General features: G+C 36.7%; 3 protein-coding genes across 3 annotated transcripts; all 3 read right to left on the bottom strand.

The window, feature by feature from the left end:
- Positions 1 to 3: 3 nt before the first annotated feature.
- On the bottom strand, positions 4 to 10256 carry LOC123565891 (uncharacterized). Its single transcript, XM_053549953.1, has 4 exons — positions 9615 to 10256; positions 4342 to 7706; positions 3745 to 3933; positions 4 to 2105 (listed from the first exon to the last, which is right to left on the bottom strand). The coding sequence occupies exons 1-4, from the start codon at positions 9674 to 9676 to the stop codon at positions 1639 to 1641; spliced, it is 4083 nt and encodes a 1360-aa protein (XP_053405928.1). The 5' UTR covers positions 9677 to 10256; the 3' UTR covers positions 4 to 1638.
- Positions 10257 to 22812: 12556 nt separating this feature from the next.
- Positions 22813 to 49174, bottom strand: LOC123535089 (uncharacterized). Its single transcript, XM_053549932.1, has 19 exons — positions 49126 to 49174; positions 46559 to 46620; positions 42146 to 42418; positions 41630 to 41884; positions 40454 to 40564; positions 38606 to 40228; positions 37215 to 37538; positions 36257 to 36871; positions 35731 to 35931; positions 34873 to 35154; positions 34343 to 34441; positions 33946 to 34077; positions 31888 to 32116; positions 31353 to 31605; positions 30964 to 31075; positions 26916 to 26981; positions 26127 to 26204; positions 23523 to 25658; positions 22813 to 22940 (listed from the first exon to the last, which is right to left on the bottom strand). The coding sequence occupies exons 2-19, from the start codon at positions 46567 to 46569 to the stop codon at positions 22847 to 22849; spliced, it is 6894 nt and encodes a 2297-aa protein (XP_053405907.1). The 5' UTR covers positions 46570 to 46620; positions 49126 to 49174; the 3' UTR covers positions 22813 to 22846.
- Positions 27828 to 30314, bottom strand: LOC128559035 (tigger transposable element-derived protein 4-like). Its single transcript, XM_053549943.1, has 2 exons — positions 29560 to 30314; positions 27828 to 29347 (listed from the first exon to the last, which is right to left on the bottom strand). Exons 1-2 carry the CDS (start codon positions 29827 to 29829, stop codon positions 28016 to 28018), a joined length of 1602 nt encoding a protein of 533 aa, XP_053405918.1. The 5' UTR covers positions 29830 to 30314; the 3' UTR covers positions 27828 to 28015.
- Positions 49175 to 72089: the final 22915 nt, after the last annotated feature.

The following is a 72089-nucleotide window of genomic DNA, read 5'->3' as shown; positions in this document are numbered from 1 at the left end:
GAAAATAGCTGCACCATGAGAAAACCAACATAGTGGGTGTGCGACCAGCATGGACCCAGACCAGCCTGCGCATCCACGCAGTCTGGTCAGGATCCATGCTGTTCGCTAACAGTTTCTCCAATTCCAATAGGCTTTAAAAGCGAACAGCATGGAGCCTGACCAGACTGCGCGGATGCGCAGGCTGGTCTGGATCCATGCTGGTCGCAAACCCACTATGTTGATTTTCTCATGGCACGGCTCAAATATCTCTCACACAGGAGCTCCATATTTTGCAGTTTCAACTACAGTGATGTCACTTGTGAAAATATTGCATCTGATATTCACTACGCGACAGATATTTTAATCTTACGCTATCTTCTACTTGAATTTGTTGTCTTCATTCGCATTCTGAACTAGCATTTTTGTGGATTTCTGTTTATCCCAATAAGAATCGATCATATTTCTCATGGAGTGTACAAAAGTCATGTCAAAAGACTTTCTATTTTTATTGAAGAAATAGAGACTATTTGTTTGTTTCAGTGCAAGACTACAATATATTTCACTGCGTGAGCTATGCAATATTTTCATTAATGGCACAGCCATTTGAAAATGTAAAATATGGTGCTCTTGATCGAGAGATATTTCTATTTTACATAATATGAGCCGCTCTATGAGAAAACCAACATAGTGCATTTGCAACCAGCATGGATCCACACCAGCCTGCGCATCCACGCAGTCTGGTCAGGATCCGTACTGTTTGCTAATGGTTTCTCTTATTACAATAGGGTTTAAAAGTGAACAGCATGGATCCTGACCAGACTGCGGATGCGCAGGCTGGTCTGGATCCATGCTGGTCGCAAATGCACTGTGTTGGTTTTCTCATGGTGCGGCTCATATTATGATGCCAAAATCCAGAGCATTGCATACTAATCACAAAATCTAGCCTTTCAACTGTACCTGTAAAAGAACAGAACAGATAATTATTTCCGACTTGTACATAGTACATTGTCATATGAATGCAAAGTTATTTAAAAATCAATATAGTTATGATGATATATAACTGAAATTCATAAACATACAATATATAGATCAAATGAACATATTTTGTTAAAACAAGTTACTTATGTTTTAACCCTTATCATGCTGGACACGATTGGTTCTGCCTTTGCGACCAGTGTAGATCATGATCAGCCTGCACATTCACATCATGATCTGTACTGTTCGCCATTCAGTCAGTATCTTTTAGGTAAGAACCCCTTTTCACAGTTAATGGTACTGTCCAAATTGAAAAATGGACAAGTTTGTTACAGAAATTTAGCATGGTAAGGGTTAAACAAGTAGATTTGTCTGTAGGGAGTGATTCAATTAAAGTTAGCATGAACGTTTTTGAGGACATTTATTGTTCTGCATAAGGATAGACATACATGTATGAAATTTCCCTAGGACCAAGCTGCAGTAGACTGTGTTCCATGGTTGGAAATGCACTTACATGTCCATCGATCATGCGCATGGTCATTTAAACAAAATGCAATGTCTTTGAAAATTATCTTGCAAGTATGGAAACAAGTTGACTTGTACCAATATTTTTCCTGATAGGGCCACATTGGTTTAAACAAAATATTTGATGATTATTTTCCCTTGCAATACTTTTTTCATTATTCACTTTTTAGCTGAAGCAGGTCTAATTTTCATTTCCACTTTCTTTAATGAATAATTTGGTCCAGTCCAAGGTTTCCAAGTAATTCCATCAAATCTTTTCTCTGGAATTTTTCCACCTTTATAAAATTTGCCATTCAGGTTTGAAGAATAGCACTTGTAATACCACCCAGCACCATAGAATCTTTTCGCACAACTTCCACCAAACTCTTTAACTACTTTATCATTGTCTACATCTTTAGTGGAGAATTTGCTTCCATCATGTTTAGTAAGGCCATCCCCAGCATCGCCATTATAGGCGTCAATATGAAGTTTATAACCTTCTTCCTCATTATCGACAAGGAAATAGTCAAATTCGGCATATTTCTTAGTTTTATCCCAGTCCATGAGGTCTACTCGCAGTTTGTAGTAATCTTGATTGGTCAGGAGATGTATGTTGTCATTTCCAAGCCAGTGTTCTCCATAGAGACCTTTTGAACAAAATTATAAACAATTAGTGCATTCTTAAAGTCAAGGTGTTTAATTATAACTTTCTAATTAACACAAATACTCCTAAAGGACAGGCAGTATTTGTTTGTTTGGTTTAAGGAATTCTATAGTACAGTCAAACCTGTATTAAGCAGCCAGCTGTATGAGTGGCTCAATCTGGTTGTTTAACCCTTACCATGCTTGATCCAATTGATTCTGCCTTTGCGACTAGTGTAGATCATGATCAGCCTGCACATCCATGCAGTCTGATCATGATCTGCACTGTTTGATATTCAGCCACTATCTTTTTGGTAAGCACCCTTTTTAACAGTAAATGGTACTGTCCAAATTGGAAAATGGGCAAGTTCATTATAGAAATCTAGCAGGGTAAGGGTTAAGGCAGGTAGCTGCTTTAGACAAAATTATAATGAAAAGTCAATATGGGAAGTTAGCTGATTGGCTGCATTAAAGACTAAAGGTGACCGCTAGGCAGGTTCAGTTATATTTCAAGCTATGAAAAAACAGTCGGTTAACCCAAGTAGTGTTCCTGGATTTTGCACCAGTATTGAGTTCACTGAAAGTCACTTACAAAACCTGCATTGGTAGATTAGAAAGATGAAACTGAGTCTATTGAAAAAATCACTAAACAAATCTAGAAATGTATTTCCGGTAAATAAGATAGTGCTGGTTTACTGTCATAAGATCTTGGCATATGAATTTTTATTTTCTGAATTATTGTTCTGAATTCAAATGAACAGGGTCCATACGAGTGTAAAAAATATCTTGATTTTATGAGGTGCAGTAGTCAACCATAAAGGTATCTGTTTACGCCAGTAAAAGGCATTTAATATTGTGTTTAGAAAGCGTCTGTAAGCAATCACCTAGTGAACAAGTTGACCAAATTCATATGAAGCGAATTTACTTCCAAGTGAGTCCAGCTTATCAATGAATATAAGGTATCATTATTTTTGTTGTTGTTTGGATTTATGTCAATGCAGACACAAGTTTATGTCATATATGGTGTCTATCCACCTTTTCGTGTTGAGAAAGATGCCGGGTGCCTCTCGATAGATTTTTTCATATATGTACGGGCACCCGGGTAGAACCACTGACCTTCTGTAAGCCAGTTGGATGGGTTCATCACAAGCAAAGAAGTATAAAACATTCATTTATAGCTCCTTGTCACAAGAAAGAATTCCACACCGCAAGCAAGGTCTCAAGGCGAGAGGCAAGTCAATGTGTCATTATACAGCCTGACAAAATCAATCATTTTAATCAAGGATTACTGCCTGACTGCTTAGGGAAAGCGCATATCTAAGGATCGCGGGGTTATATGTTTTGCACCCTGGTGAGACGTATGTTCTCGATGGTGATTTGTTTTTTGGATAAAATACATTGTGTCTGAAATCGTTTGTCCACCTCTTATCATGTGAAATTGGATGTTCTTTGAAGAGAATATAACTTGTACAGAATCCCGGAATACTGGTTAGGTCAACTGCCCACCGTTACTGTTGAAAATCAGTAATACACAAAACAATCGGTGAAAACTAATGCTGATATACTAAGATGGTAATAATTGTTTAGATAGAGATATTTCAAACTTTTATGCAAAGTTTCTGTATATGCTGTTCAGTATCATACCTCCAAAGCCTTTCTTATAGTCGTCCCACTCCTGGAAAAAGTTGGTAGTCCCATCTTGCCGCCTTTGAATAACAGTCCAACCACCTCGTCTCATATCACAGAAGACCTCAACTAACCTATCTGAACCGAGTGGTTTAACCTTGAATAACCCATCCCTCCTTTCCCCTTTAGTGTAATAGTCATAGCAGTCTGAAAAGTGACACGATATCTTGACAAAAACTATAACGGATGTTAGTAATATATACATTTTTTTGTACTTCGCATTTCGTAACCTGAGCGCAAGAAGTTACCTTGTTCTCCCACTGTGTACTTACACTTCTTCCAATTTCTGTATTATGTTTTATTAAATCTATTCTGGTTGACATATGCCCTGGTCCAATGTGTAAAAAAGTGTGGAGAAGATGTAAATTAAAGATCTTTTCCCAAAAGGATATGCTTTTAAATGCAATTTTATGCCAAAATGTAGCATAAATCATATTCATTATTCTGTTTAAAACATTGAAAATGCCAGTATTTAAATTTATGTAATTTGTGCTTTCTGAAACATTTCATAGAAATCCATGAGATCTTCCAAAAAATGTGTAATTTGTGACTTACCTTTAGGATCATTTTGTTTGTTTTTGTTGAGATTAATTGGAATTTTTCTTTCTTTAGGTTTGTTTTCAGCGTTTGTTGTCTTTTGTTTCTCTGTCTGCTTTTTAGTTTCTGCTTTTACATTGTTGGCATTTACAGCTTTTTCCTGACCTTGATTGCTATTAAGCTTATCGTCATTAATGACACTATCTTTGTTGTCTTTAAGAACTGTTTTACTTTCTTCTTGTTTATTCTGTTGAACATCATCTTTACTATTTAAATTGTCCCCTTGATTAATAAGGAGACTCTCTTTTCCAGTTTGAATTTCTTTGGTTTTATCAGAAACATGATTACCATGTGTGACACTGTCTTTGTCTTCTTTACGTACTGTTTTACTTTCTTCTTTCTTACTTTCTGGAGCAACATCTTTACTGCTTAAATTGTCCTCTTGATTGACAAGACTTGCTTTCTCCGTCCGACTGTCCTTTTTGTTATCAGAAACAGGAGTATTATGTGCGACAGAATCTTTGTTATTAATATGTTTGTCTATACTATCTCCTCCATTACTAACTGTGTTTAGAATATTTTCAGATCTACCATTGTTCGTATCCTTTGCTTGAGAATCTTGGTCTAGAGGACTATCGATTGTTCTTGCTTCTACTGAAATTTGTTTTTCTTTCTCTGATTCCTTATTTTTAATGTCCTCTTGACCTTTTGACTCTTCTTTATGCGATACCTGTAAACTAATTCCGTTACTTTTAGCTTCACTATTTGTTTCAAAACTGTTTTTGTCTTCTTCTGTTGCAGTTTCAACAGACTTTTCCTTGTCTACAGTATTCTCCCGAATTCTAAAAACAGGTTTACCATCTTTATCATATCCAACAATAATGTATCTACCGAAGGCATGAGTTCCTCCTGAATGTGTAGCCTCTTCCCTATTCAAACTGTCGGAAGTATCTTCAGAAGATTGCTCAGATACCCTACCATCATCGTTTTGGACAACTTTAAGGTTATCATCGAAAGTTTCCTCTTCTGTTTCGCTTGATTGCGCAGGAAATTCGTGTTTCTGTATGTTGTTTGTATCCTGTCCGTTGTTATATATTTCATTTCCTTTCCCTTCATCTTTCACATCGGGTATAGTAGGATAATCACTGTCTGCTACTTTTTGTTCTTCGAAATTATTTACTTTACATGTTGACCAAACTATATTTCGGAAGGGAATGCAGCTTGAATATACAATGGGACTGTAATGACAAGACGGACAAGTCCTGTTGTCTCTTGGACACCAGTTTGTTATTATATTACTAACAGACTTTTTCTCAACATCGTCTTTCATATTAGATCTGGCATCTTCCTCGTCTTTTTCATCGATGTCTTCGGTGCCTGAACTTTCTTTACCATTATGTGCGGAGCGACGTTTTTGTAACATATTATTAAAAAGTAATGTATCAAGATCATCTATAACATTTTCTCTATTTTTATGTTTACCGCCTTTTACATTTTCATGAACACCAGTGTGTGTCTCTACCTTTTGTTTAAGAACTTTTATTTCGTTCTGATTTTTGATATTTTGATCTGTTAGGTCTTGTACAGTTTTAACTATTGAACTCATAAAAATTGTTTGGTTCATAACCATTTGATGAAGCATTTTATTTTGCTCCTCAAGGCTTTCATATTTTCCTTTTAGTTCCATTATAATACTGGATTGATTTCTAAGAACTTCTGCAAGTTCATTTATCTTAGTTTGATGTTGTGTTATAAGCTCATATTTCTCTTTACTATGGTCAGGTAATTTAGGGTATTCCTTCCTAGATTTTTTGTATGCTAATTCTAAATATCTGTTTTGTCGTCTGCTCATGCTTTCGGATTCTTCACGGAGGTTCTGATAATTTTTATTCATTTTCAGAAGCTCGTTCTCCAGTTTAAGAATTTGATTTTCAAGTTTTGTAATCGTAGAGGAGTGATTTTGTTTATTCAAAGCTTCCATAAGTAACTTATTTTCAAGTTTCATGATCATAACTTCAATAGTTTGTATCTTTGAATAGTACTGACTAGTCTTTCGTTCAAGAATATTCTCAAATTCTGTCCTTGACAGTTTACTTTCATCGCTGTTTTCAGTAAAATAACCATGGTTTTCTCTCCCTTTTGCATTTCTGTTTTGTTCTTCTTTAGCATTAGTGATTGTATCAATGTCTTCTCGAGCATTTGCCACGTACTTAATTGAAGAATAAGAATTTGTTTTATGAAGGGTTTGAACTGGCCCTTCAGTTTCAGCATTTGACTCGATAATCATATCGCGAGGACTACCAAAATGTCCCGAATCTGCGTCCATACTTTTCTTTTCATACTGAATGTCTTTATTACTATAATGCATTGGTTCATAAATTTTCTTTGTTGGAAGTGAAATACTGTACACATAATCTTTCATGCAAAATGACTTTGATAACAAAAACTTATAAAAACACTTAAGTGTACAAAATTGGCCTATTGGGCACTTGATTTTAACCTTTCGTTTTGTTAAAGGTTTGTTTCTAGCTTTTAGCACTGACTTTGGTTTATCTTTAAGCTCTTGTGACACGTCATCTAGTCCTTCTCTATTATATACATCGAAAATATCGGACATTAAACATCCAAATGACCAACAAACACCAAAAGGGATTGAACTTGTCACGAATAATTCTTCCTCGTTGGCAGATAACTCATTTTCCTTATCACGCTGTGTTTCGTCGGCATTCTTTTGATTTGGTTGCACGACTTCTTCGGAAAAGTCATGAGATAATGACAAATCAGGATCAGAATCTTCCAGTAGTTCAGTTTCGTCAATGTTATCAGCGACACGGTCAAGATTTCTAGTGGTTTCTTCTGTGGATAGATGATCAATTTTATCTGTTTGAATGTTTTCAATGTTGTGCTCGTCATCTGTAGATACGCTTTCCTCGGTATCTTCCATTGCATTTTGAGAATCGTGAAGATCCTTATTACCATAATTTTCTAGATTTTCTTCGACAGTGTTTGTATTTGTAGCATCGGTGCCATCATTAGTTTCTGATATTTCGCCTGTGTTTTCTGTAAACTGTTCCTCTGCCTTGTCTTCTGTATCTGGTGTCATATCTGCGTTTTTGACATCATTATCATTATCAGTTTCAACTTCTTTCAAAGACATTCCAGAAATGGAAGGAGTATAGTTAAATGAATCCTTCAGCATGTCATTGTACATGTATAAAACTGAACAGTGCACCATGCGAGTTTCACGACTCTCGGACGCTTTCAGGACCAGAGATTCTATGCTGTTTTTGAGATTGAGCTGCTCGTCTGTAAGGTCAACATCGAACACGTCATCTGTTATCAAGTTAAGATACCATACACGGATGTCACAAAGTTTCTTTGCCCTGGAAATAATTCATCCATCCGAGTAAATATAGGTACATTAATACATGTATATCATATACTGCGGAGCTATATCCCAGCAAGTAACCAATATCTCCGATATCAATTTTTTATCGGATAAAATCGTTTGCCTAAAGGTTACAAGCCGGACGATGTCAACGATTGATGAAAGTGGTAGGTGGGGTGGGGATACAGTCCCAAATGATTTAATAGAACAATAAAAAAGGTGACTCTAGATAGATGTTTTACATGAACAATAGAAAAGATAATCGGTAAGGGTAGATTTCTCGGAAGCACAGAACACCTAAAACACAGCATCAGAGCCACGCATTAGCAAAGTAGGGCCACGACAAAAAGAAGCTGTACTGTAATGGAAATATATTACGGACGGGTTGCTTCAAAGATCTAACAAGTACATTTTTACTTTATGTGAAATATAGATAGAGGGTGAGGAAGTGGGGTGGGAGAGAGGGGGGATTTGAAGGGGAAAGAAGAACAAGGATGAAAATACAAAGGGAATGCTACGTTCCTTAATAACAGTCACACTACAATGTAAGCGCGCAGACACTCGTGTAACATAGAAAACAGTAGGACACCGTCTTAGACTCACAATCGCACCCATATAAGCAGGAAAAAACAACCGTGTACCTCCTTAGGATTCCTTCAGCCTGAATAAAGGGGAGCCACGAAAACTAACTCAAAATAAAGGGGGAGGGATGCAAAAAGTAGCGCAAATGCAAGAGGAAAGGAGGGGGGCAATTGGGAAAGTAAGGAGGAGGAAAAAACGCATAAACAAGGCTGTGTCCTGTGTACAATTCTTTTATTTAAACAAGAAAAAGGTTTAAGTATTTGCTCTACTTGAAAAATGTGGAAGATAAATACTTTAACTCATTTTCCAAGGAGGAGGAATCCCTAATTCACTCATTTTACCTCATTCCAGGGAGGAGGTACCCCTCGTTCACTCATATTTACTCATTTTCTAGGGAGAAGAAATCCCTAATTCAGTCATTTTACCTCGTCCTAGGGTGAAGGAGCCATCACTCACACATTTTAACTTATTTTCAAGGGCGGAGGAATCCCTGATTCTCTCATTTTAACTAGATATTTCAAAAGACTGGAAGTAAAATTGTGTGAAGGGACTATACAAACAAAAACACGCGCTAAAATCTCCAACAACGCTATCATTCAATACTAAAACAACAACATTGGTTTGATACAGGAATAAGCGACTAGACAAAGATTTCATTAATAAAGTTGACAATGTTTATTTTGTCCATTTCTCAAGTAGAGCAAATAGTTTAACCTTTTTCTACTATTTAAATAAAACACTTGTACACATGAAGTTATTCCTGACACAGGTGTGTTACTTCATCATAAATTATGTAGTAATGTAAGACATTTGGACATCTGTTGCTTACGCACATAACATGGTATCACAAACGTACATGTATATTGATAAGTTATATCTGAAAGATATCGGGCCTTTCTCGGACGTACATTTGTATTTCGCGATATTCCGGCCACCTATCGACAGTTGTCCGATATGACCACGGCCGCTAAGTTGAATTGCTAAAATGTTGAAATGTACATGTTGATATTTTAACAAATAAGAAACCCCAAAAATATAATATGAATTAGAGAAAAATTAAATTGCTGCGCAAAGGATATACATGTATGTTAATATCTGTTTTCTGTATGTTTAACTGATTCGGATTTCAATGACGCCAAACATTTTATTAATTTAAAATTTGTTAATATTATCTTTCTTTGATGTTTCCTTTTCTTATACCGCTATCTTGATAAAGTCGTTATTAATCTTTACGAAACTGAACTTCTTTTAATTTCTAGTTTGAGTAAGTTAATCAATGTACTTTTAACATAGTTTATAAAATGACAGAAAAAAAACTTACCTTGTAAAGTTTACAATATATATCACAGATATAAGTTGAATTATCTGTCGGTGGAAACGCATTTTTCTCTTTGAAGTTTAGATTTGTATATAATACAGGTTTTAACCTAACCGATTCCGATTATTAAACGAAGGAAGAATTTAATGAAAAAATAGATATGTGTCATTCTTTTAATGGAACACGTCACTTTTGTGAACACAGTTTATTGCAATAATTTTGATTCAATGAAACGTGTATCAACGTGGCCAAATGTTATCCCTATCTCATTATGTATTTATAAAGCATTCTATGCAAGTAGTGCGACATCTGGTCCGAATTTGATCGAACATCCAAATCGATTTTCAGGGTTTAGCCCATTCATCTCCTAATCTGAGATATCATCCAATAAAGGAAAGCTGTATTTATAATAATTGTTGAATACTGCGGTATTGTAAAATATTGTAATAACGATTAGAATATATGTAGCGAATCCGGGTTAGAGCGCAACACGCACTCAAGTAAAAACGCGACGCGCTCTAAAGTAAAAACGTAACGTGCTCTCAAGTAAAACCACAACGCACACTAAAGTAAAAACGCAACGCGCCCTAAAGTAAAAACGTAACGTGCTCTGAAGTAAAACCACAACGCGCTCTAAATTAAAAACGCAACGTGCTCTAAAGAAGAAAAAAAAACAAAAACAACGCAATTAGGTCTAAAGTTAAAACGCAACGCGATCTAGGTAAAAACGCAGTGAGCTTTAAAGTAAAAACGTAACGCGCTCAAAAGGAAATATGTTACGCGCTCAAAAGAAAAAAACGCAATGAGCTTTAAAGTAAAAACGCAACGCGCACTCTAAAGTATAACTAAGGGTAAGCTGCTGTTTTTTTTTTGTTTGATTAAAGTTCTTGTTCCTGTAATTTTGTGTTAAACGTCTTCGATTAAGTCTGTTGATCTAAATGACACACACGCACTGTTTTGGGTACAATCACCACTGGTAACAGTTTACTTCGCATGATGATCGAACTCCTGTGTTTGTATGAACTATGTAAGCTTATCTGTAATTCCTACCGGTAACCCATATGGACGACTCCTTTAGAAAGCTGTTAGTTATTTGTAGTGGGAGGATTGCCAAAGAACCAGAAGACGTTCCCATTTCAGAAGCTTCCCTGGTTCTTTAGAGTACCCGGTGCAAAACAGCAAGAGTTGACCGTCTGGTCCCAATGTTAATATTTTTAGTTGGAGGAGCGGGAGCTCGAACTCAGACCCCTGATTTCGTAGACAGACTGTTGTCATCGGACTATTTTGTCAATTCTGATCGACCTCGTGTCCTCTAAGTTGATTATAAACCTAGAGCCAGGCGGACTGAATATAACATGATTCATTCCAAGCTTATGTTACAGAGAAATATTTTCAAAATCGTAATTTAAAACGAAATCGTGTCATGATAGATTTCATTTTAGGTAACTGTTTTTCAAATATTTTTGGGAGATCTTTTCAAAATAAAAATGGTAAAACGAAGTTGCAATAAGTTTTGAATTACTGACATTCTTATTATATTTTCCTGTCCCTATGTAGGTATATGAAGGTTCAGATCAATTTGCCAGTGTTCACGACACTCTGAATGCTAGTTGCTGAACATTGCTCATTTGCTTGTGTTCACGGTACTCTGAATGCCACTTGCTGAAAACTGCTCTATTGCCAGTGTTCACGGCACTCTGAATGCCACTTGCTGAACATTGCTCAGTTGCTAGTGTTTACGGTACTCTGAATGCTACTTACTTAACATTGCTCTGTTGCTAGTGTTTACGGTACTCTGAATGCTACTTACTGAGCATTGCTCTGTTGCCAGTGTTTACGGCACTCTGAATGCCACTTGCTGAACATTGCTCAGTTGCTACTGTTCACGGTACTCTGAATGCTACTTACTGAACATTGCTCTGTTGCTAGTGTTCACGGTACTCTGAATGCTACTTACTGAACATTGCTCTGTCGCTAGTGTTCACGGTACTCTGAATGCCACTTGCTGAACATTGCTCAGTTGCTAGTGTTTACGGTACTCTGAATGCTACTTACTGAACATTGCTCATTTGCTTGTGTTCACGGTACTCTGAATGCCACTTGCTGAAAACTGCTCTGTTGCCAGTGTTCACGGCACTCTGAATGTCACTTGCTGAACATTGCTCAGTTGCTAGTGTTTACGGTACTCTGAATGCTACTTACTTAACATTGCTCTGTTGCTAGTGTTTACGGTACTCTGAATGCTACTTACTGAGCATTGCTCTGTTGCCAGTGTTTACGGCACTCTGAATGCCACTTGCTGAACATTGCTCAGTTGCTACTGTTCACGGTACTCTGAATGCTACTTACTGAACATTGCTCTGTTGCTAGTGTTTACGGTACTCTGAATGCTACTTACTGAACATTGCTCTGTCGCTAGTGTTCACGGTACTCTGAATGCCACTTGCTGAACATTGCTCAGTTGCTAGTGTTTACGGTACTCTGAATGCTACTTACTGAACATTGCTCAGTTGCTAGTGTTCACGGTACTCTCTACGTACTGAACATTACTCAATTGCTAGTGTTCACGGTACTCTGAATGCTACTTACTGAACATTGCTCAGTTGCTAGTGTTCACGGTACTCTCTACGTACTGAACATTACTCAATTGCTAGTGTTCACGGTACTCAGAATGCTACATACTGAACATTGCTCTGTTGCTAGTGTTCACGGTACTCTGAATGCTACTTGCTGAATATTGCTCTGTTGCTAGTGTTCACGGTACTCTGAAGGCCTTTTCTGAACATTGCTCAGTTCCTAGTGTTTACGGTACTCTGAATGTTATCCAATGAAAATTACTCAGTTGCTAGTGTTCACGTTACTGTGAATGATACTTGCTGAACATTGCTCAGTTGCTAGTGTTCACGGTACTCTGAATGTTATTCAATGAACATTGCTCAGTTGCTAGTGTTCACGTTACTGTGAATGATACTTGCTGAACATTGCTCAGTTGCTAGTTTTCACGTTACTGTGAATGATACTTGCTAAACATTGCTCAGTTGCCAGTGTTTACGGAACTCTGAATGATACTTGCTGAACATTGCTCAGTTGCTAGTGTTCACGTTACTTTGAATGATACTTGCTGAACATTGCTCAGTTGCAAGTGTTCACGTTACTCTGAATGATACTTGCTGAACATTGCTAAGTTGCTAGTGTTCACGGTACTCTGAATGATACTTGCTGAACATTGCTAAGTTGATAGTGTTCACGTTACTGTGGATGATACTTGCTGAACATTGCTAAGTTGCCTGTGTTCACGTTACTGTGAATGATACGTGCTGAAAATTGCTCAGTTGCTAGTGTCCACAGTACTCTGAATGTTATCTAATGAACGTTGCTCAGTTGCTAGTGCTCACGTTACTGTGAATGATACTTGTTGAACATTGCTAAGTTGCTAGTGTTCACAGTACTCTGAATATTATTTAATGAACGTTGCTCAGTTCATAGTGTTCACGTTACTGTGAATGATACTTGCTGAACATTGCTCAGTTGCTAGTGTTCACAGAACTCTGAATGTTATTTAATGAAGGTTGCTCAGTTGCTAGTATTCACGGTAGTGTGAATGCTACTTGCTGAACATTGCTCAGTTGCTAGTGTTTACGTTACTGTGAATGATACTTGCTGAACATTGCTCATTTGTTACTGTTCACGTTACTGTGAATGATACTTACTGAACAATGCTCTGTTGCTAGTGTTCACGTTACTGTGAATGATACTTACTGAACAATGCTCTGTTGCTAGTGTTCACGTTACTGTGAATGATACTTACTGAACAATGCTCTGTTGCTAGTGTTCACGTTACTGTGAATGATACTTGCTGAACATTGCTCTGTTGCTAGTGTTCACGTTACTGTGAATGATACTTGCTGAACAATGCTCTGTTGCTAGTGTTCACGTTACTGTGAATGATACTTGCTGAACATTGCTCATTTGTTACTGTTCACGTTACTGTGAATGCTACTTACTGAACAATGCTCTGTTGCTAGTGTTCACGTTACTGTGAATGATACTTGCTGAACATTGCTCAGTTGCTAGTGTTTACGTTACTGTGAATGCTACTTGCTGAACATTGCTCATTTGTTACTGTTCACGTTACTGTGAATGCTACTTAGTGAAAAATGCTCGGTTGTTAGTGTTCACAGAACTCTGAATGTAACTAGCTGAACATTGCTCAGTTGTTAGTGTTCACGGCACTTTGAATGTTATTTAATGAACATTGCTAAATTGCTCCTGTTCATGGCGCTCTGAATATTACTCGCTGAATATTGTTCAGTTGCCAGTGAATGAATACTGCCAAGTTGCTAGGGCTAATGGTACTCTGAATTTTATTCAATGAACATTGCTCGGTAGCTAGTGTTCACGGCACTTTGAATGCTATTTAGTGAACATTGCTAAATTGCAACTGTTCATGGCACTCTGAATGTAACTAGCTGAACATTGTTCAGTTGCCAGTTAACGAACACTGCTAAGTTGCTAGGGCTCGCTGAATATTGTTCAAGTGCTAGTTAATGAATATTGCTAAGTTGCTAGTGTTCAAGGTACTCTGAATGTTATTAAATAAACATTGTTCAGTTGCCAGTGCTCACGGTACTCTGAATGCTTGTTGCTGAACATTGCTCTGATGCTAGTGTTAACGATACTCTGAATGTTATTTAATGAACATTGCTCAGTTGCCAGTGTTCACGGCACTCTGAATTTTATTTATTGAACATTGCTAAATTGCTGGTGTTAGCGGTGTTCTGAATGCTACTTGCTGAACATTGTTCAGTTGTTAGTGTTCACGGTACTGTGAATGCTACTTAATTAACATTGTTCAGTTGCTAGTGTTCACGTCACTCTGAATGCTAGTTGCTTAACATTGCTCTGTTGCTAGTGTTCACGGTACTCTGAATGTTATTTAATGAAAATTGCTCAGTTGCTAGTGTTCACGTTACTGTGAATGATACTTGCCTAACATTGCTCGGTTGCTAGTGTTCTCGGTACCCTGAATATTATTTAATGAACATTGCATAGTTACCAGTGTTCACGGCACTCTGAATTTTATTTATTGAACATTGCTAAATTGCTGGTGTTCACGTTACTCTGAATGATACTTGCTGAACATTGCTCGGTTGTTAGTGTTCACGTTACTCTGAATGATACTTGCTGAACATTGCTAAGTTGCTAGTGTTCACGGTACTCTGAATGTTATTCAATGAACATTTCTCAGTTGCTAGTGTTCACGTTACTGTGGATGATACTTGCTGAACATTGCTCGGTTGCTAGTGTTCACGGTACCCTGAATGTCATTTAATGAACATTGCTCAGTTACCAGTGTTCACGGCACTCTGAATTTTATTTATTGAACTTAGCTAAATTGCTGGTGTTCACGTTACTCTGAATGAATCTTGCTGAACATTGCTCAGTTGCTAGTGTTCACGTTACTCTGAATGATACTTGCTGAACATTGCTAAGTTGCTAGTGTTTACGGTACTCTGAATGTTATTTAATGAAAATTGCTCAGTTGCTAGTGTTCACGTTACTGTGAATGATACTTGCTTAACATTGCTCGGTTGCTAGTGTTCACGGTACCCTGAATGTTGTTCAATGAACATTGCTCAGTTGCCAGTGTTCACGGCACTCTGAATTTTATTTATTGAACATTGCTAAATTGCTGGTGTTCACGTTACTCTGAATGATACTTGCTGAACATTGCTCAGTTGCTAGTGTTCACGTTACTCTGAATGATACTTGCTGAACATTGCTAAGTTGCTAGTGTTCACGGTACTCTGAATGTTATTCAATGAACATTGCTCAGTTGCTAGTGTTCACGTTTCTGTGGATGATACTTGCTCAACATTGCTCGGTTGCTAGTGTTCACGGTACCCTGAATGTCATTTAATGAACATTGCTCAGTTACCAGTGTTCACGGCACTCTGAATTTTATTTATTGAACATAGCCAAATTGCTGGTGTTCACGTTACTGTGAATGATACTTGCTGAACATTGCTCAATTGCTAGTGTTCACGTTACTCTGAATGATACTTGCTGAACATTGCTCAATTGCTAGTGTTCACGTTACTCTGAATGATACTTGCTGAACATTGCTAAGTTGCTTGTGTTCACGGTACTCTGAATGTTATTCAATGAACATTGCTCAGTTGCTAGTGTTCACGTTACTGTGGATGATACTTGCTGAACATTGCTCTGTTATTTTTGTTCACGTTACTGGAATGATACTTGCTGAAAAATGCTCAGTTGTTAGTGTTCACAGAACTCTGAATGTTAATTAAGGAACATTGCTCAGTTGTTAGTATTCACGGCACTTTGAATGTTATTTAATGAACATTGCTAAATTGCTCCTGTTCAAGGCGCTCTGAATATTACTCGCTGAACATTGTTCAGTTACCAGTTAATGAATACTGCCAAGTTGCTAGGGCTAACGGTGTTCTGAATTCTATTCAATGAACATTGCTCGGTAGCTAGTGTTCACGGCACTTTGAATGCTATTTAGTGAACATTGCTTAATTGCAACTGTTCATGGCACTCTGAATGTAACTAGCTGAACATTGTTCAGTTACCAGTTAATGAATACTGCCAAGTTGCTAGGGCTAACGGTGTTCTGAATTCTATTCAATGAACATTGCTCGGTAGCTAGTGTTCACGGCACTTTGAATGCTATTTAGTGAACATTGCTTAATTGCAACTGTTCATGGCACTCTGAATGTAACTAGCTGAACATTGTTCAGTTGCCAGTTAATGAATACTGCCAAGTTGCTAGGGCTAACGGTACTCTGAATTTTATTCAATGAACATTGCTCGGTAGCTAGTGTTCACGGCACTTTGAATGCTATTTAGTGAACATTGCTTAATTGCAACTGTTCATGGCACTCTGAATGTAACTAGCTGAACATTGTTCAGTTGCCAGTTAACGAACACTGCTAAGTTGCTAGGGCTCGCTGAATATTGTTCAAGTGCTAGTTAATGAATATTGCTAAGTTGCTAGTGTTCAAGGTACTCTGAATGTTATTAAATAAACATTGTTCAGTTGCCAGTGCTCACGGTACTCTGAATGCTTGTTGCTGAACATTGCTCTGATGCTAGTGTTAACGATACTCTGAATGTTATTTAATGAACATTGCTCAGTTGCCAGTGTTCACGGCACTCTGAATTTTATTTATTGAACATTGCTAAATTGCTGGTGTTAGCGGTGATCTGAATGCTACTTGCTGAACATTGTTCAGTTGTTAGTGTTCACGGTACTGTGAATGCTACTTAATTAACATTGTTCAGTTGCTAGTGTTCACGTCACTCTGAATGCTAGTTGCTTAACATTGCTCTGTTGCTAGTGTTCCCGGTACTCTGAATGTTATTTAATGAAAATTGCTCAGTTGCTAGTGTTCACGTTACTGTGAATGATACTTGCTTAACATTGCTCGGTTGCTAGTGTTCTCGGTACCCTGAATGTTATTTAATGAACATTGCTCAGTTACCAATGTTCACGGCACTCTGAATTTTATTTATTGAACATTGCTAAATTGCTGGTGTTCACGTTACTCTGAATGATACTTGCTGAACATTGCTCAGTTGCTAGTGTTCACGTTACTCTGAATGATACTTGCTGAACATTGCTAAGTTGCTAGTGTTCACGGTACTCTGAATGTTATTCAATGAACATTGCTCAGTAGCTAGTGTTCACGTTACTGTGGATGATACTTGCTGAACATTGCTCGGTTGCTAGTGTTCACGGTACCCTGAATGTTATTTAATGAACATGCTCAGTTATCAGTGTTCACGGCACTCTGAATTTTATTTATTGAACATTGCTAAATTGCTGGTGTTCACGTTACTCTGAATGATACTTGCTGAATATTGCTCAGCTGCTAGTGTTCACGTTACTCTGAATGATACTTGCTGAACATTGCTAAGTTGCTAGTGTTCACGGTACTCTGAATGTTATTCATTGAATATAGCTCAGTTGCTAGTGTTCACGTTACTGTGGATGATACTTGCTGAACATTGCTCTGTTACTTGTGTTCACGTTACTGAAAAGATACTTGCTGAGCATTGCTCAGTTGCTAGTGTTCACAGTACTCTGAATGTTATCTAATGAACGTTGCTCAGTTGCTAGTGTTCACGTTACTCTGAATGATACTTGCTGAACATTGCTCGGTTGCTAGTGTTCACGGTACTCTGAATGTTATTTAATGAACATTGCTCAGTTGCTAGTGTTCACGGTACTCTGAATGTTATTTAATGAACATTGCTCAGTTGCTAGTGTTCACGTTAGTGTGAATGATACTTGCTGAACATTGCTCGGTTGCTAGTGTTCACGGTACTCTGAATGTTATTTAATGAACATTGCTCAGTTGCTAGTGTTCACGTTACTGTGGATGATACTTGCTGAACATTGCTCGGTTGCTGGTGTTCTCGGTACCCTGAATGTTATTTAATGAACATTGCTCAGTTGCTAGTGTTCACGTTACTGTGGATGATACTTGCTGAACATTGCTCGGTTGCTGGTGTTCTCGGTACCCTGAATGTTATTTAATGAACATTGCTCAGTTGCTAGTGTTCACGTTAGTGTGAATGATACTTGCTGAACATTGCTCGGTTGCTGGTGTTCTCGGTACTCTGAATGTTATTTAATGAACATTGCTCAGTTGCTAGTGTTCACGTTACTGTGGATGATACTTGCTGAACATTGCTCAGTTGCTAGTGTTCACGTTACTGTGGATGATACTTGCTGAACATTGCTCAGTTGCTGGTGTTCTCGTTACTGTGGATGATACTTGCTGAACATTGCTCAGTTGCTAGTGTTCACGGTACTCTGAATGTTATTTAATGAACATTGCTCAGTTGCTAGTGTTCACGTTACTGTGGATGATACTTGCTGAACATTGCTCAGTTGCTGGTGTTCTCGTTACTGTGCATGATACTTGCTGAACATTGCTCAGTTGCTAGTGTTCACGGTACTCTGAATGTTATTTAATGAACATTGCTCAGTTGCTAGTGTTCACGTTACTGTGGATGATACTTGCTGAACATTGCTCAGTTGCTAGTGTTCACGTTACTGTGGATGATACTTGCTGAACATTGCTCAGTTGCTGGTGTTCTCGTTACTGTGGATGATACTTGCTGAACATTGCTCAGTTGCTAGTGTTCACGGTACTCTGAATGTTATTTAATGAACATTGCTCAGTTGCTAGTGTTCACGTTAGTGTGAATGATACTTGCTGAACATTGCTCAGTTGCTAGTGTTCACGGTACTCTGAATGTTATTTAATGAACATTGCTCAGTTGCTAGTGTTCACGTTAGTGTGAATGATACTTGCTGAACATTGCTCGGTTGCTGGTGTTCTCGTTACTGTGGATGATACTTGCTGAACATTGCTCGGTTGCTGGTGTTCTCGTTACTGTGGATGATACTTGCTGAACATTGCTCAGTTGCTAGTGTTCACGGTACTCTGAATGTTATTTAATGAACATTGCTCAGTTGCTAGTGTTCACGTTAGTGTGAATGATACTTGCTGAACATTGCTCAGTTGCTAGTGTTCACGGTACTCTGAATGTTATTTAATGAACATTGCTCAGTTGCTAGTGTTCACGTTAGTGTGAATGATACTTGCTGAACATTGCTCAGTTGCTGGTGTTCTCGTTACTGTGGATGATACTTGCTGAACATTGCTCAGTTGCTAGTGTTCACGGTACTCTGAATGTTATTTAATGAACATTGCTCAGTTGCTAGTGTTCACGTTAGTGTGAATGATACTTGCTGAACATTGCTCGTGTGTGTTCTGGTATGTTGAATGCTCGAGATTACTTGTGTGCTAGTGTTCACGTACTTTGCTGAACATTGCTCGGTTGCTGGTGTTCTCGGTACTCTGAATGTTATTTAATGAACATTGCTCAGTTGCTAGTGTTCACGTTACTGTGGATGATACTTGCTGAACATTGCTCGGTTGCTGGTGTCTCGGTACTCTGAATGGTTATTTAATGAACATTGCTCAGTTGCTAGTGTTCACGTTACTGTGGATGTACTTGTGAACATTGCTCAGTTGCTAGTGTTCACGTTACTGTGGATGATACTTGCTGAACATTGCTCGGTTGCTGGTGTTCACGTTACTGTGGATGATACTTGCTGAACATTGCTCAGTTGCTAGTGTTCACGGTACTCTGAATGTTATTTAATGAACATTGCTCAGTTGCTAGTGTTCACGTTAGTGTGAATGATACTTGCTGAACATTGCTCAGTTGCTAGTGTTCACGGTACTCTGAATGTTATTTAATGAACATTGCTCAGTTGCTAGTGTTCACGTTAGTGTGAATGATACTTGCTGAACATTGCTCAGTTGCTGGTGTTCTCGTTACTGTGGATGATACTTGCTGAACATTGCTCAGTTGCTAGTGTTCACGGTACTCTGAATGTTATTTAATGAACATTGCTCAGTTGCTAGTGTTCACGTTAGTGTGAATGATACTTGCTGAACATTGCTCGGTTGCTGGTGTTCTCGTTACTGTGGATGATACTTGCTGAACATTGCTCGGTTGCTGGTGTTCTCGGTACTCTGAATGTTATTTAATGAACATTGCTCAGTTGCTAGTGTTCTCGTTACTGTGGATGATACTTGCTGAACATTGCTCGGTTGCTGGTGTTCTCGGTACTCTGAATGTTATTTAATGAACATTGCTCAGTTGCTAGTGTTCACGTTACTTGAATGATACTTGCTGAACATTGCTCAGTTGCTAGTGTTCACGTTATGTGGATGATACTTGCTGAACATTGCTCAGTTGCTGGTGTTCTCGTTACTGTGGATGATACTTGCTGAACATTGCTCAGTTGCTAGTGTTCACGGTACCCTGAATGTTATTTAATGAACATTGCTCAGTTGCTAGTGTTCACGTTAGTGTGAATGATACTTGCTGAACATTGCTCAGTTGCTGGTGTTCACGTTACTGTGGATGATACTTGCTGAACATTGCTCAGTTGCTAGTGTTCACGGTACTCTGAATGTTATTTAATGAACATTGCTCAGCTGCTAGTGTTCACGTTAGTGTGAATGATACTTGCTGAACATTGCTCAGTTGCTAGTGTTCACGGTACTCTGAATGTTATTTAATGAACATTGCTCAGCTGCTAGTGTTCACGTTAGTGTGAATGATACTTGCTGAACATTGCTCAGTTGCTGGTGTTCTCGTTACTGTGGATGATACTTGCTGAACATTGCTCAGTTGCTAGTGTTCACGGTACTCTGAATGTTATTTAATGAACATTGCTCAGCTGCTAGTGTTCACGTTAGTGTGAATGATACTTGCTGAACATTGCTCAGCTGCTAGTGTTCACGTTAGTGTGAATGATACTTGCTGAACATTGCTCAGTTGCTGGTGTTCTCGTTACTGTGGATGATACTTGCTGAACATTGCTCAGTTGCTAGTGTTCACGGTACCCTGAATGTTATTTAATGAACATTGCTCAGCTGCTAGTGTTCACGTTAGTGTGAATGATACTTGTTGAACATTGCTACAGTTAGACTGGTGTTGCTGGCGTTACTGTGGATGATACTTGCTGAACATTGCTCAGTTGCTAGTGTTCACGGTACTCTGAATGTTATTTATGAACATTGCTCAGTGCTAGTGTTCACGTTAGTGTAATGAACTTGTGAAGATTGCTCAGTTGCTAGTGTTCCGGTACTTGAATGTTATTCTAATGAACATTGCTCAGTTGCTAGTGTTCACGGTTACTGTGGATGATATTGACTGAACATTGCTCAGTTGCTAGTGTTCACGGCACTTTGAATGCTACGTACTGAACATCGCTCAGTTGTTGGTGTTCTCGGTTACCTGAATGTTATTTTATGAAGATTTCTAAGTTGCCTGTGTTCACGGTACTCTGAATGATACTTGCTGAACATTGCCCGGTTGCTAGTGTTCACGGTACTCTGAACGTTATTAAATGAATTGCTAAGTTGTTAGTGTTCATAGCACTCTGAATGATACTTGCTGAACATTGCTCAGTTGCTTGTATTAACGGCACTCTGAATGTCTCTACTTAAAACTTCATTGTAAAAGAACGTACATGCAAGAGTTTTTACGTGTATTGTTTTTTTTTATATTTATTTATGTCCCCTTTGCGCTTCGCAACTTGAATTTCAAACTGCAAAATAACGGTCGAGTTTTACAATTCTAATTGCAAACTGTATTTTTATTTCGAAATTCAAGATATAAATGGAATCATGATTCTATTTCTCAGAACGATGGCAAAGATGGTTCAATATATATCTGCAACTCCAAAACAAAAGCTCGGTTTGCAATCCGAATCGCGTAATGCAAAATGTAATATATTTTGCGGTTTCCAATTGAAATTACTAGCGACATACCTGTTGTCTGTAACTAGCTGCAACATTTCCAATGCAATCAAAGTGATTGATCAAAAATTTCAGACAAATGTCGTATCGTTCCGGAGAAATTTGGGGATTTGCAGCTTGCTATTTAAGATACATAGTACATGAAGCTGAAAGTTTAAACAATCAAACTCATCGTTTTGAGAGTGTATGTGATAAATGCATTATGGATTGCATACAATCTGAATAAGACAATTTTAAAGCTGAATGTTTTAAATATTTTTTTTTGAGAAACTTTATCGCGATTAAGATATATATCTTACTTGAAATGAAACATTTCTATATTTAATGTCACTTTGTAAATTTACTTGCAATGCACAATATTTTCATTTGTAGTCCGTAACTGTAAACTGTAAATTATGCTATTCCTCTGAACTTCCATGAGTCGCATGATGACTTCTCATATGAAAGAATTCTTCACCCAAAGCGAGGTTACGTAACCCGAAGGATGTGTGCGAGTGTAGTTCGAAGTCAGGTACCTTAACCACTCAGACCATGGTACACCCTCCCGCCCCACTAACCCGATAGATGATATAATACTAACATTACGTACCTAAGTAAAGTGACCAATCGAAAATGCGTACAAAATTAATGGGCGGTTTTCAATCTCTGCTGCAATCGTTCTAAAAGGGTATGATATCTTAGAATGTTCAACATGGTGTTAAAATTCACTTACAAATGCGCTATGGAAGTTCACCGACTCTAGTTCAATCCATGCTAAAGGAATACGCAAATCATATATCTGACTGTCTTGCTGTGTTACAGAAATGAAAAAAAAAATCTTTATTAACTTTTTTTTGTATATTTTATTATTTTTCATTTCATTACAAATTTATTATAAGTCTGATCTGACATTGTTTTCGTATGACTGCTCTTGGTTTTCTGTCGACTAACTCGTGTTAACTTGGTTCTGCAAATAAATCAAACAAACATCATGAGTTTCCTGATAGCTTATGTACGGAATCAGGTCAGGGCCATCGTCATGTCCATTATTGTGTCTATTTTCATGGTAAATATACATCAAAACGTCTAAAAATTACGGCATTGAATATCGACAACGAGACAGTGTGATATCACTAAACCACGATGCAACACAATGCGTAACAATGTGACACCGCGCATAGCAATAGCATGCGACACAACTTTTGTTGAGCGTCGCCACTTTTGTCACTTTATTTTGTCGCAATGTTGTGATGTCGCATTTCAATATCGTGAGACGTGTTGCATTGTCGAGTATGGCGTCACGGTTTCGCGGGATGCGTAATTGTGACACGCAAACAAAAACAAAACTAATAAAACCTTTACAACAGCATTTTCTACTGAAATTATTTTACGATTGTGAATAAATACAATTAAAAAAAGATTTCTTAAATGAAAACCCAATCATTTTACTTTAAATCGTCCTTTGATGGCGTAAAATATAATAATAACATGTCAATGTCATGTATAGAAAAAAATAAAGATTTATTATGATCCATTTAACTGGACTTACTTGCATTTAGTTCCAACCATAGTTAGTTCTGAGAGTGACTGAGCCATTTCTTGTTTTTCTTGTTGTGAAACAATACGTGGAAGTTTAGTATTGTGGTTTCCGTGTTCAACTTCTTTTGGCACCTCTTGTTGTCGTAATTTTCTGGGCTCCATCTTTTGTCGATTTAATGTGCTGCTGTTTATTTTTGCAGTATCATTACCATTTGTATCAACCTGTACATGCCCTTGTGTATCTAAACCGACATTTATTATATTTTTAATACCAGTAAAGGCCTTTAGAGGTCTTTTGTCTTTAACATATGTCCTTTTTTGAACATTTTCTCTTTTTTGCAATTGGCCTGCACTGGCCGATTTTATCTCGATGAACTTTGAAGGTGCTTTTCGAGACTGAATGGGCTTTCGGGGTATATCTTTGTTTGGGAATGAGTTGGCTTTCTTTGCACCTTCATGCCGTATTTCCGACATAACCACTTTTGATCGGTTAGCGACACGTGTTGCATTCTTGCCATGAACATTTTGAATTATTCTCTTATTCTTGTTCACTGCTTTGCCTATACGACCATTTTCAGTTTGTTTGGCTTCTTGTCGTATTTCTGACGTAACGGCTTTTGACTGGTCGGCGATACGTGTTGCATTCCTGCTACGAATATTTTGATTTATTCTATTATTCTTGTTCCCTGCTTTGCCTATACGTCCATTTTCTGTTTGTTTGGGTTCTTGCCGTATTTCTGACGTAACGGCTTTTGACTGGTTGGCGGCGCGTGTTGCATTCCTACTATGAATATTTTGAATTATTCTATTATTCTTGTTCTCTGCTTTGCCTATATGTCCATTTTCTGTTTGTTTGGGTTCTTGCCGCATTTCTGACGTAGCCACTTCTGACTGGTCGGCGACACAAGTTGCATCCCCGCTATAAATATTTTGATTTATTCTATTATTCTTATTATCTGTTTTGCCTATATGTCCATTTTCTATTTGTTTGGATTCTTGCCGCATTTCTGACGTAACGGCTTTTGATTGGTCGGCGACACGAGTTGCATTCCCGCTATGAATATTTTGATTTATTCTATTATTCTTGTTCTCTGTTTTGCCTGTATGTCCATTTTCTATTTGTTTGGATTCTTGTCGCATTTCTGACGTAACGGCTTTTGATTGGTCGGCGACACGAGTTGCATTCCCGCTATGAATATTTTGAATTACTCTATTATTCTTGTTCTCTGCTTTGTCTATATGTCCATTTTCTATTTGTTTGGGTTCTTGTCGCATTTCTAACGCAGCCACTTCTGACTGGTCGGCGACATGAGTTGCATTCCCGCTATGAATATTTTGATTTATTCTATTATTCTTGTTCTCTGCTTTGTCTATATGTCCATTTTCTATTTGTTTGGGTTCTTGCCGCATTTCTGACGTAACGGCTTTTGATTGGTCGGCGACACGAGTTGCATTCCCGCTATGAATATTTTGAATTACTCTATTATTCTTGTTCTCTGTTTTGTCTATATGTCCATTTTCTATTTGTTTGGGTTCTTGTCGCATTTCTGACGTAGCCACTTCTGACTGGTCGGCGACATGAGTTGCATTCCCGCTATGAATATTTTGATTTATTCTATTATTCTTGTTTTCTGTTTTGCCTATATGTCCATTTTCAGTTTGTTTCGCTTCTTGCCGTATTTCTGACGTAGCCACTTCTGACTGGTCAGCGACACGAGTTGTATTCCCGCTATGAATATTTTGATTTATTCTATTATTCTTGTTCTCTGTTTTGCCTATATGTCCATTTTCAGTTTGTTTCGCTTCTTGCCGTATTTCTGACGTAGCCACTTCTGACTGGTCGGTGACACGTGTTGCATTCCTGCTATGAATATTTTGATTTATTCTATTATTTTTGTTCTCTGTTTTGCCTATACGTCCATTTTCAGTTTCTTTGGCTTCATGGCTGCTTTGCGATTTTTTGCTAGGAGCCTCTAGGCCATTTTGTTCCTTTTTGTTATTTTTATGATTCGCATTAGGTTGAATTTTCGTTTTATTTTCTACTGGTATTGCCATTTTGTCATTCAATTTTGTTTTGTCCATTAGGGAAAATGTCTTTTTGTCACGATTTTTTCTGCCATCAGAGACATTGGACATTTTCTGATTCCTAAAATATGAAAGTTTAGAGATAAAAATATCTGTATTGTAGGTTTGAAATGCAATCTGAAACAGTATAAAGTGGTAAATTTTAAGCAATACTTGTTCTTAATGTTTTATGCCAAGCCCCAACCGGCGATCTGATTTAAACTTGGCTCAAGTGGAAAGAATCATTTGCATCACCGCGGCGATTAGAGTAGAATCATCGGTCTTTTGCAAACCAGCTGGGGAATTTTTTCCACATAAATGAATCCTACAACCGAAGCGGAGTTTCAAATCCACAACGGTTAGGGACAAGTGTTTCGAATCACTCGGCCATGATTAGTCAGTTTCAAGCATACACCTCCATTGTAAAATCAAACTTTTTTTCTTTCAAGCTTGCATTAGAAAATGTCCATTGGCCTTAAAATCAGTATGAATAATGAAAAATATATCCTGGTAATTAAATGTGTAAAAATCAACAATTGTAATATCTAACCTGTTTGTCGCTTTATCCACTTTGTTATTAGTTCGTAAGCGCACTAACTTTGTTGTTCTCGGCGGCACAGGATGTGATCTAAATTACAATCAGAACATTTAGTATAGATTTACATTTTCCAGGTATTAACGAAAAGTGAAGAGTATTGGAACGTGTTTTTTCCTAAACTTGTTAAGATCTACTGCATTACTTCAAACACATTTGATATAAGTATAATTTTCTCCTATGATGGCATAGCTAAGATAACCTATTGATCTTAAGTTAACTAAATATCTTGAGTCGAGTTAGCGATTACGTCCAGAGTACTCCGACTGACCATAAACTTTTCGCATTAACTCATTAGTTATCTTAACTATATCAAGTTAAAGTTCCAATGAAAAGAAATAACTTAAGTGGTGGCAGTTCTGGGCACATTTGGGGCTTTTATTTACTGAAACAAATCGCAGACTTTAATCCTAGATAACCAGATTGTTTTCGGTATTTATCTGACTTAGGCGATCCGTTCGTGAACTAACATATCAATATTTTCCCTTGACATTCCTTTCTTTGTGAGAGTGGGGTGAGATCAAGCTACAGTGAAACAATCATCGGTCAGATAACGACATTACCTAGATGTGGACATCTCAGGCATGTACCGGACACATGTTTACAAGGAGTAGTCACCTCGAAACTTCCATGTCTTCCTTGCTTTGAGTATTTGAAATACATGCACAATATATATTATATATTTTACATTTAAGAATATATAGCCTAGGAATACTATGCTGTCAACAAAAAATAACAACGTACCTTGACATGTTTTTACATTTCTTCTTTAAGGTTTTCAGTTTTTCTTCCAGTCCTGGAGGCAGGGGCCTGAAATAAAGTTCATGAATTGTTTAAAAGGTCTGTAACAGGTTATCATTACTCAAAATGTACTTTCTCTTATCATCATTTTTTGAACTTGTGTTTTATATAAACATTCATTTTAGCTTTTACGCAGAAAGAAATAAAAACTTGCACTTATACCTTAGTTTTCTAGTAAATTAGTAGCATAATCTAAAAGACAAAAATACCTTCTTTTTTTAATATTCCGTTTAAGTGATGTACATCAAACAGTTTGCTTAAATAAATTATGCTCCACAGTTTTGACTTATATCCGAATAAGTCAAAACTTTGCTTAAGATCACATTCGAATAAAGACCGCTTTATAAAACCTGTGTATAAAGGTCACAATTTTCTATTCACGTTTAACAAAACACATTTTAAGTTTACCAGTGTTGACTGATTTCCCATTTCCCAAAATGGTCCTAACAAGCCCAGTTTTGACTGTTTTTAGTATAATTATAACCATTCATTGTTTTCTTGAAATATTTTTTGACATACATGTACAGTCGAACTTCGATGGCTCGAACTCGAGGGTCCCGTGGAAATTAGTTCGAGTTTTCCGTTGTTCGAGCCATCCAAATGGCGGCCATTTTGAATTTGGAAATTCGAGAGCATGATGTGTTACAAACCTTACATCGTAATATATTGTCATATTTTACCTAAATATGTGTATGATACGATGATAAATAAAAAACGAACGCTGAAATACTTTTTTATTATTTATTTTCAAACGATTATAAAAAAACACATATAAAACATTGCTATAATTACAAGAATTAGTGAAAACACTATCAAATAGAAAAACACGAAAAGCAAACCTTCATGAATCATAGTCCAGTACAAACACTATCAAATATAAACATGTTAAACAATTAATTCACGGACATTTACACAGAAGTACTAAATGACGTCACATGTAGATATAGGCTATAAATGGACACTTGAAATCAATACATAACATTAATGAGCATGCTGTACGTCAGTTTATTTACAATATCAGTGAGTCATGTACATTATACAGTTTATTTTTTGAAGAAATCCTTGATGGAGGACTGAACCGCCGAACGCTTGTTGAACTCTAATTTCGAGAGAGATTTGTACATAGAACACATGAGACTGAGTTCGTGATTGGAATTGTCCTGGCACTCGAAGAACTGAGTGAGTGTTTCACACGCTTTCATAGCGTCAGACAGAGACGGTGGCGGTGTTGGTGCTGGCTCGTCGTCGTCGATTTCTGGTTCACTAACATCACAGTTTCTAGCCATAATCAAATCATTCACAATGTCACTATCAGTTACCTCAGCGCACAATGGAATATCTAGATCTATGTTGATGTATGAGTCCATCTCATCCTGCTGGATCTTGTAAAGTTCCACTAGAGTTGCTAGCGGAACGTCGTCATCATCGTCGTCGTCGTCGACCACGGAAACGGCTGGTGGAGTGATTTCACTCAGTCGGAACCCGGCGTGAGAATAGCAGTTGGCGATTGTTTCTGGTTTCACCTGGGACCACGCTCGTCGGAGATACCGTAAAGCGTCTAGCACTGTCACTGTGAATTCGGTGTTGTTGTCCATGGATCGGATTTGTTTTTTGATGATCATTTTTCGATACTTAACTTTCAGATTCTTGATTACACCCTGGTCCATCGGTTGTGTCACACTTGTTGTATTGGGAGCAAGAAACACTAGCTCAATGTTCCGTAGACCCTTGACCACTTTTGGGTGGGCCGGGCAATTGTCAACAACCATCGTGATTTTACGTTTCTGAATTTGAAATTGTTTATCAAGCTCAAGGAGCCAGTCACTGAAGATATCACCCGTCATCCATGCTTTGGTATTGAAGTCGTACTTACATGGGAGAGTTTTAACGTTTTTGAAACACCGAGGGTTTTTTGATTTACCTATCACAAACAATGGAACTTTGTCTTCACCTGTCATGTTAGCACAAACTAAAACTGTAATCCGCTCTTTGCTACGTTTACCACCTACACATTTCACATTCTTAAATTCCAGAGTTTTATCTGGTGTGAGTTTGAAGAACAAGCCTGTTTCGTCGGCGTTATAGATGTCACGAGGCTCGTACTGACTGAGAATAGACTTTAATGTCACTGACCACTTGTCAACCTCATTCTGATCAACGGATTTTGCTTCACCACTAACAGTCTTAAATGTAATGTTATTTCGCTCCTTGAACCTATCGAGCCACCCTGTAGATTGTTTGAAGTCGTCGATACCTAGTTGTTCGGCGAAGAAGCTGGCTTTCTGAAGCAGGATTGGCCCCGTAACGCTGATATCGCGATCACGAACCTGAGTGAACCAACGTAACAATGCTGACTCTAATTCTTCGTAGTTGCCCTGAAAATATAAAAAATATCACATGATTATCTATGATTATAAAATAATTTTCAACAGAACATAAATGCACATTATAAGTCCTTTTAAATTTTCATAAAAAATTACATTAAATAAATAAATTACACATTTCAAATTAATTATAAATGCATTCGAAATATTTTTAAGAGATCCAAGATTAATAATAAACAATAAAAATATTTTAAATAACTTACCGTTCTCATATTTCGTCGTTTTGGACCAAATTTAGCGTAACCCTCCTTGATCGACTCTGACTTTTTTATCCAGCCAGAGAGCGTGTTTTTTGGAACATCAAACATTTTAGCGATTTCTGTTTTTGATTTCAGACCTTTTTCACATTCGATGATGGCGTTATATTTTGTTTCTAAAGTTTTGGGATCTAATTTTCGTTTTGTACCTTGCTTTCCAGTAGCCGACTTAGCTATCCCCCCGTTTTCGGGTCCTTTACTAAGTTGTTCAGCCATGCTAAAGCAGTATGAAAATTGACATCAGATCTCTTGTTTTTATGCAGAAAAATAAAGACAGACATTGCTCAATTATCTTAATAAATTTTATTTGTGAGAATCAAAGCTCATTAAAGCATTGCAGTGAGCGAAAGTCACTTTGTTTAATTTGTTTGTCGTATACCGACGCTAATTACATAAGCGTGCGAAAATTACGCACGCGCCGGTTAAAGGGGAAGCTTGGCGAATGTCAGGCAGAGGTGTGAAAAACTTTGTAAACACAAGCCATTCCGGCGACAAATTGTCTGTTCGACTGAATAGGTGTAATTATCACTGTAATTGTGCCGAGGGGACCACCAAATGAGTTCGAGAGTTCGAGTTTTCGAAGTTCGAGCGATCCGAGGTAGAACTATATAGAATAAAGAAGGAATAAATTCGGGACCGGGCAAAGAGTTCGAGCGATCCCGGGTGTTCGAAAGATCCGAGTTCGAGCCATTGAAGTTTAACTGTATCTCAGTCCAGCTAAACTAAATAAGTAATAGATCAGTACAACATTGTACCAAAGCAAAAATTGCATATATAGCGTTTTTTTAGAATGTCAATCCTCAATTATTTTTGGGCGCCAGAAAAAGCACACTTTTCAAACTTAATTTAGACTAATTAGGTCTAATAAAACTAGAGCTGCTTTTGAGAAAAGCGCATGTCTCCCACAATTGCCTAAACATCTGAATAGTAGTATAAGACCGGATGAGAAATGTTCGAGTGTAAACCTTACTCCCTATATATTCTTAATTCCCAATCAGACTTTCAGTGCTTAGCTTTATCAAAAACAACCCAATCAGACTTTCAGTGCTTTGATACAACCCTATCATACTTTCAGCGCTTTGATTATCAAAAAACAATGTTTCAAGGGCCATAATTCCGAAGTGCCTGGGCCGATTTGGCTAGTTATTCAACTTGGCCGAGGACTTATTGGCAAACACATTTTTTTCAAGTTTGGTGAAGATCGGATGAGAAATGTTCAGCTTAGAGTGCGGACAAGATTTGTGACGGACGGACGGGCGGGCACACAGACAAACAGGAGTTAATAAATATGTCTCCCACCACACAGTGGTGTGGGAGACATAATAATGAATTTGGCACATAGCTTCGTACTTGTAATTTTTGTTCTCCGGCGGTTTGAAAAATAACCCTCTGGTCCGTTTTTGTTTTCCGTACTTCATGTCTTCCTCTATCTTGTTTACTCTGTCCCGTCTGACCATGAGACCTGTATAATATGAAAATAAAAATGCTTATCATTATTCAAAGTTAAGTGTTATACTTAATTTCTTAGGGATAATATATGTTTACTGCCATATGGAACTTAATTATGGTGGCTGATTTAGGATATTTCGATATGTTGCGCGGTTTATGTAGTATATTTCGTCGGGTCGTACATTTCATAGTTTTTGGAATACCATTTCATGCAGATCGAAACGCATTAGAACTATATTTTTGGCGGATGAAAAGTAGCAATTAATGAACTGATATGATTAACAAGTTACCCTTTTCTCTTTGTAAACGGAGGGCATTTTTTGTCATCCTTGGTTTGATTCTAGGTTCCTTTATCTTTCCAAAATACTTCATGATCCTCTTTTCAATTTTCGAACACAGCTGATGTTCCAGGTATGCAATAGTACACTCCTGGAAATTTCTTTTAACGTGATATGTCTTGGCCAGTTTGTCGCAGAGGAGGTATTTTTCTATTATGTCAAATTCTGTATCAAACTCCAGGTTTTCTTTGTAAAGCTCCAGTAACTACAGAAAAAAATCTTTAACTTTAATCATCTTAATTATAAATCATAATATATAGGAGTCCAGTTTCTAACTCTCATATTTCTTCAGGAAAAATATTTATGTATCAACAAAAATGTGTGTTAAAACTAATTTTTGTTTGGTCAAAGTCTAAAGGTATTTGATCAAGTTTCATTTAATCTTTGCAATCGCAACGTTTCAATGCTGTCATTTATCCTTTCTAGTTTTATCACCATTCTTTTAAGTTTCATTGCCATTTTTGATAATTTTTAAAAGATTTCTTACCGTTTCGTCCAACTTTTTCTTCTTCTCAATTGTATTGGCCAGTTTGTCCTGATTGTTCAATATTTCAGCTACGAGCCGAGCATCTTCAAACATTTCTCTCAAACGTTTACCATTAAGCTCTTTTTCTAATTGTTGTATGTGTCTTAAGTCATGTAACATCTTTGCGACCTTCTTGTCTTTGTTGTCATTTTCGTGTAGTGCTGTGACAAGCTGGAGCACTTTGGTGTTGCTAAATATAGAATAAACAGCTATTTATTCTCCTGATCTGTGTTTCAAATATCATGTAATACTATACAATAATTTACTATTAATGATGTTACAATTATGTTCTGCCATCTACCTTGTACTGTCCGGTGTTCCGTACAAAGGGCTATATGCCGCACTGCATGCATTTACGGGTGGTACACAATGACATGATAGATACATTTTCTCCGCACTTGATAGTCTTTGGGTGTGCTCGTGTTAGCCTATACATGCGCATGAGATAGAACGTATTGTATAAATATTATCGCATGCGCAAGCGGTAGCTCTTCCGCAAGCGCACGTAACTCGTTGCTACAACGTCCGCGCGCGTTAGTACGAGGGGCGTTCAATAAATACACGGAAAAGTGCTCTCAATTCTTCATGTATCATCAAAAATAAACGAAAATGCTATAAAATGAAGACTAGGGAATACTGAGTTGATTTGTCAAAATTATATTGTCTTTGGATAAATAATAAGTAAATGCGAATCCCCATGGCAACGTCATGTGATGTCATCCGGCCCAATTTTGTCTCTTTTTCTATTTTACAAGCGCTAAAACATTACTTGCCACTTACCTATTTTTCAAGCTACCTTTTCTTAAATTGGTTGAATATTGATATGAAAAGTAAGCGTTACGCCAATAACGTCAAGTTATAAATGTGACATCATTAAAATATTTGGCAGGCATATTGTGTTGGTCGTCGCTTGAAAATCAGTGTTGAACGGAGATGTGAGATAACATTTTGTGTTCTGAATCCAAAATCAAGGAAAGGGACAAATGCTATGCTGAAAAAGGTTTAAGGGACAATGCCCTGAAGAAAACAAAATTTTATTAGTGGGACGTGACGTTTAAAAGTGGTCAGGAGAATATTGCTGACGACTTGTGTTACAGACATGAACAATAACGCTCAGTCACATTTAATAAATTAAAGAGCTCCTTGATAGGGCATCGGTTCAGTGTCCAATTTCTTCAATACGACAGGAACATCATATGAACAGTATTTATTTATTCTTAGGAAGGTGTAAAAATGCATTTAATGGTGATTAACATTGAATCAATGGTAATCACGAGTTGTATTGATTAACTGAGTGTAATATGACAGCATCATAATGACGTTGGTCCGCTTTTGAGGTGATGGCGTTGCCTAGGAGACGACAAATAAATATTGTGCATGTTCTGAAATCTGTAATTTAGGTGTTTGCATTCAGTATGTTCATATCCGTCATATTTTCAAATTTTAGCAAAATGAGACCAGAAATAAAGAAATGAGAGCACTTTTCCGGGTATTTATTGAACACCCCTCGTATTTTACGTACGCATGGGGTAGTTTTTATGTGCGCACGAAATAGCTGTTGTGTCTGTACCCAAACATTTCCATGTGCGCACGAAAACCATAACGTATGTCTTTGAAGTAGTCACGTCTTAAACTGGTTATGGGTTTTGCCGTAATCGTTCCGGCCTCAAAATGAAAAAAAAAAAAAAACATTTTTTTTTTGAAAATGTTGTCTGTACATACGTACGAGTTAATCTTATTTTTTTTCTAGGTGAGGTAGCCGTTGTTGCCGATGAAACAATTATTGCTACATCAAACCATTGTAACTTCACAAAGTTTTCAAAGAGTCTAGTATTAGAGTTGATGCCAATCTTGAGTATATGGCGGCTGATTTCTGTCATATCTCATTAATCGTACTTGCGCATTAATTTTTTGTACTTGCGTGTTGGCGTGTTTGAATGAGATGAGATTGCAGAGATCAGCCTCCATATCTCCATATAGGTAGTATCTAAGCTTAACAATATAATAGAAACAACAAACCTTTTCATCTGATCTTTCAGCCTAAATGGTCTCTTTACTTTTGCATTTATGTCAATAGTCGGGCCGGTTATAAGGCAATCCTTTACAGATGGTCCGCCCTCATCTATGTCATCAGAGTGTTGTGACATCGTGCTGGCAAAAAAAAAAAAAAAAAAAAAAAATAATAATAATATGGAGAAAGCCGACTTTTTCATAATTTCGTCTTTACGATCCACAAATATGATCTTTGTGAGATTTAACTTCCATTTTTACGCGATACTAAAACATTTTTTATGAATGATCGAGAGATTTGTTATTATGATTATTTGGCATAAAAGAAGCATATTATAAATAACATATTTTAAACGTTTTCAAGATGAAACATTTATGTTCTTAGGCATATAAATGGTGGTCCTACCTTCGGAATGATTCAGAGATTGAGCTGCTTAATGACACCGGAGTGTCGCAATCTGGCGAGTCGCATACTTTCAGCAGCGACAGGGCACGTGACCATAGTCTGTAAAATGTATCATTCTATTCAAATATTTTAGAATTTTTATAACATATAATATGATCTTATGCTAATATTTGAAAATAAAAGAATTCAGCCTGGCATTAGTGAATTGTCTGAAGTATTGATGAAGTTACATTTGATTTTACACTGAAAAAAACAACAACAAGAATATACTCTATAATCATGTGCATTTGAAAATTTTAGATAGTATTTTTTAACAAATCGATAAATTTGCATGTTTAATTGGTAAAACCTCTTTTATCAAGGATCCTTTTTTACCTGAAAGAACAAAAAACGTGCTGTAAATTGATCTGTAACAAGCTATCACGTGACCTAAATGCGACATTCTCTTCTTCATCTTGGCTGAATGCTTGATAAAGGTTCTGTTATAATACGCTGTCAAAAACATTGAGACATCATAAACGTATATTTACCTTGGTTCATTGTCGTCCTTATCTGATACGTTTGTGAAGAAGGCCATCTCATCTGTATAGTCAGTCACCGGTGAAACAGCCTTCCTGTCTGGCGATCCGATTCTCACCATAGAAATCTTCGGCACTTCTAAACTCATTGCCATTAATTCATTCTTTTTTACTGCCCTTTCCGCCAACTCCGCCAATGACGGAAACTTTGTTTTTTCTTTGTAATTCTTGAAATATAGATCAAGGTCGACTAGGTCCTTCTTTGGGTCGTCCTTTTCGCAGGCATCCTTTTCCCTGTAAAATAAATAGTGTAATATATATTTGTTCTTTTTCCGGTCTTTTGGCACCTCCGTGACCGAGTGGTTAAGGTCGCTGACTTCAAATAACTGCCCCTAATCACTTTTGGTTCGAAATATAGCTTGCGGTATAGAATTATTCTATGCGAGAATGCCATCCAGCTGGTTTACAGAAAGTTGGTGGTTCTATTCAGGTACACGCTCGTAATGAAATAATGCCCGTTGAGGCACTTAAGATGTTTCTCCACCGTAAAAAGCAGGAAAATCGCCATATGACCTGCGCATGTATTGTCTTACATAATATATTTTAATTCTTGTACATATTTTGTTATGTCTCCTGCATAGCCTTTTTACTGGTGCTGCTAAGATATATTTGTTCTTCTAATGCAAATTATTGAGCTATTTTCAGAAAAAGTCCTTGATATAATACCTTTACAATACTTTCAAGTAGAAATGAGACAGAAAAAGTGAGTTATCATAGAGAGTCATTTATTTTATAAAAACTACATAGTATTTATGCAGACATAAATAAACAATCAGCGTCTAGTATCCCATAGACAGAATCTATACTTACATAATGTCAATATTTTCTTCAGAAGATTCTCGGCTGTCGCCTGTTGGAGGTCGCGACCTTTCTGGAGAAGGAAAGACGAAACTGCTTTCATGCGACGGAGGCTCGATAGATGAAAAACTGAACTCAGTCCATGTAGGTGTACTAGACATTTCTGATAATGACGCCACCTTATCAACGCAGAGTTCGTCTGGTGTCGGAGTGCTGTAAACAAAGAAGAAGAAAATGCCAATAAAACATAAGATAGAAGTTCCCAGAACTCTACGTACATCAGTAGAAATAATTCACACATTCAGCCGGCTTAATATGGCGTCAGCGACCGCGTCACAAAAAGGTCTGCATGTACGTAAGTTTCTCAGAAACTACTGCACAGAATGGTTTAAAACTCCATATAAGTGATTGGCATCATATAATGAGGATCTATAATTCAAACTTCAATTGCAGTTAACCGTTTTAGAACATTTAACAATATGTAATCTATACATTCGTATCACTGACAGAATATTTCACTAACATACACTAAACTTACATTCTATAAACCATTTCATCAGATGATTCCTCCGAGCTACTGCTGTGTGAGGCATAGAACATTGCTGGCATCGTAGAAGCTGCGGTTGGAGGTCGTGACCTTTCCTGCGCGCTGCTGTTGTCTGTGGTATTGGACTTGTAGGGCGTAGTAGAAACTGCGGTTGGAGGCCGTGACCTTTCCTGCACGCTGCTGTTTTCTGGGTTATTTGACTTGTATGACTTAGTAGAAGCTGCGGTTGGAGGCCGTGACCTTTCCTGCGTGCTGCTGTTGTCTGTGGTATTGGACTTGGATGACGTAGTAGAAGCTGCGGTTGGAGGTCGTGACCTTTCCTTTGCGCTGCTGTTGCCTGCGGTATTGATCTTGGATGACGTAGTAGAAGCTTCGGTTGGAGGCCGTGACCTTTCCTGTGCGCTGCTGTTGCCTGCGGTATTGATCTCGGATGACGTAGTAGAAGCTTCGGTTGGAGGTCGTGACCTGGCTCCGGAAGGAAAGATTAAACTGCTTTCATGCGACGGAGCCTCGATAGATGAAAAACTGAAGTCGGTCCATGTGGGGGTACTGGACATTTTTGATAGAGATGCCACTCTTCTAGTGCAGGACTCGTCTGCTGGTATTCTGTGAAAAAAGTTGAATTAAAAATAACACCAATAACTCGTCTCATGGACTTTTGTGAAAAACAAATTGAATTAATTCACGGGAAAAGTAACATCCATAACTGTTTTAATCACTATGACGGCTTCGAAATACTGACAATTTGTATGCATTATAGCTGTAGAATAAATGATACATTTATCTCTATATGATTTTGTACCAGAGGCTTTTTTCCTTTGTTATATGCGCCTTAACACGCATAATTGTATCTAGTTCTCGTAAGTTTCAGGTCAGTTCAAAATATTGTTCAAGAGTGTTACTGTACTGAACCTAACGAGTGTTAACGATGAACAATATCATTACTTACCCGTCATCTTCTGAGTCGGTTGTTTCCGGTTCTGGTCTAAAACTGTCGGCGGCGTCGTCATCAAGTTCATTTTCATCATTATCATTATCAGTGTCATCATCATCGCAATCCTCCTCCTCCTCCTCTTCTTCTTCTTCTTCTGCATCACCATCATCATCATCATCATCATTATTGTCATCATCGTTATCATCATAATCGTCGTCATCATCATCATCATCATCATCATAAATATTAATACCATCAAGACTTGTGATAGCTCTTCTAGTCGGGGGTCGCGATAATGCTGGTCTATTGACGGAGCAGGATCTAGATTTTCTTACTGACCTGTTTTAAGTAGAGTTAACTGAGTTGAATTGCTTGATTCGCAATTTTAATAACAATAGTTAATATTTCACACTTATACCACTTTCTTTTCACTAAATGGACATAGCAGTACAAATTTGAATCCAGATTTCATTTTCCGTAACCAGTGTCACATGTTTAGTTGATATTTTTATTTGATATCTTTCGGGTTAACATGGTTGATATTTCACGTATCATTCTCAGCAGATAAATCTCTTTTTGAATATGAATTGAACATTCGTTTTGATGTGGGTGTATGCTGTAAAATTCCGCATTTTTATGCCACAAAAGTGGGTTCATATTTTTTCTGTGTTTATTGGTTTACGGCATAACAATGGATTTAAGTACATAAATCAAACAGTTCTCAATGCCAACCATACAGGCAGTTTCAAAAATATTTGCTACTAAAACGCCGTATCAAACCACTGTACATTTTATACCCTACCCCTAGGTATACTATAAGATCAATGGGTGCTATGCATATGGAACAAGTAATTTATTTTCCATCGTGCACTGGTTAAATTGGCATGGTTCTTATAGTATACCTAGGGGTTAAACATGAACAGTGGCATTTTCTTTCTGGTCTGGTACCAGTGTATCAAAAAAAAAAAAAAAAAAACAACGAACAAAACCCAGCAATATTCTATGTATGAATACGGAACCATACCGTTAACTGGATCGAACTTACCGAACACCAGTGTTTACACCATGTATAAAGTATGAGGGTTGGTGGTTCTACCCAGGTTCCCACTCGTGATGAAATAATACAGGTTGGGGCACCTGTGGTATTTCTCCATATAAAGTATGCACAAAAACACATTTGGGTTTTATGACTGCATGTCATTTTTTATTCTATAACCCATCTATGTAGAATTGATAATACATGTATTTATACAATCGCGCACTTTCGTTCCTTTCAATTCCCTAATTAGCCACCTTCCCATACTCTGAAAACAACACATTCTTTAATTAAGCAATAAAATGCGTGTTCATTTTTGTAAATGCGTAATATTAAATAAATTGAAATCACTATAAAAGTATTTAAATACCTGTTATCTATTTTGTCAGAAGACTGTTGTCCAGTATGTCCGTTATCGTCACTGCTCATCTTTGATCTGCCGGATATTCCGGTTGGCGGTCTTGAACTTCCGGTAGAGGCAGACGAGATTTGTCGTTTTGATTCGGGGGATCTTGAAACATTGCACTTACTGATACCAACGCTTTTTGGTCTTGCTGGTCTCTGGATGTCGCAATTTTGTCTAATGCAGTATGCCGAAAGCGACCTCTGCGCAAGTGATTTTAATGTGTCTGGCTCATGAGGTATGTGGTTTTCAGTGTCCGTTCTGATCATTTCATCATCAACAACTGTGTGTGTCAAAGACTCTAGGATTTCAGTATGTTTCATGTTTGGAACTTCGGTGATTTGGCTTAGTTTCTTGTCATCGGGAATGCTTTCTGTCAGCGTATTTAAGCTGGGAACATTCTTTATGCTTAGTATATCCAGAGACTGTCTTAGTTTGTTGTCTTCGGGAACACTTTGTCTTATATATTTCAGGCTTTCCACATTATGCTGGTGTGTTACCTCTGTTTTCTGCCTTAGGATGTTTTCAACAACTGCTTGTGTCATCTCTTTCAGGCTTGGAACGTTCTGGTAAACAACATGTGGTTCCTCAGTAGTCTGTAAGTTTTCCGTTTCTTGTGCAACTGTTGTCTCGGTTTCTTGCTTCAAGTTGTTATCAACAACGAATTCGTCAGCAATGACTTTAAGTCTTTCGATTTTCTGTGTCAACGATGCCAGACTTTGAACCTCTGTGTTCTGCCTCAGGCTGTTTTCATGGACAACCTTTTCTGCCAAGCTTACAAAACTTCTTCTGACCTCGTTGTTCAATTCCAAGTAGTTGTCATCAATGATATTTTCTATCTGACATTCTATGCTTTTGACATTTCTTAGTGTTGGTACATCGTAGTTTTGCATCAAGCCATCGGTAATGATGACATTTTCTGCATTTTCTGTAAGGGATTCTAGGCTTTTGACATTTTTTGGTGTCGATACCTCGTAGTGCTGCATCAAGTTGTTGGCGATTACGACTCTTTCTGCCAGGGTTTCCAGGCTTTCGACTTTCTGTACTGGTATGTGAATGGTTTGATTCATGTTGTTGTCACTGGTCACGTTTTGTGCCGTTGATAGTTCACTGTCAATTTCCTGTGCTTCAACAGATGGGACTGGTTGACTTGAGTCAAAATCACTTATGGATTCTTGTACCGAAGCATTCCGTGATTCACGTCTTAGTATCGGGATTCTGCTTCTCTCACTTTTAAGAGTAGATCTTGCACTTTCTGGTGGAGAATCTACCTGTTTTGGTTTGCAGAAAATCATTTTTCCCAGCAATGAAGATACGAATTTAGCAACAGGGATACGACTTCGTTGTATCTGTGGCTTATCACCTGTTCGTGGAGTAGTTGGTTCAGCTTGACAGGAAATACGTCTCGTGGCACTTGATGGTTGACTTGCAGAATGTGCCTCACTTCTCACTTCTTTTGACCGGGTGTTGCACATTGGAACTGGAATACAGCTCGGTTTTCTGCAGGGGCTGTCGACTCTGATGTAACTTTGGTTACTACACCTTGAATTGCTAATATTTGTACTGATCGTGCTGCTAGTATCTTCGCAACTGGAAGAGAAATAGGTGTGATATATACATTTGCACCCTTAATAACAAAAATCAAAGATATTTTTACTCTCTGATTTTCGGAGTTTCATAGACTTGAAATTAAACTGAATATTTGTTAAGCACTCTCATGCGATGGTGTATTCAATTTACACATATAAATATCCTATGGTGTAAAACAAGGCGCATGTAAGTTCGGAATACAAATATTGTGTATATTAAACTCACGTATATAAGATAGCCGTGGTAGGGCGCTTCGGTTTATTTGGCGAAACCGGAGCGGTACATTCCGGACCAGCTACCGGGTAACTTGGCAAGATGGGAGCTGATTTCCATCCACTGTAATATAACCACAATTATTCCAGATTTGTGATATGGCAGAGATTACGTAAAGTGTCTGTTGTTATTATGGGTCTACTACAATTATTTATGAGATATTTTGTATTCGTTCTTCAAGGAACAGCCATGAAACATTAATAGCCATGCAGTGTAGCCAGTATGTACACGCTTTGGTGATACACATATCGTGCCTAGGGATACATGTACTAGAGGCATAATAAGAAACGTGTTTGGTCGGTATTAATCAACATTTTAAGTCTTTGCGATAGACTTAAAGACAAATAAACTACAAATATTCCATTCGCAATATCTTTGTTTATTACACATTCTGATATGAAAAATCCATGCATATTTCCGTTTAATCACAGAAGTCTAACGCCGTATTATTTGGCGCCGAGAAAGAATATTATTTGCTCTACTGTTTTATATAAAAGTCGTTTCAGAAAAAAAGATCAAACGGAATGGTGCATCACTTAATTCATACACACAGATTGTCAGACGCGAAAAATAACTTATGAAACGTTTACGTCCACAGGACGTGTTACTTCCCGTTCTTAACACTGTTAAAACATAGATACGCGTTGACGTCACGTCAACCTACTATATTAGTAGTCATCCATGCGCCTTGAAATAGTGCTCCCCTATTTCACCTGCTTGTTTACATAAAATACATATTAGAATTGAAATATTCAATAGCAGAACCATGTTTTAACATATCAGGCTCAACAATACGAATAGGTTATACGCCGTGTACATAATTCACTCTGGCTACGCCCTCGTGAAATTTTTCCACAAGCGTATAATCTCATCGTATTGTTTTGATATGTTAAATTTTTGCTGAGCTGTTCGGAGTGATAGAAAAAGCAAAGGTTCATTGTTGTATATGTGCTAGTTTTTTTTTTTAAAGAAATGTCATATCTGTTAAAGTTTAACACATAGTTATACATGTAATCAACTTTTAGCATAGTGTGTGGTATGAACCATATTAAGATATAACCTCCGTATTTTAAGGTGCATTCTCTAGCATTTATATTTCGCAGGCTCGTAAATAAAACAAATAAATACCTGTCTAACAGCTTTGCAAGTCTTGGGTTTGGGAGATGTGACTTAGACTGTACATGCTGAGGCATCACACTGGAGGGCCTCCAAGGCCTTGTGTGGGCGGCACTTGAGGACCTCTGTGTGTAAGTACTATTCAAAGTTGATACAATGTCCAGAATAGGGACACTTGCGGGCCTCTCTTCTTTGACGATCGGCCATGGAATTCTGCTGGGTTTCAATGGTTGACTAATGGGTATTTCAACTGAAGCACTCTTAGTCCTGAAATATTAAAATTAAGATATTAAATACAGACTGATTTTCACCATTATGCAAGAATGAGTGAACGTATTTTTCTCTCATTTAAGGAAATGATATAAAACTACTAAACGGAAAGAAAATTGGTTGGGAAAGAACTTTTTTTATTATCATTTTATATGAATATTATCTTTAACATTTGCAAAATATGCTTTTTTATATTCTTCAAGGTATTTGTTTATTCTAAGAGTATGTAGTGTAAGATTTAAAAAATAGAGATCATACCTTTCTAACATATTTACAAGTCTTAGGTTTGGAAGATGGGCCTCAGACTGGGTAGTATGAGGCATCACACTGAAGGGCCTCCAAGGCCTTGTGTGGGCGGCACTTGAGGTCCTCAGTGTGTGAATACTAGGCGAAGTTAATACTTCTTCCAAGTTGGGGGCACTGGCGGGCCTCTCTGGTTTGAAGCTCAAACATGGAATTCTGCTTGGCTTCATTGGATGAATGCAGTTGCTTGGGAGACTCTGTGGTCTCTCTATGCAACTTCTTTGAAACCTGAAATAATATACCGTTATTTACTATGGGAATTTCCAATACATTTTGAATAAATATCAATGTACAAATGATAAAGAACTGTAAAAAGATTTCAAAGAGTAAAGTAAATCTATAAGGGCAGGCGGAAGTGCACAACACGACCAGACTCGGTTTGATGCAGTCCATTCACGAGACGAAGTAAAATATGTAACATCCCTCTAGACCACTATTATCGACGTAGGCGGAACACTATGATAAAAAGTGCACACTTAAAAAGGATTTTAGTTCTCTTGTTATTTTGAGCTGATGCGAAGATATACATGATATAGGTACCACCGTAAAAAAAACAAAGGAAAATTAGTCATTGACGGCTGAAGTCTACAGGTTGCCGTTTTACCATTTTAATCATTTTTATATCAGAATTCTCTGTCATGATATCAAGAATTCGATGTCTTAATGCCATCATATCAATTTTGATACAAGAGCTGTTTGTAAACACATGTGTTCCCGCGATGGCTGATCGGAGAAACTGGATGTGTGACTTCGTGTTCTTTGACCTTTGGATGGTTTTATGTATGGGGAGTTAGGTCGCACAATTAAATCTATCTAGTAAAATGTTATTGTGTATAACACGATATTGGTTTAAGATATTAAAATGTGATTCTACAAAATATAATTATTATATGAGTCGTGCCATGAGAAAACCAACATAGTGGGTTTGCGACCAGCATGGATCCAGACCAGCCTGCGCATCCGAGCAGTCTGGTCAGGATTCATGCTGTTCGCTTTCAAAGTCTATTGCAATTAGAGAAACCGTTAAGCAAACAGCATGGATCCTGACCAGACTGCGTGGATGCGCAGGCTGGTCTGGATCCAGGCTGGTCGCAAACCCACAATGTTGGTTTTCTCGTGGCACGGCTCATATAAAGAATGTGTACAATATGGTGCTACAACATTTACAAGAAATGGTGGGCATGTCACATTAACCATGTCGGAATATATTTTTATTTTAGAAGTATTTAAGTAAAGACTGCACGATACTGGATTACAGCTGCACTGGAATGCTCAACTAGAAAACACGACATGGGCAAGAACATACAATTTTTTTTCATCAGATTTTAGATGTAAACCTTTAATACATAGATATTTAATATCGAAGAGTTTAGAAATGTTTTTACAACACTGAGAACGTTGCAAATTATTTAGAAGTGGAATTATATAGGTGACATCTGTCAAAACTAAAAGTGTAACTTATGTAATACTCTAGCAGATGAATTCCATTTCATGTTCAAATCCCTCACCCCCCCCCCCCCCCCCCCCCCACACACACACTCTCATCGATACATCTGAATAAATACTTCTAGAAATCCTAATATCCTAAAATTTAAAGAATTGTTTTCAATCTGATAATATATGGATCATGAGTAAAATATATCTTAGAGTGTTATATTTAAAATTTTCGATAAAAAAGAGAGATGCTATATTTTACCAATAGCAATTACTAGTATGTCCTCTAGGACCCATTTTTTAACAAGGCATGTTATATACCGAAATGTTTGTAAAAGTTTGTAGATTCTGAAAGTGCCGATATAAATTGGCATAAATGGTGGCGAGCTGAGAAATCCAAAATGGCGTCCAAGATGTCCGCTATAAAATGATGGTGCTTTTTGTAAAAACCAAGGTTTTCTTCATTCACTTTTGATGAAATAAACTGCTGGCATGCATTGTTTTGTAGAATTATTGCAACACACCTTTCATGAATTGTAAAACATTTAAGTTGTTACATCTAAAGGCAAAACAAATATGTCAAAAGGTCAAATTCCTGCTAAAAATACAAATTTTACCCATTCATTTTCACTAACTTTTAGTTTTGAAAATTATAACTTATAAGTCCTTTTGAAAGAGTTCAAAGAATGGCACAAAAGGTTTATCTGATACAAAGAATGACAAGTACTGATGTTTTACAGTAAAACTGTTGTAAAAGGTACTCATACTAATGTGACTTTTTATGCGCATTACAAATAGGTAAACTTGAAGAAGTTGATACATATGGATACAGATACATGTGTCTAATTTTCTTCCTCAAGTTATGCAGGTATGAAAAACAAATGGTGTGGTCAGTTTCTAGTTCTATTTTATGTTTTGTATTTCCCCAAAGACAGGGATTTTTTATCCATTATGAGGTCAGAACATCAGAACAGCTACATATTAGTTGGTTCATTTACGGTTATTGTTTTAAATCTTGTATATTAGTACATTATTTATATTTGTTATCATAGACACGGATAATGTCGTATTATCCATAGACAGGTTTTCAATGTTATTCAATTATTGTGCGCGTATTGCCTCAAGCAAAGATTTGCATACAAAAATAGAGTATATTTTTGCATAACTTGAAATATTTGCACCTCGAAAGAACATTATAAAACGTTTTTAAAACGTTTTGACGATGTCACTGAAATAATAAAGAGTCTAATAAAATCAGTTTTACAGGAGCTGAAAAAAAATAAACATCGTCATATTTTCCAAAAAATTATATAATCATGTTCGGTTTTAAATGTCAAAACTGAAAACAAAATGACACTATTACTCTGCTTAAACGTAAGGAAGTTGCCATACATAAACTATTTTTTTCAAACCCCTTGTCTAATAGTTGACTGATAACCTATCCCAAAAGGGGATACGGTAGGTTGACAAAATTGTCGCCCCTTTTTCGTTAGAGAAAGGGGCACTGGCCCTGTGATGCGTGTATGTGGTCGCACGGTCACATTTTTTTTATAACGGTGTCCCTTTTTAGTGTGGTGAGAAATGTTTAGTGGGAAGGACTCTAAGTGTGCTGGGGTTACAATGTGGAGTGATCACAGCTCTGAGTGCTTTTCATAGAACATTGATCATCTAGTAGTGTTCACGGCACTGTGAGAACTACTAACTGGGTAGTGTTCATGGTACTGTACTATGAGTATTGCTCACTGGGTAGTATTCACGGCACCGTGAGTACTGCTCACTGAGTAGTGTTCATGGCACCGTGAGTACTGATCACTGAGTAGTGTTCACGGCACCGTGAGAACTGCTCACTGAGTAGTGTTCACGGCACCGTGAGAACTGCTCACTGAGTGGTGTTCACGGCACCATGAGTACTGCTCACTGAGTAGTGGTCACGGCACCGTGAGTACTGCTCCCTGAGTTGTGTTCACGGCACCATGAGTACTGCTCACTGAGTAGTATTCACGGAACTGTGAGTACTGTTGACTGAGTAGTGTTCACAGCATAGTAATTACTACTCATATTACCATGAGTACTGCACGTCACTGTCAATACTGCTCATTGAGTAGTGTTCACATTACCGTAAGTACAACTCAATGAGTAGCATTCACGGTACTCTGAGTATTGTTCACCGAGAATGAACTTAAGGACAAGTTTTTGCATAAATACTTTTGAAATCTGAAAATTTTCCTGAAATCATATGCAAACTATATACTTTTATGTATCCGATATTTGAGTTTTATGATTATTTGACCTTTTGACATTTTTAATCTGCATAATAATTTTAGGCAATTTATGTTAAAAAGATACTCATAAAATCTGACATATCGTAGTAAAATATTAAACAGAAAAATAATTAAAATGTATATGCAAATGTAGACATGATGGTGTGTTTAAACATTGTAGTCATCATTACTTTTGTGGCGGCCATCTTATGCCGGCAGCCTGATAAACTTCAGACCTTTACGAACATTTTGGTATATAACTTGTCTTGTTAAAAATTGGGACCTTTACGAACATTTTGGTATATAACTTGCCTTGTTAAAAATTGGGTTCAGGTTAAATTGTTTGAATAGCGTAATTGTTGCCCTACCATATCGGGCCCATATAATTTTCAATACCGGCCTGGTATTGGTTTTTCAATGATCACGAAATACAAATCCGATATTGTTTTCGAAAGATAGCGGTAAGATGTTGATATCATAACATGTATCGCTACGATAAACGTATATTTGCTGGATGTGACTATCACATATTTAACCGTCAGAGTGAAATCTATATGTTATGTCGATTCCCTTTGGAATCAGCGGTATTTCTTCTTAAAAAAACACAACACACTTTTGACTCTTTTCTGTCAGACTGCTTATAGATCATACATGTTACATGTAGATTACTCACTTTGTAGGCATTGCGAGTTTATCCACGCTAGATACTGTGAACAGCTAGGATGCGTCGTCGATCTGAAAACAAGAGAATAACCAATTATTAATAATAGTTTTTTTTTCTTCGTCATCTTCGTCTTTCGATAAAATGAGGAAATTGGTGTTTGTTACTATTCAAAGTCCTTTGAGATGTTGAGCTTACCTATAAGAAGCGCGGGGCGAATGTCGAGAAAATTCGCTAAACAGGGTGGCACACGAGCGGGGCGAAATGCTCTCTTTGCGTCACTTTTTCAAGTTCGCCTTTTAAGTTCGCCCCGCGCTGCCGCTAAATATCGAGTGTTTGTCCACAAAGCTCTCTGTGTAGTGTTTTTACTACACTCCCGCCATTTAAACTTATTAATTATCGTGTTTTTGCATGGCATTATCCTGTCCTCTTTTGTTTGTCAACTTACTTTCTGTTTTATCTATTCTACTGGTAAATTATCCGGTGGCATTTCCTCCATAGCATCTAGTTATTACGGTCTCAGGCATTTCTGTGTATGCCACCGTAGTCCCTGTACTTACTTATATAATATACAAAAACTGGCTTAATTGTGTCTGCGTATTCCTGTTAGTGACAATTTATTGTATTGAAACAATGTTTTTAGTGGAGAAGGATGTTCTCATACAGAGATAAAATATATATTTGATAAAATTTGATAAAATCAGAGTCATCCTTGCCGAAATGTAAAATGGGTGCCAGGATTTTGTCTCCTAATTTTTAAAAATCTATGTATAACTTTTAATACAATAATCTATGCCCACACTGCCCAGAATACGATACATTCAATCATGTATTCTTTGACATACATAAAGAGTGTACACGAAATGCCGACCACAGAGCAGAATTGCTGCTTTTCCCTCAAAGGCGTCGAGCAACAAGTCTACAGCCTACTATTACAATTCATAAAAAAATATTATTCTAGTATATGTACATTAATTTGTTTGTTTGTTTAACGCCGTTTTTTTTCAACAGTTTAAGTTGTGTAACGACGGGCAGTTAGCATAACCAGTGTTCCTGGATTCTGTACCAGTACAAACCTGTTCTTCGCAAGTAACTGCCAACTTCCCACATTCATCAGAGGTAGGGACGAATGATATCAGACACAATGTCGTTTATCAAATCGTCACGGAAAACATTCGCCCCGCCCGAGGGTCGAATTCACGACCCCGCGATCCGTAGATAGAATATAAACAAATGGAACAGAAACTGAAATAAACCAAGAAACATGTAGCAGCGACGGGACTGTTGTATTTTTTTTCTCTTCTTCTTCCCACCCGGAGGTTAACAAGATAACGCACGCACATTTATCCCATGTCCCATCTGTTAAGGTACACTCAATCCAAAGGAAAAACAATTGGATACGATACCCTAACTAGGCGTACGTAATCAATACCAAGGAATCGCTGCAACATGTGATTCAATGCCCTGTGGCCATGCTCGTATGTTGCAGGGCTGCGAACCCTTCGCGTAATGTCACACACCTTAACTCGAATCCCTCCCCCACTTAGAAATAACACAATATCCCTTAAATGATCAAAAACAGTCGTGGGGCTAGACCCACGATCAAAATCTTCCCCCCCCCCCCCTATATGGATAATCACTAACTGAGGGTTCAAATCCAAAATCCACTGCAACGAACCTAGTGAAACATTTATGATTCCCCCAAAACCATCAAAAAAAAAAAAAAAAAAAAATATAATAATTTTATAACTTTTTAAAACTGAGTTTTAGAGGTTTAATTTTATATTAATTTTTATCTATGTTCATTGCACTTCATACTGTTTATGCCACAAAACTAAGAATTAATTTGTGCATGATTCATGTCTTTTACTTAACTTTCCATGTTTAAATAGAATGAATTTTGATATTATCGTGTTAGAGGGCCATATGTTCGACTGGCTATAGCCAAATATGTGTTCCACTTTACCACTTTACAATTATTACAGTTTTTATTTATTGGGCTTGATTGTTCGTATTGGTACCCATACGGACGAATTGTTTGTATTGGTACCCATACGGACGAATTGTTTTGTATTGGTACCCATACAGACGAATTGTTTGTATTGATACCCATACGGACGAATTGTTTGTATTGATACCCATACGGCTTCGTCCCAGATTCTTCTTCTTTTCCAAATAACTTCATGCCTCCGATGAGCATTCTCAAAGCTTTCTTGGTAGTGCCTTCTTTCCAAGACTTATTAATATATACTTTTAATTATTTTTATTTGCTATTTATTGGTAAATATTTGGCCTGGGGTAGAGCTATTTCACTGATCAAGGACCATATTCGTTTCAAATAGGGTAAATGGAAAAACAGTTATTATATACTCAAATCGTTCAGAAATAGCTCTGGTAGGGCGAACGTCGACTGGGATATTACAATAAAGCCGTTTTGTAAGATCAAAAATTATTTCTACAACCATCATATCCATAACTATTATCAGGAATGACATTCATTCCACTTTACGATCAAACTATCTATTGAAAATCCACACAGTTTGATTATTTTTGGAAATTAAAACGGAACAAATACTTACGGCGACTTATTCAGTGCCATCTTGACGCAGTAACTAAGGGACGAACGTCGTCAATTGTAAAGATAACCATTTGACCTTAGATTGACCAATGAAATGGCGTAACATGATAAACGACGTCGCGGCGTTTGGAAAACGTCACTGAATCTGTGAGACCGTTTTTTGAGCAATAATTCCCATATCTTTTTTAATTCAAGGAATTTTATTGGTTTAAGCCGAAAAATGGTGAACCCATTTTTATCATTCATGCGCGTTCTTCAGCGCATAAAACAGCAGTTATACTTGAAACAACATTCTTATTTCTGAAAAAAAAACGTGTTAATGTGAGCATTAATTTTCTTAGGACATTTTCTTTCCGATGAGCATTGTTGGCATTTAAAATAATAAAGTGTTCTTTTTTGAAACAGTTGCTGCGGAGAGCAAATAACGAGTTGGTACGGAAGCATGCTTACTTGGAATTATAAGGAATAAGTTATTTTTTCTTATATAACATAAGATTTATGCATGTGTTAACCATTCATTTCCTTTCCCAGCATTTTTCTCTATTGACAGATTTTTTTTTTAAAATTTACATTATATTTCTTCAATACTTACTAAATCAATTTAGCGGTCTTTTTTTGATAATATTATGTCACCATGCCATTTTTAAGGTATAGACAGGATAGACGAATGGCCAATTAGAACTTGGTACCAAAAACTGAAGCAAACTATAAAATAAATGTTTACATCTGCACATTACACATGAAATGTATTTCTTCAAATTCTTATTTCAAAGAAAATGTCTCGTATGATATTTCACCCTGAAATATTAACTTCAGGACATTAACTTCACGTTGCTAGGCTAGTAATTTGCTAGGCTGCTAAATTAAAAAAAAAATATTTTTTATCGTATCTTTTTTTTTCAATTGACAACTGTTTCATTCACTTTTACTGTAGGCAACAAATGGCTTACATCATATACTGCAGAACGAACATATAAAAAATATGGAGTATCCTTGCTTTTTTCTGAGTTATTTAGATATACTCGTGTCGCAGTCAAAAGTAATACCTTGCGGATAAGTTTTGTGACTCGGGACCTAATAGTATGTCTTTATATTCTATATAAAACTGACATTTTTAAAGAGCTACCCAACATAGCTAGACCCATTTCAAAGAAGAATTTCTTACCTCATGTTAAAGAATTATGATAAAACTGACATAAAATGAAGAGCAAAGAAGGGGTCATGTGTCTTCTAAAAGAGATTTCTCTTGTCACATTTGCTTAGCTTACTGTAAAATCTCATCAAAATCACACTGCTGTGACCTGGAAGTACTATTCATACTAAAACGGACTTTCACTTACTTTATACAACCTCCTCTCCCATCCTTTTCTACCAAAATGTCAAAAATACATCCACAATGAAAATAAAACAACACACTTTAATTCAAACCACTGTGGCCATGCCATGAGAAAAAATAGTGCACAAAAACCTGTCCGCCATTACGCGACCAGATTAGACCAGATGTGACCAGATGGCTCCCACTCTGGTTCCTTTACCATAGTAAGGCCTTCAAGAATACGCGGCTAAGGAGGATAATACGGGATAAACATGACTTAAACCCATAACATGAACTACGGGCAATGTATACCTCTCCCCGAGACATTCATATACTTGTACTATAGTACAGAAAAGGTGAAATTCCGTAACAAATTCTTTTTGACTTGGGAGAAGTCATCCCAACCACATCCACTTTCAAAATATTTTTACCGTAACTTTGTCAAATCACAGACTTTCGAGTTGGAAAGATTACCTCGCTTAAATATGTTTGAAACAAATATTGTAGATAACACCAATGTGCCATCAAATTTTGAGTGAATTAATTATCTAAGTGCAATGTATAATTATCAATTCGTATTTTGCGGTAAAAAATAATCATCATTGCTTAATTTTCATTTTCTGTAATCTTGACATGTTATTTTCAATGCATATGTCAGAACTGTCAATCAAGGCAAAAAACTTCTTGTTGTGTTAGAAGATTAGTAAAGTGTACATGATAAAAATATACACTCAACAAAATGACTCAGTAAATGCTTTGTTGGCCTGCCAGAATCTTTCACAGCATATATTTATTTCGTCTAAACGAGCTGCTAGGCAGTATGACAAAGTTGACTATTTTAAAGATTTTTCGATTAGTAAAGTTTTTTCTATTTTTTTCTAATGCTTTCAACTTCACACATGTCCTTGGAATAATAAGACAACCTTATCAGACAAGTTACATACCTGTAGCCTTTATTTTGTCAAATCTATATCCCTTTCAAACGCAGAAGATTGTCTTAAAGTTTTTGTTAGGTCAAGCTACATTACTCTTACTTTAAAGCTTTGTCAAAATTATGTCCCTTTTTATCTAAGAAATTTTGTATAGGTTTTGCATATAAGTATGTTTCTCAGAAACTACCCGGCTGAAAGCTTTTAAACAAATCACAGAACACGTTCCATAACTGGCTTACATTTTGCCAAAACTAGTAGTCCTAACATAAAACGACATCTAATGTCATACCTTTACATTTTTCAATATTTGTATAATCAAAAACACTATGTTTCCAAAAAGGGCAAATGTGCGCAAAACTGTTCTCTATCAAATTCCTTTCTTGTTACACTGAGAAAAAATAGGGCACATAATGTTATGCTAAAAACGTTTTTGTTTACATTCCATGCAAAACTTAAACATTTAGAATTACGCGAGTCGAGCAATTAGATTAAATTGATCAGACGAGTTTTAGCATACCTTATTCACTTATAGTCGCTTGCACGTGCTCTTTGATTTTCATTTGCATTGATGGTTTCGTCTTATACAGCAAATACTGCGGGTGAAAATTCTATACTGAGTGTATAAAATCCATTTCTTTTCACAGTTCAAACAATTAACATTGATATTATATCCAAATCCACAAATTTTGGTGACATTCCCGAAGTCATTCTCATAAATGTTATATTGCATAACATGATAATTGAAATTCGAAAGTATTTTTAAGTTTGACTTAGCAAAGCAAACCTGTGATGAACCATATACCGGTCAATAGAATACACTTACTGAGCAGCTCGCCTGTCAACAGTTTTGACTATTTCCTGGCAAACCAGTTATTGAGTGTTTTGTTACATGACAACAAAAATAAAATTTCATATATTTCCAACAAAAAATAGCGTTGAAATATAGACTGGTCGACAGCAAAACTATGGACGGGTCGATAGCAAAACTATGGACTGGTGATTTATGCAAGAAGCCGTTTAATAACAAACTATATGTCACTAGTTTATACAAAGGACATTGAAATACTAACTATTTGCTACAATTAAGCTGTTCCTAACTTAAAGTGTATAAAATTATATGTTTTTAATATTCACATCTTGGCAATACATAATGAAAATACTACACATGCACGTACAAATATGTACTGCCAACTTTTCTATGGTCATTTGAAAAGAATAGTTTCTACTAACAAATTTTTAGTTTAATGAGGCACCATCATCGCCACGTTTGGCTAATACCAGCGCACCCGACTGTTTGAAGCCATTCCAAAACAATACTAGCTTACACCAAACCCTTAATTACTTTTGTAAACTGTATGTCGGAGATACGGAACCTCATTTTATAATGCCGTTGGAGCATTCAGTACAATAGTTCACAAGAAACCTGCTTGCATGCAAAACTATACCTGCGAATCTTCTGTCTCAAATAAAGCATGTCTGCAACAAAATGTTTAATCGGAAAAGGCGCCTCGTGGTTCCGTGCTCCAAAAACATTAACGGTTCAAAGGAGTTTTCAGTGTAATTTATCTAAAATGTAGTCAAAATTATCTTATATAACACTGGATAGAAAAAAGGGGCCAAGCGCCTCATGGAAACCAGGTCTGGCAAAATCCGCTCAAGCCGAATACAACATTGCAGATCAAAATACTGTTATAATAATCCCATTGTATACTGTTCAGGAATCACCCGTTTTTGGAAGGAAACTCCTAACTATCTCACCATTACTATTAGAAGGTATTCCTTCCTTTAATATCACCAACTTGTGCGTACATTGTAAACTGAGTCCCTGATGTCGAAAACACTATCAAAATACACTCACTTTCACGATCCCTAACGAATCATACGCACCCGTTCAACACATGTGGTCGTTACGAATGATGCAACCACTTTTAAAGGTGGTTAATCAGATTTTGGTCAACTTTCAGATTTTTTTAAAACTTTACCAACTGATATTTTACACTTATTTGTGTTTATCAAGTTCTTAATACACATCAGATTTTCACTGGAAGAATTTTTAAACTATGATTTTCCTATCCTGGTTGCCCAACCAAGATAGCGTTATTTTAGCATAAGTATAAATTTAATAAACATACATTGCCTAAGGAATGTTATGAATATAAGCACTACTGTATTAGAGTTGTAAAAGATTTGCATTGACAAGAACATATTTTGCCAAATTCATTAGAAATGCAAGTTTATAAAATTATTATTACCTCCCTTTGTCTATCTTGGTTGCGCAACCCAGATAGATTTAAAATAAATCAATTCCAAAGCTACACTTTGTTTCAAAACTTGCCTTTTGTTTCAGGTAGTTGTAATATTCCAATATATATCAAATGCAAATGTAAAACTAGAAATTATATTGAAATTAAAAGAAATAATCCACTTTTCAAACACTTTTGTATTAAAGGGAGATAATTACAAAATTTCTTAAGAAGTAATAAATCATACATTTCCAATAGGTATCTAACTTTATGTAATGGGTTTTTTTGTTCCTTAAATAAATCTCTAACAGAATATATAAATACTGAAAAATGTCAGAAAATGTTCCTCAAATGTGATTGACCACCTTTAAGCATGACAGATCATAATGCAGGTTTTGGTTTTGCAAGAAATGAGAACTAAACCATAGAGCAGTCAGGTTTGTCCAAGACATCGTGACCAACGAACAGAACAATATGAAATTTGCACAAGATACCACGATCAAACCACAGAGTAATGTTTATAACAGACAGCAGCGCATGCCAGTTATGGCAGCTATGGTATTCTATACATGAGTGTTGGTCATATTTCTTTGACTATCCAGAACAGTGCTCTAAGATTTCTAGAGTTTTTTTTCTAATTGTTGTCTAGTACACTGTTCTGCTCTTGTGTTCTATCCATTGTATTGCTATATTTATCATGTGACTCATCTTTCAATCTGACTACAGTACATCTCGAATTAACGGTACGCTTTGGATCTGAAGACGTGCTATTGATAGACTCGTTCTGATGACCATTCCGCTAGCCAATCAGAGCCTTGCCTTTAACATTTTGAAAGTGAATAGTAGAAGTTTAAAAAAATCTATATTTAATCTTTTTTTCATGTTTATTATGACGACCTCATCATGACTACGCCCTCGTGTTTTGAGAAGTATCGTATGTCACGTCAGTTCGCACATGTTGTATACATATTCCTTAATGCTACTCTTCTGGCTTAGAGATGTGCCCAGCTTCCGGGACTATTGAGCAGTGAACCCATAATTCTCTGTACGCGAATTTGGCGTTCTCCGTTTGTCAGGAACGTCATGTGCGTGGCAAGCTGAATTATACCTACTTCTGAAGATTGCTGAAGATTGATAGAATTCAGTCCTGTCTTTCAGTAAATCTGTAGAGTCTATTATGATATCTCGTGTTTCGAACATTTAAGATAGATATTTCAAGGGAAGAACTTATCAATTTGTAACATAACCATAGCAAGAGAAAAAATGTATATGCATAATAGATTGTATAAGTGTGTCTGATGCTTATAAAACCTGTTGACAAATAAGATATAGTTGCACAAAACAGTGATACTAAAAGGTAAACGAGTGAGTAATAATCAGTGCACTTTAATCGTGATGAATATGTATTTGAGCAGCAGTTCATTTCAATACAACACAGCATTATGTGGATGTAACATATAATCGGGAGTATAAAAACATTCACCTTCCTCAGATGGGAAAAATGTCGAGTGCACTTTATTACCTTTGAACCTTGGGCTTGTGCCCTATTTTAAATTTCATACCGGACACAACGAAGATCATCCGAAAGATAGGACCTAACGGACGGATTTATACACGTTAACTCTGTGACAACTTTATAAAGAGGGCTTAATGTATGTTTGGTGCATGTGTGTGTGTGGGTGGGGATGAGGGGAGTAATGTGAATTGTTGCTGATTTGGTATTCAAGTTTAGAGTAAAAACCTTATATAATTTTGAATTACCTACCAACCAAGTTCATGGGGTTGAGGTGGGGGTAGGGGGATGGTGTTGTGTCGAGGGGAATAATTTGGATTATTTCACTCCTCAAATCACCTCATTACAACCAACCTATGTTCCAAGTTTAATTGTGCTCCAAAATACAAAGAATAGATTTGATATCAGTTTGTGACAGTAAGCTTTTACCTCCCATCAAGTTCTCTGCACAACGTCTCATCGCCACTTACTAGCATGACAAGTTTGAGGTCAACACCTTGAATGGTTCTGAAGTTGTGCTCCGGAGACGAATTTGACCTTTGAGCTCCATTTGTGTTCCTGACCTTTGACCTACCAACCTGGCTCATGCACTCTGCACATCGTCTCATCACATCTACCAGAATACCAAATTTAAAGTCAATATCTTGAATAGATATTTAGTAATACTTCGGATACGAAATATGGAATTTGAGCTCCATATATGACCTTGACCTTGTCCTACCGACCTGGTTTATGAGCTTTGCATATTACCACAAGAGAGTTCTAACCTATATACATGTACCAAGCTTAAAGGCAATGCATTGATTATTGAGTTATGCTAACGACACGAAATGTGACAGACATTCGGGTATATTCGACACCTTAAGCATAATCAAAGTACTGAAAGTACAGAAAGGCTGGCTACCACAAAACACTGGATGAAATCTGTGCGGGAAAGATGTTTGCAAAATCTTAGATATTATAGGTTTTCCATATCAAACTAAGGCGAGCATAGGGTATTGATGTGATGAACCATCTTGATTAATTTGTGAAGGTAGTGTAAGGATATATATATATTTATAGCATGTACACTCTTTAGGTACACAACTCGTAAAAGGTGGTCATTTGTTTCTTCTCACGTTACTGTGGCAATTCAACACAACGATTACGTCCCGTAGTACCTATAGCAAATGATCTGAAAGAATAGATGCTTATAACTTTATCCCTAAATATAAGACCTGATATAACTCATATCACTATAAGTTCATTTTAATTGATATTTCATATTTCTTATTTTCCATGTTATGTCAGGTCGTCGAATAATGCGCAGTATAACTCATACCAACAATTGTTTCTCAGAACCAGCGTTTGTTTAATTAGCTATTTACAGACCGGGGTCATAATCTATAACGAAACGGTCAACAGTGTTGAGTTACGAAAACGTTCCATTCATACAGACATTTCATTCATAGGGGCGAATTAATTTACCATCATTATGTAATATTTTCTAATATTATCTTTCAAGTATTTACCGTTAGAAAAATAAAATATTATTATAACATGTTAAAGCAAATAGATTTATTGAAACAGGTAAGTTTAACAATCTTTAAACAACTCTATGGCAAAATTGATAAATGTGGCGAACTATTTGAATTGCGCATGAAATTTTATTTTGTGTTGTCAGTCTCAGCACCTTTGAACTTTTATTGAACTTTGTGGAATCTCGATTTATGGTTATAATAGTCTGGCGAATAAGTCGCCAGCCTGAAAACGGATTCAGAATGACCGATATGAACATTTAATGAAAACGTTGCCCAGTGTTTGCATCTACATTGTCAATATGATGAATTTTATTCCGATTGTTGTCGGCATTTAAGTGCGACATCTTTCTGCCTAATTCGACACCCTGATGGAGTTTAAAAATATTCAAGTTGAACATTTATTATTTTCTGTATAACTACGTTAAAAACAGCAAATGTCGCAACAGACATAACATATGGTTTTATGCTGACGAGTAGACTGCCGCTCTATTTTTTTTAGATTTCACAATTCAAGCTGTAAAAAGTAAAACAAAAATTAATCTTAATTATTCGACAGATTATACAAACAACGACTGATTGTTTCTGGAAACAATTTAATATATCATAATAATGATGTTTATTTCTTCGCTGCTGCCTTCTTTTTTTGACATGGTACCATTTTCTACTGGTCATCTGAATGGCAGTTGCACAGAGAGTAGCTCACCATTTTGTCTCGACATCTTAACCTGAAAGAAATGAAGGATTTATTGTTACCGACACATATTGAGTACTCGGCTGTGATTGCTTTAAATACAATGCTATGTTCTTATTGTATGCTATTAAACTATTTTACTTTGCATGATTTTTTACTGTGTATTGATAATTAATTATCATAAATTCGTATTGGTTCCAAGTGTATACATGCGCACGCTGATTAATTGCAGATGCTTTTCAATGCGCAAGCAAGTGACGTAATTAGCGACACCATCCGAGATTAACATACTTTAAGAATCTGCCCGGACGAAATATGGAAAGCGTGACTTAAGCACTGGATATGGTAAAAACCGTATAAACCAAATCCTTTAAAGAAGTTATAATCGAATTACCTTGAATAATATGTCGAATTTGCGCGACAATGTTATAACCTGTTGGGAAAATTCGTCACCCCTGTCCGAAGTCAAGGATAGAATCCGGGAAAAATTATTTGTTTCTTTTCAACATCAAATATTTCGGTTAAATAAAAATGCAATTGTAATAATTGCTTTACATACCTTAGCGTCGGCGTCGCTGACCGTTCTTAAAGAAAACTGTAAGTGCGGTTTTCGTTCAAAATGATTTTGGAGGTCGTACTTGCCCGATGAGTGTATTGGAAAAGGAAAGATCGCCTGAGTGATCAAGATGTTAGTTTAAACATAGTTTATTTCAAACAAAATTGTAATATTTACAATTCACGATACATGGTACATAAGATAATGCCTGAAAAAGGATCAGAGCCGAAAGCAACAGCTTATAGAGGTATTCTCCAACAGAAACATATTGTTGTAGGTACAGTACGGCAGTGTTAAGCAATATAATAAATCTTAGCGCTTAGTCAAAGAACTATATATAAAAACATTATCAATAAAGGGGTACAAAAGTGAAACAAGTACGCATGGCTAATGAGTGTATAAGTTTAAAGTGAGATAAGCAGAGAAAGAAAGAGAATGCATTAAAGTATAAAGATTCATTTGGATTGTAAAATGGTGGCAGCCAGTTATATTACATAATCAAATGCTCATGAAAATCTTCTATTTTCCATGATGCAGTTTTGAACTGCTTGAAATATCTTGAAGTTAATATCATTGCTGAGATTCCTGTCTCCATTCAGTAAGGTGTGAAGTGTTACAGTACAATAGATGGAAGCAGTCTCAAGAAGACGGACTCTGATGTCACAATAACGGTGACATTCAAAGAGGAAATGATGGTTACTCTCCGTAGTGCCACATTGACAAAGAGGTGATGGATGAATGTTTTTTCTAAACAAATGCTGGTTTAAGGAGCTGCATTCAGTACGAAGACGAGCATGATGGACTTCCCATTTCCTGTCGCCTACGTAGAAGTTTTTAGGACATTTCGCTTCGTTCAGTTTTAGCTGCGTCTTGAAGGAGGCCAGGGACGGTGATTTTTGTAGCTCTCTTGGAAGTTCATTCCAATCTCTCAGAGCCGATGGCAGAAAAGCGTTATAGTAAAGGGATGTCCTTGTGTGGAATGACTGGATGTCATCGGCATTGCGTAGGTTATACCAAGAAGTTTCTCCAACAGACGGTGGGACTAAGGACGAGAGGTAATCAGGAGTTAGGCCGTTTTTCATTTTGTATAGTAGAGTTAGTTTATGGTTTTGTCTTCGGCTCTTCAGAGAGTTCCAAGGAACTTCTCTGTTGAGTTCATTGAGAGACACAAGTTTAGTTGCCCCAGAAACGATGCGGGCAGCACCATGCTGGATTTTGTCAAGTTCGAGTTTCTCATACTGCGAACAGTTGATATAAACCACATCAGCATATTCAATAAGAGGTCTAATAAAAGATAAGTATATCACTTCTAATGATCTTCTGTCAAGCTGAAACTTTAGTTTACGCATGATATGTATTCTTTTCCATGCTCGCTCTTTAATAGAGTTGAGAATGCCAGGAACAGTCATCAGAAAGATAGACTCCAATATGTTTGTGTACAGTTACTGAAGCAATAGACTGATTATGCATAACAAGTGGTGGATGTAAGGGTTTGGATAACTTACGTGAGATGGTCATAGTCTCCGATTTGGAGGGATTAAAGGTAACTAACCATGTATCGGCCCAATTCAATATCCTATCAATGTCGGATTGGAGTAATTCTGCAATCAACAATTATATGCAAGCTCGTATCGTCAGCAAAAAGATGAACATGTGAAGCCAAGTCGTCAACAATAACATTTTTTGATCAAGATGTTCCCGTGATGTCATATATAAATATGACATTCATAAAAATGACTTAAAAATTATTTAAGGACATTATGCATTTCCCGACGCTTATGTTCTACAATATGACGGGCTTGATTGCCAAATCTTTTCATTGGATAGGGCTGGATGACGGTATCAATTTGGAGTAAAATGTTGCTATATGTTGCATATGGAAAATATACGGCAGTGGGTAGTTTCTTTCAGCTTTACTAAACTCGTCTGCATACGACTCAAAGCGAATGAGAACCTCACACGATGTTATAAGCCTTATTAATATCGGGCTACATTGTCTTATGTGTTCGTCGCTTTTCATCTTTTTAAGCATATCTTTTATATTTAGATTGTGACCTTCAGCTCGAGGGCCTCACTGCCGATTCAGTTCTTTGATTAGGACAGGATGACGGTATCATTCTGGAGAAAAAATATATTTGCACCGCAAATATAACTACATGTATACGTTGCAAATGAAAAATATATAGAGAATATTTGTTTGTTTTGAGTGAATATGGAATATATCTCACTGAGCAGTGAGAAAATTTCAAATATTTTCACGAGCGCGTAGTGCGAGTGAAAATGTGAAAATTTTCTCACTTCAAGGTGAGATATATTCCATATTCACGAAAAACAAACAAATTTTCTTTTTATTTTATGCTCAATTATGTTGAGATGTGCATTTTGCAACTATTTTTAATCTCAGCGCGGGAAACAGACGCGCGTAAACAGACGTGACGCATACAACATAAAGTTCCATTTTATTTTATTTTTTGCTGCATAACGTTATGAAATTCTCTTTAAGTAAAATAATTTGAATCAAGAAATATACTATAAAGAACAAAGTGCGACTAAAATTTTCATCCTGTTTTAAGCAAATAATTTAAAATTCATACACAATGTAATGAGGGGGCGGAGCTATATCTCTCACAGTGTGAAAATATAGAGTTCATATTTTCACAGTGTGAGTGATGAGATATGAAAATATTTAACTGATAGAATACAGTATTTCATTAGTTAGCATAAAATAAATGGTAATTACCTTCTATTTAAAAAAACCTCATCGGTATAGGACCCAACGCAAATGAAAGCCTCATACGATATATCAAGACTTTATTAGTAATATAGGGCCACTTGATCTTGCTCTCTCAACATTAATTTGTTACTCCAAATTGATATCGTCATCCTCAACCAAACACTGAACCGATTAGGAAGTGAAGCCTCTCATGTTAACAGTTCATAAGCTTAATAGCTTAATGCACACATACGTTTTCAATGCTAGAGAGGGACAAACACTTAAGTCATAGTAGCCCGATATTACTAAGGCTGGTAAGATGTGAGGTTCTCACCTGCGTTGCGTTGTCGAAAATGGATGAATTCTGTGACTCCTGAAAATATTTAACCAGCGCCAAATATATTTCACAGGTTATTCATGTCAACTTTTGCTATGTAAAATTTCAATTCTAACCCCATATTTATGCCGTCATCCTACCCTAACCACTGAACCGATTCGGCAGTAAAACCCCTAAAATTGAATATTAAAAGCTGTATACATAGATATATTTTCAATGTCAGATAAGCACAAAAACTTAAGAGGCCCGGCATGGACGGATCCAAAACTGTCAATCATTAATCTTTACATAAAACAGACTGCCCAATCGGGACATTCAAATACGATTGACCTAGTTTACACAACAGAACCATGTACCGTTTGTGAGCACTTGACCTTAGTCTGAAAAGAATAACAATAGAGGGAGGAGTCAGATGATATTTGTCTACAAAAACTGGAACTGTCCATTGCTTACGCTTGTTACCACTAAACCGATTCGGCAGTAAAGCCCCTCAAATGGTAGATCAAAAACTTAATTCACACAAATATGTTTTCAAGGCCAGATAAGGACACAAACTTAGGTTATAGTAGCCCAAATTACTAAGGACTGTAACATCGTTATATTAGTTCCTCATTTGCGTTAAGTCCTATACGCCTAAGTTTTGCGAAAGCTGAAAGAAATCACCCAGTACCATATACTTTTCATATGCATGCAGCGTACGTATAATAACATTTGCTCTGTAAATATTAAATTTTACTAGAATTGATACCGTCACCCTGCCCCAACCAATGAACCGGATCGGCGACGAAACCCCTCAAATTGTAGATCACAATATTACCTTCAAAGATATACCTTCAATAATAGAGAGGGGCAAACACACAAGCCACAGCAGCCGGATATTAAAACAGGCTTGTAATGCGATCTGCACCCGGTTTCCTACTATTTGCTCTATATTTATGAAATTTTACTCAAATTGATACCGTCACCCTGCCCCAACCAATGAACCGAATCGGCGACGAAACCCCTCAAATTGTAGATCGCAATATTACCTTCAAAGATATACCTTCAATGATAGAGAGGGGCAAGCACACAAGTCACAGCAGCCCGATATTAAAACAGGCTTGTAATGCGATCTGCACCCGGTTTTCTACTGTTTGCTCTATATTTATGAAATTTTACTCAAATTGGTACCGTCACCCTGCCCCAACCAATGAACCGAATCGGCGAGGAAACCCCTCAAATTGTAGATCACAATATTGTTTTCAAAGATATATCTTCAATAATAGAGAGGGACAAACACATAAGTCACAGTAGCCGGATATTAAAACAGGCTTGTAATGCGATCTGCACGCGGTTTCCTACTATCTGATCTGTATTTATCAAATTTGACTCAGATTTGATACCGTCACCCTGCCCGAACCAATGAACCGAATCGGCGATGAAACCCCTCAAATTGTAGATCGCAATATTGCCTTCAAAGATATATCTTCAATAATAGAGAGGGACAAACACATAAGTCACAGTAGCCGGACATTAAAACAGGCTTGTAATGCGATCTGCACCCGATTTCCTACTATCTGATCTGTATTTATCAAATTTGACTCAGATTTATACCGTCACCCTGCCCCAACCAATGAACCGAATCGGCGATGAAACCCCTCAAATTGTAGATCGCAATATTGCCTTCAAAGATATATCTTCAATAATAGAGGGGGACAAACACATAAGTCACAGTAGCCGGATATTAAAACAGGCTTGTAATGCGATTTGCACACGGTTCCTACCTGCGTTGAGTCGTATACGGATGCGTTGCGTTTTGTGAAAGCTGAAATGTAAAAGAAAAAGTAAATAGAGATATATTCGTTTCGTATGCGACCTATAGTAACATTTGCTCTGTAAATATCACTCTTGTACTCCAAGCTGACTCCGCCATCCTCCCTTAAACACTAAACCGATTCGGCAGTAAAGCAGCTCTAATGGTAGATCAAAAGCTTAATTCACACAGATATGTCTTCAAGGCCAGATAAGGACAAAAACATAGGTCAAAGTAGCCCAAATTTCCACGGCTTGTAACATCGTAATATGAGGTCCTCATCTGCGTGAGTCCTATACGGATGAGTTTTGTTAAAGGTAAAAAAAGATCACCACTTACCATATTTTTATATGCAACGTACAGTAACATTTCCTCTGTTAATATTTAATATTCGAAATTGAGGGCGTCACCCTGCCCCAACCAATGAACCGAATCGACAGTGAAACCCTTCAAACTGAAGATCACAATATTTATTTGAAAGATATATCTTCAAAGATAGAGAGGGACAAAAACATAAAGTACAGTCGCCCGATATCATAAGCCTTAGTAATATCGCGCAACTGCGTCTTAGATTTTGTCGCTCTGTTTCAATGAAAATATATTTGTGTATCAAGATTGTACAGATTGAAACTTACATAGTAAAAGTCTATATACATGGTCTATGGAATGTATTTGGCCCCGGTTGATTTGTTTCAATCAACTTTATACGAGGACCGCACTCGGTATTTCAAGTGTTTACAAATTCTTTGCCGCTCTTTTTTGGTATAACAGTTTTCTTGTATCATATTTGCTTGGTCTTCCCGTGGATTATTTTTTTAACTAATCAGAATTAATTTTATCAGTGACTTACTGTCTGACCCATCTTTTCCGTAACAAGAGTTTTCTTTAAATATAAGCCTATTCCGTTTGAACGATACATCGATAAAAACGATTTTGATGAACTGTTTAATGTTTACTGTAAATAGTCCAGTTTATTTTAGAAATTTAATTTTGACTTTACTTGTGAATGGGTTTTTATACATCTTACAGGATACCTTAGTTAGTATAACAGCAAAGTTTTCATGCATATCTTTTGTCAGATTTGGATATAAAAATACTTTTTTACGGTTTTCCAATTTTGCCCAACTATGATTTTCATACCATTTTATACTTGGAAACTATTTTTTTGCAACATAATCGTCGTTATATTTTAGAAGTTCAAAACTATCCAACTACCAATTAATATGACGTATAGTTCTAGATCTTGCAAAAAAAGAGATCAAATCACTAAAAGCCCTGTAACGTATTATGTGGATCAAACAATAGATTGTCTTGCTCATGAAAAGCACGTGCAACATTGTTATAAATAGCTGAGTTGAAAACAGAAAAGTACCACTCTGCACTTTTGCATGTTCAGAAAAACTTATTCAACAGTCGCACAGTGATTCATTGTAGATCATTTAGTAATCATGGCGGATGCTCTACAACAGGGATGGCTGAAGACAGTGAGTGTTTTATTTCTATTTAAATATTTTTCGAAGGTACTAAAGACAAAACATATTTTAAAACAATCCTTATTTAATTTTGAGTTAGAACACTGATTTCGCCGCATACCAGTGGTATAATGTTTTACTGAACGATGGTCGTACTGGTAAAGCGGAGTCGCGGGTTAAAATCCTGACAGGAGAGGTGAATTCGATAGTATTAGGTATACTAAGTGTACATTCGTTTTTAAAAGACAGAAATTATGTCTTCTACGTGTGAAATGAAAGGATTCAGAATTTAAAATCTACAGTTTCAAAACAAAATGCGAAGAATTTATCTATGGATGCTGATGTAGGACATTTCGTTATGTCTCGTTGGCGTGCGCGCAGGTTATGTAGAACATTTCATTGTGTCGCTTCCACGCGCCACCACGAAATAGTTTTGGAATGAAATACGTGCTGTTTTGGCGCGCGCGCCAACATGACAAAGCAGAACTTACACAGACATAATAAATCATAGAACGTAACAGAACAAATCATTTATTTCGTGCTACCGCCACCAATAAATGTTTCTAGATGGAACGCGTACAAACTACACAAAACTTTCAAAATTTTACTATGGCGCGTTTTCTCGCACGCCAGTACGACACAAAGAAATGGGGTACCAATCTGACTAAAGTACATCTCCAATTACGTTACGCTTAGTAATTTAGTAAGATTGACGAGGTACAAAAGCTGTGCGCCTACGCGACATATTGAAATGGCCTGAATCAGCCACCATATTTATCCTTATGGCAAAACACGTATTACGAAATATAGAATTTAAGCTTGGTAAAATGACTTGTTGAAGGATTTCAATAAATGAAGAAGGGAATAAAGCCAGTGTCCCATCAAGGCCCTTGGTGACGTTGGTCCAAACCTCACTTAATACTGGATATTTCACTGGATATTTTTTCATACGAAAGCAGTTGCTTCGCATGGTCGCTTTTACTATATCATTTATCCTGTAAGACATGATTTTTCATTGAAATTGAAGTTTGATCATATTATAAACACAAGAAGAGTTTTTGTTATAAACTATTCTAAAAATTGCTAAGTAAATAAAACAACAACAATAACAACAATACGCGAGTCGGGATCGAACCTGGTTTGCCTTTTCCTTAAAACTTTCCACCATCTTGACCAGTACATTTCGGAGTACTTAATGGCCGTTTATATAAATATACATAAATCAGGGTATTCAGTTAAATTTCAATCTCGGTTTGTTTCTCCGTTGTAAGACAGTTATTCATCTATATTTTTAAAACTATACTTAAAAGTGACCGAATAAGTTTGCAGATAAAGTTGTGAAAACACTTTAAGAAGGGCCTAAATTATCAACCTGAAAATTTGTAGTATAGCAGTATATTACCTGTATTATAAGAATGATTTTCATGAAGATTCTGTGGGCAAAATTGTAGGTCACTATGTCGTGGTGGGTCTTTACGAACACATTGTCTTGGCCTAATATATGTCACTGTCAATTTGAAACTAAATTCTTGTACATCTCATATTTTTCTTGCAAAATTATCACGGTATAATTACCATCATGGAAATACAAAAGAATACAGTTATTCTGTGGTGCCTCTTTAAATATACAACGAGCAAACATCATTTACAAGGATCCAGATTAATTTTGTAGACACCGGCTTTTCACTGGCATACTGTCAAATATCAAACACAATTTCTTTTTTCCCGATATATGACAAGATAAAGAAGTTAGTTAGTTTATTTTCATGATATTCCTGTGTATTTTGGGACTTTTTAAAATAGGGCCGAGTCTGAAGAATAAATAAAATGATAAATTTACAATATTTTTTTTTCAAAATGTGTTACAAATGTAAAAACAGTAGTAATAAGTAAGATAGTTTAATAGATATGAACGGTGCTGAAATGTATATCTAAAACACCCTAAGATATAATAACTCAATCCGTTATCATGCATGATTTTCACGGGCTTTTGTAGAGATACAGATAAGATTGCTGTACTTGTTCATGTTTTTCATGCTGATCACAAATGAAGTTGTAATCATGCATGCCGGACAAAACTTAATCGTGCTTTTGCTGGTGATGGAAAACCCCGTGGTGTATGATGACCCACGTGCTGAAATCTATGAATGAATGCGTAAATTCATACGCTACTATAATTAAATAGTGCTTAAAACGAAAGCACTCATTTTAATTTATTTCTTCTGTACATGAACGAATAATGATGCAAGAGAAAGACTATCACTAGTTGAAGGTAGGGATGGAAATACGTGGCTGTCGGGTAACTGTTTCACGCTAAGACCTGTTACCGCCTAAACAGTTACCCCGAGGGCCAGATATTTCTATCAACCAATGAAAGATTCTTATATATTGTATTCCGATTAACCTAGGTAAATTTATTACCAACTTAATACTTTATTTTATGAATTACTTTCAACAGTCAAAATGCCGTTCAAACAGAACTTGATCAGAGTTATTTATTTGTTAAACTGACTGTAAATAACATTAACAAATCATTGGCAACTGCAACCATTTCTCATTGCACGTTTATACTTGTCCAAACTGTTTTATTTTTGTAGAAAATAATAAATATGGTGGCTGATTTCCGCCAGAACGCCATGACGACAACTTCCCAATTTAGCGTGTTGGCGCCCCCGCCAGAACGACAAATGCCTTGTTTGTCGTCTTGGCGCGTACAATTGTCGTCCTGGCGTCCTGGCGCCCTGCAAACGCGCCAACACGCCAGAACGAGATGGCAGAAATCAGCCACCATAGATAGGACATTTCAGGAACGAAATATATGTTTCCATATCAATTATAAACGTATTCGCCTCTTTCTGCTAAACTTCCACCCACAGTTTAGGCATTACGCCACAAAATGGTAGCAACGTTTTTTGGTTGTCAATACAGCTTATAGTTTTGGTAGTGACAAAATACGTTGCAAGAGTACATATGTGTTAAGGAGCATGGAATGGAACGTATTTTAATAGTTTTTTTCTACATCAAGGGCTGTGCTCATTTTTACATTACACACAAAGAGAGAGGTAAAAGGATGGAATGTCTCCTGTCTCCTATACAAATGGTTGGGGAGGTTGTTCAGAGTTCCCTCCATATATGTGTAAATATCCTACGCATTTTGGTACTACATTTTTGTAAACATCCAAATTGCGTTGTGTGTAACGCATTTTGGTAGTGACTACCGAAACTCGGCCGTTTTGAGGTGCAACAAAGGCATTTTTGAAATCAAATAAAATTTGGCACAGGGCGTGGGGGTGGGGTGGGGTTTTTTTTTATTAATACACTTTATCCTACTTAATGTTTAATTCTTACATGTTGCTGTGACTACAATTTTTAACAACAGTCATGTTTTCCCTTTTCAAATTTTGATCGATAAAGTACAAAACAGAAATGAAGTTTTTTTGCTCTTATTAGTACACCTGAGCACGAAGTGCTCAAGGGTGAGCTTTTGTGGTCAGTTATTGTCCGGCGTCCGTCGTCCGTCGTCGTCCGTAGTCCGTCACCCCCACCCCCCCCCCCAGCCTAAACCACCAGTCCAATTTTGATGAAACTTCACAGGAATGTTCCTTGCACGATCCTTATTGAAAATTAGTTAAAGAAATGAATTTCATAAAGAACTCTGGTTGCCATGGTAACCGAAACAAAAAAAATATCTTCTTGTCCAAAATACAGTAGCTAGGGCTTAGATATTTGGTATGTGGCATCATTTAATGGTCCACTACCAAGTTTATTCAAATTATCCCCCTAGAGTCAAATATGGCCCCGCCCGGGGTGGGGGATGGGGTGGGGGGGGGGGGTCACATGGTTTACATACATTCATATAGGGAAAAACTTTGAAAATCTTCTCGTCCAAAACCACAGGGCATAGGGCTTTGATATTAGGTATGTGATATCATCTAGTAGTCCTCTACCAAGATTGTTCGAATTATGCCTCTGGGTTGAAATGGGCTTTAATATTTGGTATGTAACATCATTTAGTGGTCCTCTACCAAGACTGTAAAAATTATCCCCCTAGGGTCAACTATGGCCCAGCCCCTGGGGTCACATGGTTTATGTCGACTTATATAGGGGAAAAAAATGAAAATCTTCGTGTCAAAAACCACAGGGCATAGGGCTTTGATATTAGGTATGTGACATTATCTAGTAGTACTCTACCAAGATTGTTCGAATTATGCCTCTGGGGTGAAAAGAGGCCCGCCCCAGGGGTCTCAAGTTCAAAGTAGAACTGTATAGGAATAAATTTCAACTTTTTTGTCTTAAACCACAAGACATAGGCCTTTGAAATTTGGTATGTAGCATTGCCTGGTGGTCCTCTACCAAGATTGTTCAAATTATTACCCTGGGGTGAAAAGAGGCCTCGACCCGGGGGTCAAAATTTTATATAGAATTATATAGAAAAAAATAACTTTAAAAAATCTTCTTGTCTGAAACCACTAGGCCTCTGATATTTGGTATGTAGCATTGCCTTGTGCATAGTTGTCTACTAAGTTTGTTCAAATTATGTTCATGGGGTGAATAGATGCTTCGCTCCAAGCGAAGCAAGTTTTACATTGACTTAAAAAACTTTAAAAAATCAAAATCTTTTGTTCTGAAACTCCAAGGCATAGGCTTTTGATATTTGGTATATTGCATTGGTCCTTTACCAAAATTATTCAACTTATGCCCCTGAGTAAAAGAAAGGCCCCACCCAGGGGGTCCCAGGTATTACGTAGACTATATAGGAAAAAGCTTGAAAAATCTTCTTGCCTGAATCTGCAAGGCCTAGGCTTTTGATATTTGGTACGTTGCATTGCCTAATAATTCTCTACCATAATTGTTCAAATCATGCCCCTGGGGTGAAAAGAGGCCCTGCCCCGGGGACCCAAAGTTTCACATAGACTTATATAGGAATTTTAAAAAAAATCTTCTTGTCTGAAAGTTCAAGGCTTAAAGACACTGATTCTGGTATGCCTGGTATGTGGCCTATGGAGATGATAAGGTCTGCGTATTGGCGGTAAGGGCCAATACACAAGTCAGGGCCATTGGTAGACTTGCTTCTGTTTATCATAATAAGCTACTGTATAGCTACTGTGCAGTAAATAAATTGCAGGTGATATTTCTCACCTTTATAGCAAATCAGTTCTCACCTTTATAACGAGTTTAGAAAGCTTGATTGAATTAGGGCTAAATAAACAAAGTGATAAGATACAACAGTGTTTTATCATATTTTTAATAAAGTAAGTTTTTTAACAATTACAACCCATTATTGCTGTTTTTTATTATCAAAAATATAAAAAAATGCATTCAGGCACATAGCTTTTAGAATTAATAAATTAGTGTGTATTTTGAACAATGATATATCTTTATTGCTGGATTTTATTATACATAAAAGAAAGTTAACATTATTTAGACAACACAAGAGGAATTAAGCATTTTTAATATATAACATCCTTCTGTCTATATACCTTCTTTATATATTAAAAATGTAACTGAACACTTCCTTAATTTCTAATAAAATCCAGCAATTATCTTTTTTTTCGTTTTTATTTTGTTAGTTTTGATAAAAAGATCATAATCATTGAATAAACAAATTTGTAATTTCTCTTATTAAGTTTTGAATAATTATTTTATAGTGAGAATTGCTTTACTATAAGAGTTATAATTTAATTGGCCAGGACATATCTCAACATGACTGAGCAACCAAAATTAGTATCTTATCAATTAAAATAATTTTGTGTACATGCTGACAAAAAGACTAAAAAAACAACAGCATTTCAATTAATAAAATGCAAAACCACAGGAAATAACCAATTTACCTGTAGGCAATAAAATTTATGATTCTCTGACAATAATTAGGCTACATGTCAAGTCTACAGGGGTTTTATGGACCCTTATCAGACTGGACCAGACAGGATCTTGTATATTGGGGATTAAAAAGTCTGGTATTTGGGGGGGGGGGGGGGGGGGGGGGGGGTCACTTATATAGGAGATTTTCTTTGCCTTTAAAAGAAATATCACCTGCAATTTATTTACTGCACAGTAGCTATACAGTAGCTTATTATGATAAACAGAAGCAAGTCTACCAATGGTCCTGACTTGTGTATTGGCCCTTACCGCCAATACGCAGACCTTATCATCTCCATAGGCCACATACCAGGCATACCAGAATCAGTGTCTTTAAGCCTTTGATATTTGGTATGAAACATTGCCTGAAGCTACAGCAAAGATATTTGTATAATTTTTGACAGATTTCAGTACTTATCTTGAAGAATCTTTACCATGACCTTCTCACCCAGTTTTTAAGCTTTAGCAAAGAAATTTGTTCAAGCAAACAATTAAACTCGGGTGAGCGATATAGGGCCATCATGGCCCTCTTGCATCTACCTTTTATCAGCATTTGTTAAAATATGGAGGGACGGTCTATAGAGTAAGCCAGGGAAAAATCTCTAATACTATTTATAACATGTATGCCCATGTGTATCTGTAAATGACTCCATATTTCAAAAGCAATTAGGGCGTTTATAAAGGGGAAAATTTCCCCTTAATTTTTTCCACCTAGAGAATTAAATTACAGCAAGCTCACAATCAGACTGAACTTTACCGAGACCTTCCAAAACTATTAGACACAGTCTAAGATGGAAATTAAAAATAAATACGAGCAAAACTAAAATTATTATTAATTATTTTTTTTTGATCAAATAACTTTCATTTAGCTGAATAACACAACACTCTAGAAACATTTCTTTCGCCGTTGGGAGGATTTTAGGTGCTAGGAAATATCTGAGAAAAAACAACAACAAAATGCATTTCTATGAAAATTTCGATCTTGGCATACCATTCGATTTGCAAATGAACATATCACACTATGCTCCGATTCTTATGTATAACTTTCATCCATATGAACTTTAAACAATCGTTTAATAGAAACTTAATAGTAACTTTTTAAAGACAGATCATTAGTGCATATGCTGCATGGTGATATGAATTCGGCCTTTAACCTTTAGAAATTATTAATAAAACATGGATGATAATTATTGGTGCAGAATGACAAGTAGCGTAAATAAATTGCAAAAAATTTGCTTTGAAAAATCAGTGATTAACTTTAAGCGGATGTTTTTCATAAAAGATGTTTTAAATGAAAAAAGGTTATACATACGTTCGGAAAAACCAAACGAACATTTACTCGAACAATTTTGATTAAATTGTCAAACGTAAATTATTAGAGCAGTTCTTACAAGAACAGAACAATCAAATAACTAACATTTCTTAGGAATGAACTGTTGCCATCAAAAAGAACATTTAATTTACCAAAACATCTAACATTTTCGCTATTCCGTTTAAGAACACAAGACCATACGTTTCCAATAGAAGCAGGTAGATAAAAGGCTGCTATTCAGCCCGGAAGTGCCGCCACTGCTGTTTCAACAATATAGGTACATCGTTCTGTATGGGCACCAGGAAGCTGTATATATTCCTATACATTTCTGTACAAATGTTCTTAAATTTTTCAGACGCTTGAGTAGAAGAGGCTTTTTCTTTAAAGATAGAATGAATGCGTTTCAAAGGAAGCACAAAATATAATAAACAAAACATACATTTTCCGCTGTTAATCTGGTAAATCCTTTAAGTTTATATTTTAAATGTGTTGTTAATCGAATGTTCTAAGCTAAAAACACCACTCTGTTGCACACTTTTTAACTAGTTGATAATTATAATTAGTATAGACGATCCAATTACATCTTACATGTTAGGAGAATTGAAAAGATTTGCCGTGGATATTGAGTATTTCATTTACTATATATTTACAACTTGAAGGAATGCCATTCAGAGTTTTCTTGGGCGTTGATTGGCTAATACTGATTAGAA

Source organism: Mercenaria mercenaria, chromosome 1 (assembly GCF_021730395.1).
Source record: "Mercenaria mercenaria strain notata chromosome 1, MADL_Memer_1, whole genome shotgun sequence".
Lineage (NCBI taxonomy): Eukaryota > Metazoa > Mollusca > Bivalvia > Venerida > Veneridae > Mercenaria > Mercenaria mercenaria.
Note: the sequence above shows the minus strand (reverse complement) of the source record. Positions and strands in the feature narration are given on the sequence as shown.

What these genes read in the sequence shown, in the direction of transcription:
- LOC123565891 (XM_053549953.1), bottom strand. Translation starts at nt 9,676, where the DNA reads ATGCGTTTCCACCGACAGATAATTCAACTTATATCTGTGATATATATT. An exon ending in CAAACAAAATGATCCTAAAG is followed by an intron (nt 3,934 to 4,341) that starts GTAAGTCACAAA and finishes GTCACTTTTCAG; the next exon opens with ACTGCTATGACTATTACACT. An exon ending in CTATAAGAAAGGCTTTGGAG is followed by an intron (nt 2,106 to 3,744) that starts GTATGATACTGA and finishes TTTGTTCAAAAG; the next exon opens with GTCTCTATGGAGAACACTGG.
- LOC123535089 (XM_053549932.1), bottom strand. An exon ending in TCTGACAAAATAGATAACAG is followed by an intron (nt 37,539 to 38,605) that starts GTATTTAAATAC and finishes TACTTAAAACAG; the next exon opens with GTCAGTAAGAAAATCTAGAT. An exon ending in CCGTTTACAAAGAGAAAAGG is followed by an intron (nt 31,076 to 31,352) that starts GTAACTTGTTAA and finishes CATATTATACAG; the next exon opens with GTCTCATGGTCAGACGGGAC.
- LOC128559035 (XM_053549943.1), bottom strand. Translation starts at nt 29,829, where the DNA reads ATGGCTGAACAACTTAGTAAAGGACCCGAAAACGGGGGGATAGCTAAG. An exon ending in AACGACGAAATATGAGAACG is followed by an intron (nt 29,348 to 29,559) that starts GTAAGTTATTTA and finishes TTATATTTTCAG; the next exon opens with GGCAACTACGAAGAATTAGA.